The sequence below is a fragment of the Mustela erminea genome, chromosome 16, assembly GCF_009829155.1.
Source record: "Mustela erminea isolate mMusErm1 chromosome 16, mMusErm1.Pri, whole genome shotgun sequence".
Taxonomy (NCBI): domain Eukaryota; kingdom Metazoa; phylum Chordata; class Mammalia; order Carnivora; family Mustelidae; genus Mustela; species Mustela erminea.
This window is the reverse complement of record NC_045629.1, coordinates 16,478,485-16,550,573: the sequence shown is the minus strand read 5'-3', so window position 1 is coordinate 16,550,573 and position 72,089 is coordinate 16,478,485. Positions and strand designations below refer to the sequence as shown.

General features: G+C 35.2%; 1 pseudogene; it reads right to left on the bottom strand.

The window, feature by feature from the left end:
• Positions 1-23,253: 23,253 nt before the first annotated feature.
• LOC116575517 lies at positions 23,254-23,810 on the bottom strand (annotated as a pseudogene).
• Positions 23,811-72,089: the final 48,279 nt, after the last annotated feature.

Here is a 72,089-nt window from a genome sequence, read left to right as displayed (position 1 = left end):
ACCATTATTCAGCTTCACAACCAGGGACAGGCAGTGTGACATGAGAAAGATACCTTCCTCTGCTCTTTCATAGTGGCCCAGCATGGTTTGTCTTGTGTTTGTGTTTCTTAGTCCAGTCTCATTGGCCTCCATATTAATGGTCAAGCCATTGGTCTAAGTTTTCAGAGTTGTGAATTTTATCTGTTCGTTGCATCTTTCTAAAATGCAAATCTGATAATGTTACTCACTTCCATTGATTTTAAAGATACCCCATTGTTCTCAGGATTTAAAAAAAAAACATTCATACTCTTTTATAAGGCCTAAGAGGCACTGTATTACTTATTTTCTTTATGCCCAGTGATGCTTATTTCCCTTCATATCCATCACACATTCTACAATCCAAACAAACTGAATTTCTTTGTTAAAAATAAGTCTTCTCCATCTCCTGGAACATGCTGACTCCTCTTCCTCTTGTCTTACATCTTTGCCCTTTCTTGTTCCTTGTTTCTCCAAATAATTTTTACTCAATTTTTGGATTTCCTCTTATATTGGAATCTCTCCAGGAAGCCTCCCATACTAGTTTTAGTCTGGGAGATCTGTCCTTCCTGTTCTACTCCATCACAAAATTTGTCTTTGTTTGTTTCAAGGGGTTTACATTTCCAGCTACAAGATAAGATCCTTAAAGTTAAAAACCTTATATACCTTGCTCTCCATGACATCCCCAATATCCACTAAAGTGCCTGTCATTTTATAGTGGTAGAATAAATACTTGGTGACTGAAAAAATTGTATTTTTTTCTTTTTTTGTGTCCTCAGACACTTTGAGTGTTTGTCATTTTATTTACTTATTTATTTTTAAAGATTTTATTTATCTGGGAGAGAGCATAAGTGGGATAGGGGGGTGGGCAGGAGTAGGCAGAGGGAGAGGGACAAGCAGACTCTCTGCTAAGTTGGGAACCCGACCCAGGGCTTAATCCAAGGATGCTGAGATCACTATCTGAGCTGAAGTCAGATGTTTAACCGATTGAGCCACCCAGACGTGCCCAGCCTTTGTCCTTTCAGACCATCAGAAGCATGAAAAATGGAGGGAGTGCATAGAACAGTGATAAAGAGTTCAGACTCTGAGCCTACCAGCCAGTGTTTGAAGGTCTGCTCCAACAGACTATACTTACTACAGACTTACTAGCTATATGAATTTGAGCAAGTTATTTAACTTCTCTCCCTCAGTTTCCAAATCTGTCAAATGGAGATAATAATAGTACATACCTCACAAGGTTGTTAAGAGGATTAAATAAGTTAACCTTTGTAAAGCTTTTAGAATTAACATGGCACATTAATAAACATATATTTTGTGTATTTAAATAAATAGATAAGTCCTCCAGTAGTCTTTTGAATTGAGAGTTATAGAATACTTAAAGCATATTTTCAACTGATTTTCAGGTCCATTAGCATACCTCAAAGTGTGTCTGCCTAAACTAACATTATATATACATTGGTGTTTTATTGCATTGGCAATAAGGAACGAGTGGCTCATAGCACTATTTTTATTCATTATAATCAACTGTAATATTTTTGGAACATCCTTATGTTCTTCAAAAACTTACTTCATGAACTAACCCTCTTTAATATCTGCCAGGCACCATAATGTGAAGATAGTGGCTGTGATACTTTGATTTTTCTTAGCCCTTCCTTCACTGCAAAATTGCGGCTGTTGCCTTAGATTATATCCTAATATTATGATTTTGGATGGTAGTAGCCTAGTCAGGTGTACTATCGGATGGCCCTGCAGAATAGTTACAGAGAACTTTGGCAGCAACTTAACCAACAATATGAAGTGCCCAAGTGGCTCCCTCTAATAGGCATGCTGATACCCCACTTGTTTCCACTGCATCATGGGCAAAGCAAAGAGATCAAGTACTGCTGGCACTATCAGCATTGCAGGGATTTTTACATTCCCTGCATCCTTAAGTACTGAAGTTCTCTAGTGTATATGAGGCCCTAGCACTACCCTGAAACTGTAAATTTAAACTAGGATATGTTAGGAGACTAAGGAAGAACAGAGGATATATTCTACAGAAATAAGCAAGTTTGGGTTAACAAGCAAGGAAGAGGTAAGTTTTAGAATCATGTTGAAAGGTATTTGTGAATATCTCAATAAATCTTATTTCAATTAATTAGCAACACTGGGGAAGGTTGTAAACAGGATGTTGCAAATGCATTTTAAGAACTCATGTAATGTGTTCATCAATATATATTGAATAATTACTATCAGGTTTAGTAGTGAAGTGTTCTAGGTCTTCGTAACAAGGTGTCAGTAGCGTGGAGGAGGATCTTAGTTAGGATCTATGTTGTCCCACTCGTGAAGGTGTGGTTTAAGTTGGGTTTTGGGAGAAATAAATTCAAATAGAGAATTTAGCTCTAGTGAGAGGAAATGGGAAGTCCAAGGCACAGAGGGCAAAAGTATTAGTTTGTTCATGTGTGATTTGACAGCTCTCTACCAAATTAGCTTCTTCATGAAGCAGGAAATAGTGTGTGAGGTGGAGCCTATTTAGGAGTAAGGCAAGACAGATGTTCATATTATGAGACTTCTTTCAGGCCATCCCAGTCTTCTATGGGAAAACACAGATTTGGGGGGAAAAAAAAACTAGCCATGGTGGATTTTATATTTTCCAATATCTGTACTGAACCCTCAAGACACCATGTTTGACAGAAGATCTTTCCCAAGATGTTCCCAAGGTATATATTCTGTAGGTCATCAAAGTATTTAACAGTGGCTATATGCATGTGTTCTAGAGTTAGACAGCTTTGCTTCTGACACAGATTGCAAACAAGTTATGTGGCAATAAATGGAAATAAAAATAGTACCTGATTATTGGGTTGTTATGAAGATTAAATTATACAGTGTTTGGTGTGGGATATGTAGTCAATAGTCATTAGTCATTGACATTTTTATATAATGTGATAACAGTGATATGTTGCTGAACATGTGTGGGCTTTAGCATGCCCAGATATGAGGTGACTGCTTCTGAACCTTCATTATGTCACTTATTTGCTGAACTTCCCTTTCTCATCTATAAAGTAGGAGTAAAAATATTGTGTTGTAGTGTTTTAAGCTGCAATGAGATAATGCATGTAAAGCACCTGGCTCTTACCAAACTGTTAATGTTGCTTTTGGTTCGATTTTCCAAAGACAATAAAACCAGCTGTGAGTATCCTAAAGGTATTAAGGACAAATTGTGTCTATGGCTTTATTCCTTTCTGAGATGAGACCTTACTTTGTGGCACTGATGAGAATGACTCTGATTTATGGCTTTCTGCATTGCAAGGCTCACAGCCAATGGGTTACTCTGAGTAATAAAAGTGGCAGAGGAATTCAAAGTAGGATTGAAGGAAAGAGAGAATGTATGCCATTTGTTACCTTCTGTATGAGTCTCTGGGCAATAATCTCAGCTCTGAGTCTCTACACTAGGATCTGGTAGGCCAGTATACTTGCCTCAGAAAGATGCTTAGTATATCTGGAATAGAAGAACTTACTTCTATTATGATTAATTTCTCTCTCATATATATATATGCAAAATATATATCATATATTTTATTATTTATATATATTTATTATTATATTATTTATATATAATATAAAAAATATATTGGGTAGGTATGAGATATCGTCTTTGATGAGTCTCAACCGCCAATTCTAAAGACCCAGAATAAGCTTTCAAGAGACTGTCACAATAAGGTATGGGATCAGAATTGGATCTGGAATTTACATTTCAAGGTATTAGAGAAAGCCTGGGGGAATTATCCATATTCTCTAGGATATCTAAGAAAATCACTGGAATACCCACCTCAATTTAGTTGATTTTAGTTGAAAATGGGAGGTCCCATATAAATTAGAACCTTAAGGATTCTCTATCTTTATCTCCTCTTCTATTTGGCAAAAAGATTTTGAACCTATTTTCAGGCATCTTCTACAATAAGTATATATGTTATATGTAATATATGATTGATTATATAATTAGCCTGATCTACTTAAGGTTTTTCTTTAAGGACCCTGTGTGAGTAACCTATTATGAAAACTGAAAGATGAGAAAAAAAAAAACTTTTCTTGAGGATCTCAATAAACTCGATTACATGACGAGGCATAGCATAAAAAGTACATGGAGACATAGAGAATGACAATACAATAAAGGGGAGATGGCAGATGGAACAAATCTCAGAGCAGGAGAAATGAAAAAACATAGAGGGCACTGGGGTATAAGAGTAAACACGTTCCTTTGGGATAGGTTTTAGGTAGAGTGGGGATGAGGTGGTGGAGAACCTTTAATTGTATAGTACCCACCTTTTCAGTGAAATGACAGTGTTACCATCCCAGGGATGGAGTCTTGAAATGATCGGAATGGGCTTAATACAGTTGCAATGTAATAGAAGATAGGGAGACAAAAAGTAAAATGATTTTGGAGCAGGTATGTGTTTGACGGTAGATATCATAATTTGTTGTGAATCCAATTGGCATGATTTTGTGGCTTTTGGTGGTGACTAAATAGCCTGTGGGGTATAAACAGAAAATGATGGAATTGAATGCCTTGTCCACCACAGTGTCAGTCTCTTAAGTTAGGACTATTTTTCCCTCAAGGAAAGAAGTTTTCCTTCTTTTGCTTAATCTAATGTAGTTTTGTTTCCTCCCAACCCCTCAGAGTTCTTTTTTTGGGTACAAACCACAATGAAGTACAACAACTGGTCCCATATCCTTTTGTAAAGGATTTTTAATGTAAAATTTTTTATAAAAATAAATTTACTAATCATACTTTGTTAATGGTTATCTAGTATATGGAACATGCCTATTCAGTTTTTACTTTACTTTTGTCTTCTCAGATAGCCTTTCCCATATATGTTGCTATAATATGGCCATATTCATTTAAATATTTTTCTCATCTCTTAGGAGACTGATTTTGAACAATCTCTACCCTTTGGACAATATCAAATTATACATCGGTTTCTTCTAACTGTGTTTTAGAACTTTGGAGTCTATCAAATGATATGTTCAATTCTTGGTATCGTGCTTAGCTATAGAAGGTAAAATCTCTTTCTTATTCCTTTTTTAAGGAATAAGATAAGGAGAGAGTTGGCGGAGTGGCAGAGGGAGAGAATCTTCAAACAGACTCTCTGGTGAATGCAGAGTCTGACATGGGGCTCGATCTCATGACCCATGAGATCATGACCTGAGCTAAAACCAAGAGTTGGACACTCAACCAGCTGAGCCACTCAAGTGCCCCTCTTTTTTACTTCTAATATTGATAATGTCCAAAGATCTTGGGTTCCTTCATCATCGTTTCATACTTAAACAGACAAAGATAGTATTATTATGAGCTTGGCAGTTTTCCCAGCAATAGTTGGAGTAGATATTGAACTTTCTAATATTTTGAGTTCTATTGACTTTTCTGCATTACTTTATAAAGGTTCAACAAGATATATGCTTGGGTGTAATGTTATCACTCATGCTAAACCAATAGCCAGCTGGGAGAAGCAGATTTCTCCATTAATATGTGGGCTTAAGGGTGTTTTAAGGGCTTTGAAGCTATTTTGCGTGATACTGTAATGGTGGATACATGTCATTATATATTTGTCAAAACTCATGGTATGCACAATAGGAGAGAACCTTAATTTAAACTGTGGACCTTAGTAAATGATAATGTAACAATACTTGCTCTTTAACTGTATAAAATATACCACACTAATGCAAGGGGTTAATAACAAGGAAAAGGTGTGTGTGGGGGTGGGAGGGGTGAGAGGATATACAGGAACTCTGTATTTTCTGCTCATTTTTTTTTGTAATCATAAAACTGCTCTAAAAAATAATGCCTATGGGGGTGCCTGGGTGTCTCAGTTGGTTAAGTATTTTCCTCTTTCAGTTCAAGTCATGATCCCAGGGTCCTGAGATCGAATCCCACTTTGGGCACCCTGCTTGGTGGGGAGTCTGTTTCTCTCCCTCCCTTTGCTCCTCCCCTCCCACTTGAGCTCTCCCCCTCTCTCTCTGAAATAGATACAGAAAATCTTTTAAAAAAGTTAATTAGAAATTAAAATATTGTGTAGTCTTCCAAAGAGGAGATGAAGATTCATACCTAAAAGAAAAAGTTGACATAAAGAATGCTATGTCACAGCAATGGCCACGGTCGCCAAACTGTGGAAAGAACCAAGATGCCCTTCAATGGACGAATGGATAAGGAAGATGTGGTCCATAGACACTATGGAGTTTTATGCCTCCATCAGAAAGGACGAATACCCAACTTTTGTAGCAACATGGACGGGACCGGAAGAGATGATGCTGAGTGAAATAAGTCAAGCAGAGAGAGTCAATTATCATATGGTTTCACTTATTTGTGGAGCATAACAAAAAGCATGGAGGACATGGGGAGTTGGAGAGAAGGGGGTTGGGGTAAATTGGAAGGGGAGGTGAATCATGAGAGACTATGGACTCTGAAAAACAATCTGAGGGGTTTGAAATGGCAGGGGGGTGGGAGGTCGGGGTACCAGGTGGTGGTATTATAGAGGGCACGGATTGCATGGAGCACTGGGTGTGGTGAAAAAATAATGATACTGTTAACCTGAAAATAAATAAATTAAAAAAAAAAAGAATGCTATGTCAAAGAACAGAATGCTATGTCAAGGAACAGAATGTGTTAATTTAAAGGTTTATAGATTATAAGGAAAGCTTTCTGCTTACCTGGTTACACATGTGTTTTGAACAACATAGTAATGCTGGATTAAATATGCATATAAAAATAAATTCCTACATATATTTGAACTACCAGTAGCTATAAATGAACATAAATGAACATGTGAACTGCTGTATTGGACCTGGGCTATACTCACTAGTTATGTTTCTAGCAGTAGCATCAAACTGTGTTTCATGGGAAGATGTGGTTGCCTTAACTTGTGAGATACAAAATTTCTCCAGTTTTCTCATTTTACCCTTAACCTGAAATGTGATTATCTAGTATCTTATCATAGATCTTGAGCCTATTTATATTTGATTCATTTCTAAATAGATAACAAGTTCCAAATACTTACAGTTACAAGTAGTAGTTTTAAAGATTTTATTTATTTATTTGACAGACAGAGATCACAAGTAGTCAGAGAGGCAGGCAGAGAGAGAGAGGAGGAAGCAGGCTCCCCACGGAGCAGAGAGCCCAATGAGGGGCTCTGTCCCAGGACCCTGGGATCATAACTGGAGCCAAAGGCAGAGGCTTTAACCCACTGAGCCACCCAGGTGCCCCTCCAGTGGTAGTTTTAGAATTTAAATTATCTTTTAAAATTTTCCCAGGGACAATCCATTATTCTAGTGTTGTGGCAAATGAGCTTGTTATCATTTTTCTCTAATCCTCCCTAATTTTTTAAGTTTTAAAAGACATCCCCCAATTCATATTTTTCCCATGATCAACAGCATTATAAGTTATTTTTTCATCTCTTAAAAAAATAAATTTTACATCACATGTTATTCCAAGGAAAAGTATGACACTACCTAAATTATGTGAGTTCAGGAATTCCAATGCTTTACTTCCCTTTAATACCTTGCCAATTTATTGGTTCCTGCCCGAGATTTCACTGTATTAAAAAAAGGGGTAGACCCAAAATAGAGTCACTTGTGCTCAGCCCACATCACCAAACTGAGACTTAATACCTTACCTAATTGCAGTTTCAGCCTCTCCTGGAATGTAATCTTAACCAGCCAGACTGGAATTACCCAGTCAACAAATAGTGAGATAATCTACCCGATAGACCCCTGCCATTCTTCAAAGGAAGGTGATGTTGCCTGAAATAATCCACTCTTTGCTGTTACCTTTTTTGTTCCACCTTCTGTCTTTAAACATCTTCCATTTTGTACAGCTCTTCAAGATGCCTTTCTACTTACTGGATGGGATGGTGTCAATTCATGAGTTATTGAATAAAGCCCATTAGATTTTTAAATTTACTCAGTTTTTTTTTTTTTTAACAGATTTGTTGTCAGTGTCACAATCTGATAGAAAACTTCTGATGGCTTTGGAGATAACAAGAAACAGAGACATGGTACCTGTGAATTCTTTGAGTTCTCTGTCTTCCATGCCATTTCTGATGGCCATGGGTAAGTTCCACTTAGTTCTGAGTTCTGCTCTTTTTGTGTTGATCTCCCAATTGAATTGTCTTTCCACAGTTCCACAGTTCCATGTTGGGAACCGTGGTAGTTTAGACTGCAATTCCTTGTTTGACTGGGAAATCCTAAACCTTGGTTCAGTCCCCACATTCCATGTTGGGAACTGCTGGTAGGAATAGTCCACAGTTCCCCATTTGTTTGAAAATGCTGGTGGTTCAGCCCACAGTTCCCCATTTGTTGGGTCTGCTGTCAGTCCTTTTCATGGTCCCAGGGTCCATGTTGGGAATTGATGGTGGTGCATACAGAGTCTTTGCTTGAACCTGAATTCATGACACAGGGTTTCAACAAAAAAATGTTATCTGTGAATACCAGACAGAAGATCAGACAAAAATTTTGAGAACTTCAGAGAAGTAGCAGGGAATGACACTCATGCCTTCAACTTCAGTCACATCTCTCGGTTTAGCTGAGTCTGATCACAAAGGGGATATTGTTTTAAAAGAGAAAACAGTTCCAAAATGGAGTTATTTGTACTAAGGGCATAGTCACCAAGGCAGGTACCTAACTTAAATACAATTTCAGCCTCTCAGGGAATGTAATCTTAACCACTCAGATTGGAATTTCCTAGTCAGCACTGGTGAGGTAATCTGCCTAAGAGGCTCCTGCTGTCCCTCAAAGGAAGGTGACCTTGCCTGAAACAATCCCCTTTGTTGCTAACTTTCTTATTAGCCTCCTTCCTGCTTATAAAAGTCTTCCATTTTATGTAGCTCCTCAGAGCTTTTTTCTATTCACTGGGTAGTTTTATGGATTGTTGAATAAAACCAATTAAGTCTTTAAATTTACTCAGTTGAACTTTGTTTTTTTAATACTGTCAAATACTTACTCCTTTGACACGATTGTTTGATCACTGTTAAAATTTTACTGCTCTGAGTAAAGAGTGTGAGAATAGAGGAAAAAAAAAGTCCTCAAACTTCTCATCTGTGCCTGGAAAAACTAGATATTGTCAACGGTTTCCATCAGTGGATAATCAAGGGCATGAGACAGTGGTCTATACATCGGGACACCGGAAGCGTTGGGTTTAACAACATATTAGGTCAGTGCTCAGAAGTTAGGCTACATTGACTCCAGATACTCTTGTTGGTTTATAACTGTTTGCTTGGTGCAGGGACTGACTTTGAAAGCACTGAAGTTGGAATATTTCTTCTAAAATGATACCCTCTGGGAGATAGTCTATTAAAATGCAAAGAACATGAATAAGAGAGGAAAAAAGATTTGAATTCAAATTCTAGATCTACCAATAAGATCCGTGTGACTTGAAGCACATTTCTTTTCTTTTCTTTTTTTTTTTAAGATTTTATTTATCTATATGAGAGAGAGAGAGGGAGAGAGAGAGAGAGAATGAGTGTGTGGTGGGGTGGGGAGAATACAAACAGAGGGAGGGCAGAGAGAGAGGGATAAGCAGACTCCCTGCTCAGCAGGGAGACTGATGTGGGGAGCTCAATCTTAGGATCCTGGGATGATGACATGAGTGGAAGGCAGATGCTTAACCAACTGAGCCACTCAGGTGCTCTTTTAAGCAAATTTCTTATTTTCTCTTTTGCTTCAACCTATTCCTCAGCAAACAGGGAGAAATAAACTCACAGGATTTTTCTAGTAATGAGGCTATGAAAGTGAAGCACAAGTTCAGTGTCTGGTATATCACTGACACATAATACAGGGTAACTATTTTTGTGGCCTCAAATGAAGTTTATCTGCCACTTTCAGATGCTTTTGAGATATTATAATTTATCTTCACCATGAGGAAAATCTGAGTTTCCTCAACTAACAGACACTTTCTTATACACTGCTCCTTTCAGATCATTTGGAATCTTGGAATAATCAAACTAGAAAGAACTTGGAGAGACCCTATTTCCAAAGCTTTATAATATACACTAAAAAAAATCTTACACCAAGGGGTTTGATGTGACTGGCTGAGGAATCTACTCACTACTGATCCCTTCCAGATAGTAAAACTAAGCATAATCTTGCTGTTACTTTCATAAAGAAATGGCGTGGTAATGCAAAAAACGTAAAAGGCACATAGTTTTTTTCCATATCACCCTGGCCAAAATAAAATTTTCTTTCTAGATGTTGTACATATAGTGTAAGTTATACAGAATTGCAGTAAGAGTATAGGTATTATTCTGAATCTTGCTCTTTATGCTTCATCACAAGCCTATCATTTTTTTCAGTATTGTTATATAATTTCTTAAATTATACTTTTTAATGGCCGTTTGCTATTTAATATAAGTATTAACTGAAAATATTTGCCTATAATCAGACATTTTATGTTGTTACTGATATAGCAATGAAAGCCTATGAAATCAGCCTTTTCTTTATCATTTCATTTAATACATCCTGAAATTTCAGATTCTTAGGTCAAATAATAGGGAAATTTAATGGATTTTGATAGGTATTACCAGATAACTTCCAAAAATATTATGCTAATTTATAATACCACCAACAGTGTACTTTAGATACTCTATACCCACAGCAATACTGCATATTGTTTTAAAAATATTTGCTAATTTAATAGATGTGAAATGATATCTCATTGTTTTAATGTAAATTTATTTAATAATTGGCATGATTGAACATTTTTTCTGTGTTAGCTTACATGTTAGGTTTTTTTCCTTGTGTCCATTGACTCTTTCTAGACTTTGTCTATCTATTAATATCTAAACAGTCACTTTCTAAGAAATGTTTCCTTTAGTAGTTTAAATTATTTTTAAATTTCTGCTTTAAAAAGAAATTCACATTTTTGATAAGGAATTCGCTGTAAATTTCCAAGACTATCATAATCATCTGTCACTGTTGTCAAATCAAGTTATATAAAAAGAGTTACTAGAAAATCCCTTTGCGTGTCAAAGTATGCATATGCACTATATTTACTTCAGGTCCTAAGTATGTGCTACGCAAAGAGTCAAGTGAGGTAAAACAACTTTATAGTTGATATTGCAGACTTTAGTATCCTATTGTCATATTATGAAAGCCAATAATACAAAAGAAGAAAAAGCCTTTCACAGATTTTGTAAGACAGTTAAGAGGTAATTTGTGAAGTGGATATTCAAGGAATAGTGAGGCTATTATTTACATACTTATATTCAAGGAACAGGGTATTATTTATAAAACAGTATTGTTAAATTTTTTAAAGAATGAAGATCTTTGTCTCCTTTCTTGGTTGTGTTTCCAATTTTATGTTTGTTGTCTGAATGAATTTTTTTTATTCTGATATTGGGGAGTTGAGCAATAGTAGATTTAAAGGAAAGTAGTAGTAGATTCAACATACCAGTACGTGAAAGATTATATCTAAGTTGGGTTTCTGAAGTGCCTTTAGAAACACAAAATTAAAGAAAAAAATCACTGGCTTGTAAGGTACTCTTACTGACCATCTGGTCCAATTCATGTATCTTTTCTACTACATCTGCTAAGAGTAGTTTCTGAATCTATGTTTGAACATCATAATGACAGGGAATGTACTCTTTTCAGAGGCAACCCAATGCTAGGACAACTCTGAATTGCTGAAAATTCTTTCCTGTGTAGAACTAAAAGCTGTTTTTTGTATCTCTTTGTCATTAGTCTTGGTTTTACTCTCTCCAGAGTAAAACAAGTTGTGGAAGAAGTTTAATCTCTCTTCCGCATGACAGGCTCTCAAATATTTGAAGTCAGTTCATGAACAAAAAACTATAATGCAAGGCAGAAAAGAAATCCCATAATTGTGGTATAGAGATATACTTTTTGAGGGCCTTCAAAGTGGGTAGAGATCAAATCAGTTTAGGGAATCAAGAGAATGTGACAATTAAGATAGAGGTGAGTGGATAAAATCTTAAGAGGGGATTAAGAGAGGTGTATTTTCCAAGTGAAGTGGACTGCAGAAGCAGAGATATGAAATAAAAGAATATGTCCTAGAAATAGTTTAGCTTGGCTGGTACATAGAAGAAATGTAAACTCTTATAGGGAAAATGGGAAAGGTATTTTGAAATGTCTTACAAGCAAGCAATTATTTAAGGTTTTAGAAGTAGGAGGTATCATGCTTGGATCAGAGCTTTGGGAAAGTTAATTGACCATAGAACTAACAGGATTAATGGAAATGTAGAAAAACAAGATCAAGAACTACTCTCTTTAAAAAGCATAATGAACAGGTAATGAAGACCTGAATGTGTAACAGAGGTTGGAATGGAAAGGAGTACAATGCTTAGAACTTTCCAACAAATTTGAAGCTAATGTAATTGGGTGGGGAGAGGAGGAAAGAAAAGGTGACTCTAAGGTTTCACTTCATATCTCTAGGAGAATGGTGGTACTAGAAAAAGAAGTAGTCAGAAAAACTCTAGAAATAGAAGTAGCAAAATGAGTAGTTCATGGTAGGCGAAAGATAATGAGTTGCTTCTGAACAAGTAAGTAACCAAGGGTATGTGTGGGCTATGACCAGTAGATATATGAAAATGCAACTATGGACCTCTATTTGGCTCTCTAAAAGGGCCAAAATCAGGTCCCTGGCTGTACACAGGTCCAGCAGGCACTGCTAATCAGGCAGGCAAGAGTAGGAATAGAAAAGGAATCAAGTGAGATGGAAGAGTGGGAGAAAGTCCCATAAGGGTTATGCATAGTCAGCTGGTACAGAAAGGGCTGAGAAGTGAAAAATGAACAATCAAACAAAATATCATGTTAGTGAGGATTTAAGTCCATGTGGGTCTACAAAGTCAGAGAGAACTGAGCACAGTCAGGCAAGCAAGAATAGAGACTGGGTTGGTGACTCAGTTTGCTTATGTGTGAGAGAAGGATAACATCATGCCTACCTTGGTGGGTTGTTGTGGCAATAAAGAAAAATGTGTTTGAAAATCATCATATTACCTAAGAGAGGTAAGAATGTCATAAATACTTCTTAATATTACCTGATGCTATCAATTGAGAGATGAGCTTATTTTTCTTTATACCATGTAAACATTTAAAAATGTCTTTCAAAATAGCTCATTATTTTCATAATGTAACCTGCCAAAATCATAATATTGTGTAAGACAAAGAACATCTGACCAGGGATAAAGTCATCAGATTCTTGGTGACAGCTGCCCGTAATGAACTTTGTGGTCTTACCAAAGTTCTTTATTTATTGCCTTTTGGGATCTTCATCTTTTTATGAAAGGAGTAGGGCTTCACAATCTCTAGACTATCTTTTATCTGTAAATCAAGATTCTGAGATATGGATTTGCAAGACTGAGTTTCTGATGGCCCTACTTTGTGCTCTGGAACCAAGAGGAAGCTTGAGTTTTGTTTTCTGGGTAAGAGCTCCTGCCCTGGAGGGAAGAAGATGTTGGGAACATGTTTGGCTCTATCAAGAATATTCCTTTCTTGTTCACTACTCCCCTCCCTTATTCTCTTTCACCACTGTGCACCATCTTGAGAGGATCAGAAACAATTTCACTGTGAACTTTAATTCTATTTAAATAGGTCACTCTAGTGGTGCCTGGGTGGCTCAGTTGGTTAAGCTTAAGCACCCAACTCTTGATTTGGGCTCCAGTCATGATCTCAGGGTCGTGATCTCAGGATTATGAGATTGAGCCCCACATCAGTCTCTGTGTTCAGTATGGAGTCAGCTTGAGACTCTCTCTTCCTCTCCCTCTGCCCCTAGCCTGTCTCTCTCTTTCTTTCTCTCTCTCAAATAAATAAATAGTTAAAAAAAAAAGTCTACTCTAGGAAAATCCAAACTCTGCGGTCATCTCATCCCACAGATCTTGTTTTTCATAAGATCATGTCTCTCATCTCCCTATTTCTCTGTATATCCTCTCTTCTGACCACATCTGTCACCCACCCTCAATTCCTGAAATCTTTCCAGTAGAACTCACCATCAATTTTGAGCCACCCCTTTCCTTCACACTCTTGCTTTGTTTGGCCCTGACTTTTTTCATAGACACTGCTTCTTTATGATCTCTCTCAAATTTTGGTCATTTTTTCTTCCATAACCTTTTACCATGAGGCATGTAGGTAAGGAGAACATTCTCTTTGCTCCTCAGTGCTACTTCTAGCCCATTCTTCCTCCCTCTTGCTCAGGCTTCCTTAGCTTTAAATCCCATGTCATCAAACAATCCACCAATCCTTGCCATTGTCATTGGCAAACTCTAAAGTCATCTCTAATCATTCCACTCCTGACTCACTGTCACTATTCCCAAAACAGCTTCATAATTCTTGGTGACTTTAATAATCCTGTAATGATCCTTTTCATATCCTGTTTCTTTCTTTCTTTCTTTCTTTTTTTTTTTTTTAGTCCTTAAGCTTCTTTTCTCCACGGATTTTGTCCTCCACTCCATCTCAGTCTCTCTGTCACATGGTTATGCCCTATACCTTGTGTTTACCAACATCTGGCACCTGTCCACAATCTCAATTTCAGTAATTCTACTCTGCAAGTCTCAGATCTAATTTTCTGACTTATCCCCTCACATACCCAACTCCAACAATTTATTGGTTCAATGGGAACCATTCATTCTTTTACCTTTTTTCCACAGCTATCTCCAAACAGGACCCCAAACTTCCTTACCCATTATAATTTCCCATAATAATCACTATAATCATTCCCTTGCAGATTCCCTAAAATCCCTTGCTACAGTCTCACTTTATACACATACCTGACAAAACCTCAATTCTGGTTACATCTAAGTATGTACCTATTCCATGCTTGTATCTGCAAAACTGAATGAGCCAAAGAAAAATGTACAATTAGTGACACATTAAATGTGATTCTGATTTAATTTTTTCCCTTTACCCTCAAGCCTCCAAGACATCTTTCCAAATTCTCCCTCTTAGCAGTAACTGCTCTAATACACTAAGAAAATACGAACACCTGGGTGGCTCAGTCAGTTAAGCATCTGCCTTTGGCTCAGGTCATGATTTCAGGGTTCTTGCTCAGCAGGGAGCCTGCTTCTCCCTCTGCCTGCCACTTCCCCATGCTTATGCTCTCTCTGAGATAAATAAATAAAATCTTAAAAAAAAAGAAAATAGCAAGTGGAGGAGAATATCCATAAGCTCTTACTACCCATCTTCCCACTTACCCACATTTGTACTCAATATACTCAGCCTTCCAGCTTAATGCTAAAAATGAAATATTTGTGCTCCAATCTATGGCCAAGCCCTCCATCTATGTACTAGATTTCATCCCCTCTTCCTGACTCAGGTTTTGTTCAAAAGTTACTACCAGTTACTACTCAGTACTACTGAGGTAGTACTAAAAGTTATTACCTCACTGACAGCCCTCTTTAAAATTCCACTCAACTTGGTATTCTTTAGTCTCCTTCCAAGATTCATAAATTTCTTCACTTCACTTGCTCCCATAGTATATATTGTAATCTTGTATTATAGATATCACCTTACCACCCCTTGGTAATGGACACCCATGAGCACGGAAGTTCTTGTCTGTTTTATTCACTAATGTATCTCCGTGTCCAGAAGAGTTCCTAGAACATAGTAACTGTTCAGTAAATATTATTGTATGGAAGAATGAGTGAAGGAGTTCTGTTGTAGACAGTGAGTCATATGTGGTGATGGAATAAACATGTGGACATTTTCAGTAGGGAAATTATAAGGAGATTTTAAGGTAAATGTAGATTTGGAGTTTATTTTACATAAAGTTGAAGTCACAAAAATGAATAAGGATGTAAATAAAACAGACTAGAGAGAGGAGGCACATTTTGTGGGATGTTCATGTAGGATTATGAAAACATCGGTGTCTAAAATAATAGCCTGGTTCCCATTATGGTACTGTATTTATTTATTTTTTTTTAACTTTTTTTTAAAGATTTTATTTATTTGACAGAGAGAGAGATCACAAGTAGGCAGAGAATCAGTCAGAGAGAGAAGGGGAAGCCGGCTCCCCGCTGAGCAGAGAGCCCGATGCGGGGCTCGATCCCAGGACCCTGAGATCATGACCTGAGCCAAAGGCAGTGGCTTAATCCACTGAGCCACCCAGGCACCCCTATAGTACTGTATTTAATAGGTTGTGGATTTTTTTAATTAAATCCTATTAGTATAGGAATATAACTTTCTAAGCCCAGAAGCATGCTGATCACTTTTGACATTGAAAAACAGAAAGAAGCCACTTCAGTTAACAAAGGTAAAAACGAATTAGTAAAAACCAGTCAATCTTGAATCCTGCAAAGCCTTTTTGGTGATGATTTTTACAGTTAAATGGGCTTTTGAACCTTGACATCCTTAAGATTAGAATGTTATTGCATTAAATTCTATAAAATAAAACATTTAATTACCAAAGTATTTTAATGTGTACCTAATGGATTGTATTATAATATATGTATATGTATATATAAAAGTATATATGTTTTTGTCCCATATTTTAAATAAATTTCAGTTAGATTTTATCTTAGAACCACTGACCTTTGTATTTGAGTGTAAAACACAATAGATTCAACTAATGTTTTTTGTTTCAGTTTGGTGGTACAGATCTGATCTTTTTAGTGGTATTTTAGTGAAAGGTTTTCATCAAACCAGTGTATTTTGTTTTTTAATGTTTTCCTTATTTGAAAATGCCTCTTTAAAAAATATTTTTATAAGTAGTATGATTCTGACTTAACCCCCCGTGCCTACTGTCTAAGGAGTGGTAACTATACCATTCGGTAACATTATACATCAGTGTAAGAGATTCCCTAAAAACCAGCTAAATGTCAATACAGAGTCAATCTGCCATGATTGGCCTCAAATCAGCCAATCTTTGCTTGTCTACCTTTGCTTGTCACCTCACAGTCTCAGGTGAGGCAAAGATTTTGGGTGACAAACATCATCTTCTAGTCGGTTCTAGTCATCCTCAAAATTTAATAAATTTATTTGGAAAAATTTCACTAGAGAGCTGGGTCTGGCTAGTTTTTGTCTTGACTCTTTCACTGTCTTAATTCAGTTTAAGTTATCATCTTGTTTTAAAATGAACAAGAGAGTCCTCAGAGTTCTTGAAGCCCTGTGATGGCTCTTGTGAACATTCCGGGACACAACCATATTTTACAGTTCTAAATATTTATGTCTCATGCTCCAAACAATAAAGCAAAACAACATTTTGGTTTTCTAAAATCCTATACAGATATTTACTTGTGTTATGGAGATAAGTATCACTTTTAGATTTTTAAGTAAAAAACTACTAATGATATATGATAAAATATAAACTATTTCCCATCTAATTTATGATTCTTATTTTTTCTTAACAAAACAGGGAGCAGAAATTCACATAATAGATAGGAATACAAAGAGATGAACTTTCTATACCATAGAAACCATAGATTCTTGGTGAATTATCCTAGTAAGTAAACTAGAACTTTATTCGGTATTAATAACATTTGCTTTTTGGTGTTTAGGAATTGAAATATCAGTTAGCTGATATCTTTGAATACTTAGTGGTATTAGAGTTCTAATATTTTGAGTTAGTACCACAATTTCAACTAAGTTAAATCGATTTTCTCTTCATATAATGTTTTTCAAACTTTAATATACACATAAAGCACTTGGGGATCTTGTTAAATTAAGGATCCTGATTCTGTAGGTCTATGGTGTGGCCTGAGATTCTAATAAACTGACTGGTGATAAAAATGCATAGATCGTACTTTGAGTAGTAAGGACTTAAGGGACAATTAAGATAATGCTATTTAGGTTATTCATTTTTATTATCATTTTATTAAATAAAGTTGTTTCATTATTAACAGCTAATACTATATTTCTTTGTGAAAAATAGTTTATTGCCCTCAAATTATTGTCATCTACAATGCCTTACTATTAAGTATAATTTTTCAGTTATATAACTTGCTTCATTTTTTTTACATTACAACACAAGGTAATAAGTAATCTAAAGTAAGATTGTTTATTTTTGCAAGTCGATTTCATCACTGTTTCAGAGAAAAACAAGTTTAATTTCTTTGGTTAAAAAAAATTAGCATTGTTATTTTGGTCGAGACTGTCAAAACCTGGTATAACGCTTGAGTGGGTAGGTCTATTAAGTTTTTACATGTTAAATCTCTTTGATGGGATAGTGGTGGGAAATAATTAAGAAAAAATTAAAAGGAATCAAAATGAAAGATAAAGATTTCCAGAGTTGAATTTGGAAGTGCAACAGTTAGCAGAAATACTACTTCTTGACATTATTTGTCTGATACAAAGTTAAAGACTACTTTTAGTTAGGGAAATGTCACAGTATTGTTTGTATCCTGCTTAAGAGCTCTGTCTAATCTTAGTGGCATGCTTACTAGATTTTGTGTTCCTATGCACAATGCACTAAAGACCCAAATTAGAGGTCTCTTAGGGGATTTACTTACCCGCAGTAAAATGCAAGCCACTGATACAGGTTGACTTGAAAAAAAGTCTGATTTATAAATACTTGGAAACGAGAAGAAAAATTGTGAGCTTATTTTATAGGAAGGCATATCCTACCCCCACCGGTGTACTGTGAAACATTATAGATCCTCGAATTTATCAAATCCATGTAACTTTTATCTTCTCTTGGGATTGATTTTGCCCTGATGGAAAATGTACTGTGCTACAAGACATTGGTGATTAAAGCAAGAAGGCAGAAAATGTTACTGAAGCAGAGAACACCTGCTGCGAGCAGGGATGAAAAGCACTGAATGGAATAAGTGTACATGTGGTCAGCAAGAAAAGCCGTGTGGTGTGGACAATATCAGAGTCAACAGGATATACATTAAGCAAGCTGTTTTGTAAAGTTGATCTTAATTACATAATAGTTTTACAAGGTTGATTGTCATCCAGTCACAGTATCCTACAACATGTCAGGGGGAAAAGCATGATGGGTACAGAGTGAACAGAGACAGTCTGAAAACTGAATGTATGCTGATTATATTCATAAACTCAAATATAACATCCGTATGAATCTGAAGTGTATATATTTTCACTTTTGAAGGATGGTGTTTTATTTTTGACTAAACAAATACACAAACATCTATACTGTTTAGCATAGTTACAAACAATAAAGTTATGTGTGATACATAAACAATGAATTTGGGAACACCCAAAAGAAATAAGATAAAATAAAATGAAAAAAAAAAAGAGTAATTGAATTATGTGTCAGATATGGTAATCCTAGCAACAAATGTATATATAAAGGGTTACTACAGAGTGGCTAAGATTACAGTTCATTAAAAAAAAATTAGTAAGCGGTAGAGCAAAAGTCAGTATCCCTTACTCTAAAAATTAATTTCTGAACCATTAGTAAAAAATGTATAAATTTTTACCTTGCACAGAGTAAAGTATTCTATCCACTCCAGTTTGTGCATGTTCATGAAAATTTGTTTAAGTTGAAATGAAACTTATTCTTAGTGGCTGGTTCAATTCTAGCTTGATTCTGGGCTCTAAGTGAGAATATGCATGTTTGAGTTGGAAGAAAAAGAGTAAGAATATTCGATTGAAATGAACTAAGATGTTAGCTTATTTAATCCTAAACTGTCAAGAATTTTTAGAAGTCTTTTTTTTTTTTTTCCTTCCGAGAGTATTATGTGGGTTCTTGGCCAGTAGCCTGCTTTCATATAAACTTTAAAGGGAATTTCATGTTTGTGTTAAGTAAGGGACAAACTTGGGGTGCCTGGGTGGCTCAGTGGGTTAAAGCCTCTGCCTTCAGCTCAGGTCATCATCCCAGGGTTCTGGGATACAGCCCGCATTGGGTTCTCTGCTCAGCAGGGAGCCTGCTTCCTCCTCTCTCTCTGCCTGCTTCTCTGACTACTTGTGATCTCTGTCTGTCAAATAAATAAATAAAATCTTTAAAAAAAAAAAAAAAGAAAGGGTCAAACTTTCCTTAGCTATTTATTGCTATAGATTGGGAAGTAACAGCTGACTACTTTAGTCTGTATTTCTAGATACCTCTTAACTTATCCAAAGATTCTAAAATAAATATCATAGGTTTTTTTTTTATAAGGTGGTGGTAAAATTATGAAATTGTACACAATTTATGATGGCCTAATACTGATTAAAACATAGTCGAATACTAAAGTATTAAGGCTAATGACATCTTCAGTGGGAACTGTATCCTAGGAAGAGCAAATCAAGTGATAATTCCCCTAGAACTAGCACTATTGCAAATGTTTTAGTAGTTTACTATTATATTTTAGAAATTAACTCCAGTGTTTAAAAGTATCTGACCCAAAATGTTTTGGTCTTTTAAAAAGAATAGCATTTTAAAAATTATAAGCCTAAATTATAAAAGCAAAATCGGCATTAAGACCACATTCTGGATATAGTCATTGTTAATATTTTATTTTATTTCCATTTTTTTTCTTATCAAAGAAATTGAGTATTTTAACTGCTCCATTCTTGATTGCAATGAGTTACATATATGGAAATAATTTTTCTCAGAGAAAAAGTATCTCTGGAAATCAATGGGAAAATACCATTCCCTTTAATGTAAATTTTTCTGGAAGACATTTCTTATGTTGAGTAAGAAATGTTGTTATGTACTTTTTAAATTCTGTAGGATGTGAGCCAAGCTGAGGATATGTCTTGAATCTGTACACTTCTTTTCCTCTCCACTAATGTTGTTCTAGTTCAACCCACATTATCTCTTGCCTGAGGTACTGAAATAACTCCGTAACTTCTTTTTCTTCAATCATCTTTCTTTCAATTTTATATCTCTAGAATGCATTGTTTTCATAGCAGTGGTGATACTTACAAACTGAAATAAGATTGTACCACTTCTCTTTAAAGTCTTTCAATGGCCTTTTACACTGAGATTTAAATCTAAACTCTGATCTTGTCCTATAAAACTCTATATTACCTGATCCCTATCCTCTTCTCTGAATATATTTGGTAGTATTCTCTCCTTTATTTACTGTCTTCCATCCATTCAGATATCCAACTTCTGTCTCCATTTTTGTAATTTGTATCTTTCAAGGAATTTTCCCTTTTTATTTAAGTTGTTGAATTTATTAGTATAAAATTATTCATAATGTTTCCTTACTCTTCCTCAAATGTTTGTAGAATCTGTGCTGTTTCCATTTTCTATCTGATAGAAGTAATTTCTGTTTTCTGTCTTTATCAGTTTTAATGCTTCCCCTCCAAAACCAACTTTTATTTTATGAATTTTCTCTACTGCATTTCCATTTTCTATTTCATAGATTCCCTTTCTTATTTTTATTATTTCTTTTCCTCTTTTTTTTTTTTTAAAGATTTATTTATTTACTTATTTGACAGAGAAAGCGTAAGAGAGCACAATCAATAGGAGGGACAGAGAGAGAGAGAGAGAGAGAGAGAGAAGCAGGCTCCTTGCTGAGCAGGGAGCCCAATAGGGGACTTGATCCTAGGACCCTGAGATCATGACCTGAGCCAAAGGCAGGTACTAAACTGACTAAGCCACCCAGGTGCCCCTATTTCCTTCCTTCCACATATTTTAAGCTTAATTTGTTCTTTCTTACTTTCTTAAGTGGAAATATAAAGCTTTGTTCTTTTCTAACATAAGTTTTTAAAGTTATAATAATCCCTCTAAGCACTGCTTTAGCTCCATCCCACAAATTTTAGCATATTATGTTTTTGTCATTTTTATTTTAGTTCAAAATACTTGAAAGTTTTCTTTTTCATTTCTTCTTTGACTAATGGGTTATTTGTAAGTATTTTATTTAATTTCCAAATATTGGTAGGGTTATCCAGAGACTTTCTAATATTATTTTCTGTTTTAACTCTGTTGCAGTCAGAGAGTACACCATGTATAATTTTAATCCCTTTAAATTTATTGGGACTTATTTTATGGCTCAGCATATGATTTATCTACATTAATGTCCTGTGTGCATATGAGCAGAATGTGTATTTTGTAGTTTTTGAGTATGTTGTGCTATAAATGCCAACTAGGTGAAGTTGGTTGATAATGCTGTTTTAATTTTCTTTATACTTACTGATTTTCTGTATGCATGTTCTATGATTCATTGAGAGGGAAGTTGAAATCTCCACCTGTAGGTATGACTTTGTCTTTCTCCTTTAAGTTCTGTAAGTTTTAGCTTCATGTATTTTGAGGTGTTATTATTAGCCACATATAAGATTGTTGTGTATTTTTTATCGTTATGAAATGTCCTGTATCTCTAAATATCACTTGTCTTAAAGCAAGATAATACTCTTCATCTGATATTAATATAGTTACTCTATGCTGAGCCCACTGAAGGCTTGGATCCCAGGACCCTGAGATCATGACCTGAGCCAAAGGCAGATGCTTAACTGACCAAGCCTCCCAGGTGGCAAGTAGTCAATTATCTTTTGAAGAAATTTTTAAAAGTGAGAAAAACTGACTTTTTATATCCCAACATATTATCCTTGCTTACACATTCATTTGTATAGATCCCAGTTTCCATCTGGTATTATCTTCCTTCCAACCCAAATAATTTTATCATTTATTTTAGAACAGGTCTGCTACTTTCAAGTTTTCTCAGCTTTTGTTTGTCTGATTGTCTGAAAATGTCTTTATTTCATTTCCTTTTTTGCAAGATACTTTGGCTGCCATATTTTCTTTCAGCGCATTAAGGATGTCACTGTATAGTCTTCTTGCCTGCGATGTTTCTTGTTAGAAATTAGAACTATTCTTATCTTAATTCCCCTCTACACAATGTCTATGCTTTTTCCACTTGCTTTTAAAATTTTGTCTTTATTACTGGATTTTAATAATTTAATTATGATACTTTTTCTTGTGGGTTTCTTCGTGTTATTTTGGAGTTTGATGATCTTATTGCATCTATATTTTTAGTTTTATCAAATTTGGAAATTTTTCAGCAAATGTCTTGAGATATTTTTCTGCTTCTCTTTTTATATGTCTCTAATTATGTGGATTTTATTTTATTTATTTTTTAACGTGGAGTTTTAATTATATACATAGATAGCAACATGAGAACAAAGAGTTCTGAGGCATTATCTCTAGGTGAAAGGATTTCTGATTAGTAGTCCACTTGTAGTATGGCATTACCCAAGGTAACAAGGAAGCCTAGTATCATTTTTCCCGAAGAAGAAAACCAGTTTACTACAGTTGGTTCTGACTCTTCTCTACCGTTTTTCTATAGAAATACTGCTTTACTGCATGGAGTTTTCAGTTTATCTATAACAGATTAAAATGGGCAGAGCATGGAGCATTCTACTCATTTCCAAGTGAATGCTTCATATTCCTGGCTTTTGAAAGTTGTCTTTCCACAAATCTTCTATGACTACATATCCTTGTAAATCCCAGACACATAATGTCTCCCCATTGACCTGGACAAATATGATGGCTTGTTGTAAATAATAAAGAGAGGCAGCTAATCCCATGAACCCAGGTGGATACACCAGCTTCTTTATTTTTGAACCTCTAGCCAAGAGAAGTCCAACAATGCCAGCAAAAACAACAATACCAACTCTTGGAAAAAATCTAAGAGGTGCATTTTGGAGAGTTGCTGTGTAACGCCCACTGAACCAAGCTCTGCATCTGAGGCTTAGTCTGTGGTTGTATTTCCTGACACCAATTTGGCTATGGCTCACATTAATGTTGGAAATGTGAGATGCTGGGTCCTCGGCTCCTCCACCTGTTTAGACTGACCCTTAGAAATAGAGTGCAGTGAAAGCTCATTAACCTTCATGAAAGTTTTGTGAGATGAGTCCTTTTCAGATGATGCATAGACTTTGAAGGTGAGCAGACTCAGGCTGGCTGACCCCACAGACCTTAGAATTACCTTGAACATGTTGTTTGCAGAGGTGGCTCCAGCCTAATTACATGAATTTTAGACCTTTCAATATTGTCATAGAAATCACTGAGACTATTACTTTTATTATCTGGGAATTACTCTTAGCATTTTATTGCTGTGTGCTTTGGATTTGATAATTTCGAATGTTGTGTTTTCAAATGTAATAATCTTTTTTCTGCAGTGTCTAATCTACCGGTCTACTGAAGTTTTATTTCACATAGTATTCTTCAGCTTTTGAGTTCAATAATAGTTTCTATTACTCTCCTCCTTATGCTCTGTATTTTTTAAATAAGATCTTAAACGTATCTATCATAGCTATTTTAAAGTCCATCATCTATGATACTTATGGGCCTGCTTCTATTGACTGATTTCACTTCTGGCTATGGCTTAGAGTTTACTGCTTCTCCATTTGCCTTGAGTGTCTGGATTTTGTTATTTTACTTTAACAATTTTCTTTCTTTGGCATGTGGTTAATTTACATGCAGTGCAACTTAATCCTTTGTGAATCTAAAGAAAGCTTTATTCTAGGACTATTTCTGAGTCATGGGCCATTATTAGCCCTATTTCTAATATATGACCTTTCTCTACTGAACTCTAATACCCTGAGTATTCAACAGACTCTGCTTGGCTTATGGGAATTCAAATGTCTCCCTGCTCTGCTTGAGCTCTAGAAATCATTTAGCTTCCCCAAGTGCTTTGTTTGGCATTATGAAGTTTTACCTTGAACATAATGCAATTTTATGTTCAATAAGGACTCAAGAAGATCCCTTTCAGGTTTTTGGAGCTCTTTTTACATATAGTTCCCTCCTCTCTGGTTCTCTCTTTTTTTTTTTTTTTAATTTTTTATTTTTTATAAACATATATTTTTATCCCCAGGGGTACAGGTCTGTGAATCACCAGGTTTACACACTTCACAGCACTCACCAAAGCACATACCCTCCCCAATGTCCATAATCCCACCCCCTTCTCCCAAAACCCCTCCCCCCAGCAACCCTCAGTTTGTTTTGTGAGATTAAGAGTCACTTATGGTTTGTCTCCCTCCCAATCCCATCTTGTTTCATTGATTCTTCTCCTACCCACTTAAGCCCCCATGTTGCATCACCACTTCCTCATATCAGGGAGATCATATGATAGTTGTCTTTCTCTGCTTGACTTATTTCGCTAAGCATGATACGCTCTAGTTCCATCCATGTTGTCGCAAATGAACATGCCCGATCTCGTCTGATCTCTCTGGTTCTCTTTTATGCCAAGCCCAGCTACCCCAGCCTCGCTGTGCTCAACTTTTGTTCTTTCTTCCTCCAAGAAATGGTTTGTAGGCTGTAAGCAGAAAGTTGAGGCAAGGGTAGAAGTCACTTTGTCTGTTTCTTTTCTCTTAGGAGCCACCATGTTGTACTTCTTGTTTTTGAATGTCTGAAAATGGGTTTTTCTCTAATATTTTGTCCAGTTTTCCTGTTGTTTACCACCAGAGGTCAAGGAGCTGAAAACACAAATCAGGAGCAAAGTTTTTCTCCAGCTGCTCTGGCCATTTTTTTTTTTTTTTTTTGGTTCTTCGAAAGGAAAAATAATCAAGTTGGTATTTGCCTGAAAACTGTTGCATTTATCCATTCTGCTTAGAAAAGTCTTCCCATGCATCTCTACATGCATCCATTTTATCACAGTCTGTAATTATCTTTTATTTATTTATTTTTTACACGTGTAATGTCACCTCTCCCCTTGCTATGTAAGTTGCACAAGGAGAGAAATTAGTACTCCTGTATTCTTCAGCCTCTTGCTGGCCCACAGGCAGGAGCCAGGAAACATCTTGAATATGAGTATGAATAAGGGTAGTATCTAGCCACATGCTCTGAAATTTTAAGGTAGGGAGATGCTAAGCAACATAATAGTGAAGGCCTGTGGAGTAGGTTATGCTTATGTGTTCCTGTAGAATATTCTTTTTCATATATAGCAAAGAATTAAATCCATTATTTTCACGAGAAAAAGTGTGACTTTAAATTTTAGATATTTAGTTGTATTTGATACTTCTCCATATGCAGTCTAAATTTGCTATACTTTTATTAGGAACATAAATGTATAGTTTCTGGCAGTTCATTTGAAATAGAATTGCTTACTATTTTCTCAATATTAACCAGTTTTATTGAAATATACTGGTTTGGTGGTATTTCAGTTTGGATTGTGATAACAAAAATACCATAGAATGGTTGGCCTTAACAATAGAGTGCTGGAGTTTGGGAAGTCCAAGATCAAGGTGCCAGCAGATCCAATGTGTGCAGAGAAACTCTTCCTGGTTTGCAGATAGCCAATCTTCTCATCTTCTTGCTGGATCCTCACAAGGGGAGAGATTCTCTCTCTGGTGTCTCTTTTTGTAAGGACACTAATCCCATTCATGAGGACTCCATCTTCATAACCTAATTACCTTCCAAAGGCCCCAACTCAAATACTATCACATTGGGGATTAGTTTTCAATGTATGAATTTTGTGGGGACACAGTCAGTCCACAGCTGGTGGAGAAAATATTGCTGGAGCAATGATATATATAAACACTATGTGCCAGTTTTAAATTTGGTTGACAATGAAGGGGCTTGTGAAATAACCGTGTTCACGTTACTGATTTCAATTCTGAGTAGATAGAAAAATAGCTGACCTAAATAGTCATGCTGTACTTAGTTTTACATTCTCTTTTTATTAATTACCCACTTCACTAAAATTTAGGTCTGCATTTTCTTGAACTTTTAAAAAGAGAATATCCCTATCCAAGATCTTGGGATTTGATATTCTTTTAGTATTACTGGCCTACATGATGGAAGACAAATCCTCTCTTCAGCTGGGGATTGGTATTTGAGAGCATAAACAACTTTGTGACAGGTTGGTCCTGCACTTAGTTATAGAACTATCTTGGAATCTGTAGGATATTTTTAAATATTTTTCTTTGTTTATTTTTTTAATTGTTCCTAGAGCTTTGTATTGTGATTATGTTTATGGACTGTCCATCTTCATCAGGTATTGGTAGCTTTTAGTATTTCATGCAGCATCATGAATATATTTTGGTTATAAACTAAAACATTTAATTTTTAAAAGTTATGCCTCATGATAATATCATTTTAATCATAAACCTTCTTAAATTCATCTGTGCTATACTGTCATAATTCAGCATAAAACTACAAACTTAAACAGAACTTTAATTTATTCAGGTAAATCAAGGATATAATTGATAGTATATATAATTTTTTAGATATTTTCAAAAACATTTAGAGAGTATGACTTCTCTGTCTAGATGATAATAGCCCAGCATAAATATTTAAAGACATAAAAAAATTCCTATGATGTGGTTAGAGGCAGGTATTTATTTAATGAACTTTACACATAAATTTTCAGATATGAAAGAGAAGGATCAGTTCAAATCCCCTCCGTATTTCTTGAACATTATGATATTTAAGCTATTGTATGAATACTGTCAAGATGATAATGGACACCACTAGTAGCTTTTATGTGGAAGTGGGAGTGCCTTTCAAGGTCTCAGGTAACCATGGTCCACTTAGATTTTTTCATCATTGAGAATACTTATTCTCAGGCCCACTTTTTCTAGAGTCCTAAACATGTCCGATGATAAGCTGGAAGCCTCATCCTCACAAGTAAGTGAGATATGGAAATAGCTTTGTTGTGCTAAATACGGTGTCTACTTTTTTAACTTTTTGCTTTTTAAAAACACTCTGCATCCCTGTCAGTCCCCTTTCCCAGCTTGCCTTCCCTAAAGGATTAAGATTTACTTTGTTGATTATCCTTTTTCTTTTTCTTTCTTTCTTTATTTTTTTAAAGATTTGTTTATTTTATTTGAGAGAGAGAGAGAGAGAGCGAGCAAGCATGCCAATTGGCCACAGGTGGGGGGGGGGACACGGGAAGGGAGAAAATCTTAAACAGACTCCCTGCTGAGGCTGGAGCCCACCTGGGGGCTTGATCCCATGACACGTGACCTGAGCTGAAACCGAGTCAGACGTTCAACCGATTGAACCACCTTGTTGCTGATTATTCTTTCCTTTTAGATTGTTTGGGCTTGCTTCTCCCTTTTCTTACAATAAATGGAAGAGAGAAAGAGGGAGAGAGATGATAGTTAACTTCCTTTTGGGGAAGAAAATAAATTTGTAAGATTGAACAGAAAGGAATAATATAATGAATATGATAACCAATCATCCCTTTGTAGGTATCTCTGCCCTTTGGCATAGTTGCATTCCATACATATTTATTAAATAAATGAGTAGATTAATGAATAAATCAAACATATCAAGATATTTTAAACATTCTTATAGAAAGAGGAACATTTTTTTCCAGGCTGTCTAAATCCCCAGGCCTGGAAGAATTAGCTATTTAAATCTATCCTTTCATTATTATGTAAATGTATATATGGTAGATATTTAAGAAATAATGAAAATTACTTTTTTTGTGATTAACGCAGTTCACCCAAATCAATCACTGATGGCTCACTTTCTGTTCAATAATCATTGTAAAGGGAGTAGGAAGGTCTCCAGTGGGAGAACCCTGTGCATCTATATACATACAACTATAACATTGTTACTTTATTCTGCAATTTGTAAACTAAAGAAGGTCAGTTTGTTAACTCATTGTGAATAGTTTATTTTTATTTGAAAGTTTTTAATGTTCAAAGGTTTGGATAGAAATTTGCTGATAATAAGGCAATTCGTAAGCCTCACCATATCTTCTGACCTTTTTATAAGTTGTCCTACTTCAGACACTCACTTTCTTGTGAAGTTTCAAATTCCCCATTTGCTTTTTTGTACTCAATTTCTTTTTTTCCATGAGTTTAAGATGTTTTTCTAAGAGGGAAAAGTGTATCAATAAGTTCCTCAGCACTGCTAAAATTATCAGTGAACATCTTGTCAGACAGTGATGTGTGAATCTGTTTTGTATGCCTCTATTCAAGGCCAGGTTTGTTGATGGAGGGAAACACTTTTTCATTTTCAAACCCAAATCCCACCCTGTGTAGAACACATTAGTATAGTGCAGAGACTTCTGTGGGAGAAGACATCATTTTAATTTGTTTTGTAGCTTTCTTATTTATCTATGCTTCCACAAACATTAAGTTTAAAACAATGGACTCTACTATTTGCTCTTTGGATTCATTGGTTGCTTTGAGATACTCTATTCCTTTTCATTTAGACAGAATTCTTTAATTCTAAGAATCTGTAAGTTAGGAGTTGAGCTTCTTTGTCATGTTCTTTAAGGTCTTTTGGTGCTGGTCCAGCCTGCGTCAGCTTCTGTAGTGATCTTAGAATAATTTACTTATCCCCTAATGCTATCTATGAAAGAGGAAGTCAACCAGGTTTGTATAAAAGCAGGATTCTAATGTGACCACTAACATTAAGTCACTAATGTGACCCTCTCATTAGCTATTACTTTCAATTAGGTGTTCTCAAACAATTAGCTTTCAAGCTGCACGATCTTATTTATAGCATATACATTCCCTGATGAGAGAAGAAATTACTTCTGGGAAACCTGAGTCTCCAACTTTTAATTTAGGTACTAAATTCAGACACATTACCTCAGTTGGACTTTCTTCTTGTGGAATTACTAAGCTCAATTCTCTTGATCATGTGACACTCTAGGCATCATGAGCCTCTTAAGAAGAGAACTACTAGACTCCTTGGGTGCTTAGAGCACACAGGGAGATTAATGCAGCAGAGACCTGCTCTTTGGAAATAGCATTAAAAGTTTTCAGATTTTCAAAGCATTCCCAGGAAAAAAAATCCTCACAGCTTATTAATATCATTTGAAACCATGTATTTGTGGGTTCCTGTTCTTAAACATAGATTTGTCAGAAGTATTTGTTGTTGCTTCTTTGACTCTGTTTTCTACCATGAAATCTGAGACTCTGGAGTTACTTTAAATGATAGTCCTGATGGAGTTTTCAAAATCCGTACTAATACTTATTGCAAAAATAGTCACATGGTACTTTACAGTCTGTATTAGACATGCTCATTTTTATGTCTTACTTCTGCCTTAAGATTAGGTTCTTAAAATTTAAAATTTAGAATTAAGTATTAATTTGATGGAAACTCTGCTTTTAAAACCACCACTGGGGATAAAAACATATGTTTATAAAAAATAAAAAATTAAAAAAAAACCCACCACTTACTGGGTTACAATAAATTAAAATTGAACTTGTAAAAAAAAATAGTCACATACAAAAAATAATCATATGGTACTTTCTAGAGTGCCATATCAACTTTTCTTCAAAGAAGACTTGGTCTTCACCCAAAAAGAGTTTACTAAAAATGTAAAGTCTTACAACAAACACTAACTATATATCCATCAATTTTTTAAGGTTTTATTTATTTATTTGAGAGAAAGAGAGAGAGTGAAAGAGAGAGAGAACATGAGAGGGGAGAGGGTTAGAGGGAGAGGCAGTCTTCCTGTTGAGCTGGGAGCCTGACACGGGACTTGATTCCAGGACTCCAGGATCATGACCTGAGCTGAAGACAGTTGTTTAACCAACTGAGCCACCCAGGCGCCCCTATATCCATTGTTTTTTTAGGTGTCCATCCATACTAGGAACCTAATATTTTCTAGACTCTGGAGAAACAGCCAATACATAAGAGTAGACAATGTCCTACTCTCCCACACTGCTTTTGTTTTATTGAATGTTGAGGATTGGGTTTGAAAAGGACAGATAGTGCCAAGAAAACCAATAAACAAGATAATAATTACAAATTATAGCAAGTGCTATGGAGAAAACAAGGCAATGTGATAACTCGGTAGAGGATACTTCCAAGCTCTCAGTAGAGATGCCATTTCATCTGAGTTCTGAAGGATGGAAAGTTGCTGGCATTGGAGGAGAACAGAGTTAGAATGAGAACAAGTGCAAAGCCCCAAGAAGCTTGCCTTTTGAGGAAGAAAAATGTCAGTTTGACTGGAGCAAGGTGAATGAATGACAGAGATGCAGAAGCTGAATTTGGTTTGGGAAGCAAGAATCAGATTATGGAATCCAGGTTGGATTTTGTTTTCAAGGCCGTGGAGTCCCTGAAGCATTTTAAGAAGGATAATGTCTAATTAGATATTAAACAGGATGTCTCCCTGTTGTAGGGAGACTAGATCATAAAGGGATGGGTTAAAACAAGGAAACATATATTGGGAACCTGTTTCAGTGTCCCTTAGTTATCACCTAGGACTAGATGGGGTTAGGAGTGATGGAAAGGAATGATATGAGATATATTTGATATATTTTGATGATGGAATGATGGATTGGCTGTAGGAGATAAGGAAAATAGAGAAACAAATGATGATTTATTGATTTTTGGCTTGAACAACTGAATATCAATTTACCAAAAAAGAGGGAATAATAGAAATATATAAACTGGAAGATTGTAAACAAGTGTAAGGGAAGCAAACTTGTAACAAGTCATAGGATCATGGGGGTTATTTTTTATTTTTTTATGTGTTTTGTATATGTTGTATAAAACAAATACAAAGATGTGCAAAGTTCTGTGTTAAGTGCCATATGCAAGAAAGAAGAGATATAATTTTTGAATCAAACACGTTTTATTGAAAGACTGTTATGTTCTAAGCACTATGCTAAATCCATCATATTTTTAATTCTTCCTCTCCAGCATGCCAAAAGCAATTAAAATATGAATCCAGTAAGGGAGGCATATATAAAGTACTGTGGAAATAGAGAGAGGGAGACATAGTCATCCCTGAATGTGGGGCAAGGACATCTGGAAACAGTGATTATTTCAGCATTCCTAAATGTGAGGGGCTGAGGCTTGTAGAAGGACTGGGATTAGGGCAGAGGGCCTAGTGACCTCGTCTCAATACTCAGAGAGGGAGGTTGAAGGTTGAAGGTGTGGGGACCCCACGTTCTCACGGCACTGTTAGTACCTCAATGACAACATCTATAATGGCCTTTTGAAGTGAGAGAGGACCTTTGCGGAGTAGAAATGGAGGTGGAAGGGTGCTTTCTATGGATAGAAAAAAGCCTGATGTCTAGGTTTGGTATGGAGGAATGGTAAGAATTGTGGTTGGAGATGTAGACTGGAAACAACCGTGAAAACCTTGGAAGCTGAGCTCTGGAGTCTTATTCTTACCCTCAAGGAGCTTTTCCTCCAGAGAGTTTTACCACCCATGTGCATGCCGATCGACATACTAGGTTCACATTTAATGTGATAGATCGAGAGCATAATTCTCAATGAAGCCTAGATGATTGTGAAGCTGATGTCTTTGCTGAGTTATCATATTAAGGGTGTTTGAGATTTGTGTTCACATCACCCAGAAAGGAATCAGTGGCATCATGGTAGGAACCAGGAGGGAACAGTGCAGGGCCTGACTATTGAGAAGCTTGGAGGTTAATTTTTAGGACTAACTCCTTTTTCCAAGTTCTGTTTTTCTTTTCTATTATAGCCTTCAAGGAGTGAGCCTCCCTGCCTTTCCTCTTTCTGTTTTGTGTCTTGGATTTTTTGTACTACTGAAATGGCCTCTGAGTATATGAGAATCCTGCTGGTCCCCAGTTTCTAGAATCCATCTAGCAATACAGTGGTTGAGAATCTGGTCAGAGTGACCAGATTAGAATTTTGATTCTGCCATGTATTAACTCTGTAAACTTGAGTTTCTTAAACACTGTAAACCTCAGTTTCCTTTCTAATTTATAAGCCAAAAGTAGTACTAATGCTTAGCTCATAGGCTGTTGTAAAGGACACATGAGAATGGATATGAACTTAGTATAATGCCCAAAGTACAATTATAAGTTCTTGATAATAAGCCACTCTACCTCAGTGACTGAGAACAACTCTGTAACTGTTGGCTGTTAATCATTAATCCTCAACAGAACTAACCAAAACAACAATGATAAACCTTAAGTAAACCATGTAACCTATGTTTCCACAAGCCATACCACCACAGAAGCAGAGATAGAGCCATGTTCAAACAAATTAATTTCTCTACTGTTCTGTGAAAACTATGTCTTTCACCCATTCCTCCCACCTGACTTAAGAACACTCAGAGGTAGTTCTTGTGCCCTGGAAAACTGGCCCCTTTTGGTCGCTGCTTACTGGCATGCACCTCCTCCGGCTCAGTGTGGTTATAGCTCTTCCTGCAGCTTCTTCTGCGGCCATCATTGCTCCTGGCATGTAGCTCTTACATAAGCCTGCTGCCTTCCCCAGTAGAAGGAGGGTTCTGGGGAGGTCAGACTCCTGGCCTCATCACTGTTTTCATTCCGGGCTCAAACTTAGATTCTAATGGAGAAACAGCCCTGTCCTCATTGGTGGAACCCTCCGTGACATAGGCTACTTTGTAATACTGTCTCATGCTCTTACTGTGTAATTGAGAGCTCATGTAACAGGTATTTGAACTTTTACCAGCTACTTTTCTGCGTCTGAGTCTTCCTAAAATGTAAGCCTGATTTCTTGGAAATTAGTGTGGAAAACATTGAGGGTATGGATATCATGATGGTCTTATAAAGCATGCTTGTTGTTTTTGACTCTGCTTCTGAGACAGCTATTGGAAGTCACTCTGGACTTTTACTATTTTTTTTTTTTTTTATTCTAAAAAACAAAAAGCCTCACATGTTCTTTGAACTTTCTTTAGGAAAAGCATATGCTGATTGTGTTCCCCTAGGAAGGTCCTTTTAAATTTTTTCAGACATTGGGCTCAACATTGGCTTGCCATATTTCAGTACTATAACGGAAGAGGACTCCTTTCCAATCTCTAACAATGATGTAAGAAGAAAAAAAATCTGCAAGAAAGTTCTGTAATTACAGATATATGTGAAATATAACAAAAAATATTTTGCACATATCCCCAGATTCCAATTTTCTTGTTATATGAGTTAATCTTACTTTGAAGATTAGGGGAAAATAGGAAGAAAAACAGGGTATTAAGAATGATTAGGGGGCACCTGGGTGATTCAGTCAGTTTAGCAGCTGCCTTCGGTTCAGGTCATTATCTCAGGGTCCTGGGATTGATCACTGCTTTGGGTTCCCTGCTTAGCAGGAGTTTACTTCTCCCTGTCCTTCTGCTGCTACCCCTGCTTGTGCTTGCTCTCTCACTCTGTGTCAAATAAATAATAAATAAGTAAAATAAAATAAAATAAAAAGAATGATTAGGGAAAATCACTGAAAATCACTGAGAGGAATGAAGAAAGATCGTAAAGGAAAGATAAGACAAAAGATCAAATGAACAGAAAAAAGTGATATCCAATTCCATTTTTTTCCCTTTTAAATACCTTGTACCTGGCAAAAAGAAGCCATGACCTCTGGCTTCTCCTCTGCTTTTATTTAATAATATTTCTTGCTCCTAATTTAAATGTTATCATCTTTCACATCAAAACCTGAACAGTTATAGAATCTAATAATTCAGAAGTTGGACAGTTGAATTTTAATGGTTTAAAAAAGTAACTTCATGATAGAAAAGTAACTTTTTTGTCTCGTGGCTACTAAGAGCACCATAAAAAATATATTGAACTATGTGTTCATTTGTATGTCTTTTTTGGAGAAGTGTCTATTCATGTCTTTTGCCCATTTTTTGACTGGATTATTAGTTTATTGAGTGTTGAGTTTAAGACATTTTTTATAGATCTTGGATATCAACCTTTTATCTATAATGTCATTTGCAAATATCTTCTCCCATTCTGTGGGCTGCTTCTTACATTTGCTGACTGTTTCCTTTGCTGTGCAGAGCTTTTTATCTTGATGAAGTCCCAAAAATTGATTTTTGCTTTTGTTTCACTTGCCTTTGGATAGGTGTCTTGAAAGAAATTACTGTGGCTGATGTCGAAGAGCTTACTGCCTGTGTTCTCCTCTATGATTTTTATGGATTCTTGTCTCATATTTAGGTCTTTCATCCATTTTTTAGTTTATCTTTGTGTATGGTGTATGGGAATGGTACAGTTTCATTCTTCTATATGTAGCTGTCTAATTTTCCCAGCACCACTTTTTGAAGCGAATGTCTATTTTCCATTGGATTTTTTTTCCTGTTTTGTCAAAATTAGTTGACCATGGAGTTGAGGGTCCATTTCTAGCCATCAGGGAAATACAAATCAAAAGCACAATGAGATACCATCTTACACCAGTTAAAATGGTAAAAATTAACAGAACAGGAAACAACAAATGTTGGCAAGTATGTGGAGAAAGGGGAACCCTCTTACACTGTTGGTGGGAATGCAAGCAGGTATAGCTACTCTGGAAAATAGTATAGAGGTTCCTCAAGATGTTAAGAATAGAGCTACCCTATAACCCAGTAATTACACAACTAGGTATTTACCCTAAAGATGCAGGCATAGTGAAAAGAAGGGGCATGTGCACCCCAATGTTAATAGCAGCAATGTTCACAATAGCCAAATTGTGGAAGGAGCAGAGATGCCCTTCAACAGATGAATGGATAAAGAAGATGTGGTACATATACACAATGGAATATTACTTAGTCATCAGAAATGATGAACACTCACCATTTGCAACTTCATGGATGGAGCTGGAGGGGATTATGTTAAGTGAAGCAAGTCAAACAGAGAAAGACAATTATCATATGGTTTCACTCATATGTAGAGCATAAGCAATAGCACGGAGGAGCACAGGGAAGAGAGGGAAATCCAAAGAGGGAGAAATCAGAAAGGGAGGTGAACCATGAGAGACTGTGGACCCTGAGAAACAATCTGGGGTTTCAGAGGGGAGGAGGTTGGGGGGAGTGGGTAAAAGGGTGATGGGTATTGAGGAGAGCATGTGCTGTGAGGAGCACTGGGTTTTATACTTAATGAGTCCTTGAACACTACATCAAAAACCAATGATATATTATACAGTGGCTAACTGAACATAATAAAAAAAAAAATTTAAAAAAGAATGACAGTAGACTTTTTCTCAGGAATAATGTGAGCCAGAAGACAGTGGAGCAACAACATTAAGGTAATAAAAGAAAAATGCTATTAAGCTAAGATTCTAAACTCGTCAAACATGTTGCCCCCCAAAAAAGACTATAAAGACTTTCTCAGGCAAACCTGAAGAATCGCCACCAACATATCAGAGCTACAAAAAGAGTAATGAAATACTTTAGGCAGGAGGAAAATGATACCACATAGAAATCTGGATCTCTACAGAGGAATAGTATTTGGCACCAAAAATGGTATTTGTAAAATTATCACTTTTCTTACTCTAAAAATATTTTTAAATGGTAACTGACTGTTTAAGGCCAACAAATAACAATGTATTGTGGAATTTTTGCCATAGGCAGCAGTAAATTATATGACTATAGAGCAAAGGTCAGGAGAGAGGAAATGGAAGGACATTGCTGCAAACTTTTTGTACTAGGCATTAAGTGTTACAGTATTACTTGAAGACATACCAAGATAAGTTAAAGGTGTATATTAGAAACCCTAAAGCAACCACTAAAAATATAAAGCAGAAGTATAATTCATAAGCTAACAATGGAAATAAAATAAAATAATAAATTACACTCAATCCAAAAGAAGGAAGAAAAGGAGGGAAAAAGGAAAAAAAGTACAGATGGGATAAATAGAAAATAAAAATCAAGGTGGCAGGTTTAAGCCTAACTCTTACTGGCTGAGTTCTATCCCCTGCAAATTCATGTGTTGATGTACCTCAGAATGTGACTATATTTGGTGAAAGGGTCTTTAAGAGGTAATTAAGTTAAAATTAGGTTCTTAGTGTGGGCCCCAATCCATTTTGACTGGTGTCCTTATTAAAAAGAATTTTGTAAGACAGGAAACAAAATGTGTTGGAGAGGATGTGGAGAAAGGGGAACCCTCTTACACTGTTGGTGGGAATACAAGTTGGTGCAACCACTTTGGAGAACAGTGTGGAGATTCCTCAAGAAATTAAAAATAGAGTTTCCCTATAACCCTGCAATTGCACTACTGGGTATTTACCCCAAAGATACAGATGTAGTGAAAAGAAGAGCCATCTGTACCCCAATGTTTATAGCAGCAATGGCCACGGTCACCAAACTGTGGAAAGAGCCAGGATGCCCTTCAATGGACGAATGGATAAGGAAGATGTGGTCCATATACACTATGGAGTATTATGCTTCCATCAGAAAGGATGAATACCCAACTTTTGTAGCAACATGGATGGGACTGGAAGAGATTTTGCTGAGTAAAATAGGTCAAGCAGAGTGAGTCAATTATCATATGGTTTCACTTATTTGTGGAACATAACAAATAACATGGAGGACAAGGGGAGATGGAGAAGAGAAGGGAGTTGAGGGAACTTGGAAGGGGAGGTGAACCATGAGAGACTATGGACTCTGAAAATCAACCTGAGGGTTTTGAAGAGGCGGGGGTTGGAGGTCGGTGGAACCAGGTGGCAGGTATTAGGGAGGGCACAGATTGCATGGAGCACTGGGTGCAGTGCAAAAACAATGAATACTGTTACGCTGAAAAGAAATAAAAAATTTTAAAAAATCACACAAAAAAATCAATCTGTCACCTTTCTATTGACAAGTAACTTGGTACCAGATGGGATTCCCTAAATACATATTCTGGTTTATCATCTCAAAAGAAAATTTTTTATTTCAAATAATCAATAAAATAGACATAAGACAAAAATATAGGCAGAAGGAATTCTTTATTTCATAAAGACAGGTTTAAAAAAATTCCAGTGTATTATCAAATATTGAATTTTGGAAAGGAGTGTCAAGAAAGTACTATTTACTGTCCATAGTATCTCAGGGTTAGATGGCAGAAACTTGAGGTCACTGGTGAGAATATGTGGTTAATTTATTTGAATTCTTTAGCTTTTTAAGAAAGGAGTTAGAAATAATAGAAAAAAGCAGAGTTAGAAGGCAGAGCCATAGGTGGTCCACTCATCTTTGTTGTTCCTTCGTTGAAGAACCTATGACCTTAGTCTAGCAACTGGTCTCACAAAAGTCCACTCAGTTCTTAGCAAGTGGAAACTATCCCCCTGCCCCCAATTAGGAATCCAGAGATGAACAGAGGTGGTTGGGGAGAAGTAGTCTCTTTAATTAACTACAAAAACATTAAGCTCTACTTTCAAATAGTGCTAAAATACTAAGTGGAAACAGTTCATTCTTTCATTCTTACACCACATAAAGGGATATAAGTGTTAACATTCACTCACTTTCAGAGTGCCTGGGTGGCTCAGTCAGTTAAGCATCTGCCTTTGGCTCAGCTCATGATCCCAGCGTCCTGGGATTTGAGCCCTACATTGGGCTTTCTTCTCAGCCGGAAGCCTCTTTCTCCCTCTCCCTCTGTTCATCCCCCTGCTTGTTCTCTCTCTCTCTCTCTGTCAAATAAATGAATCTGAATAAATATCTGAATAAATAAAATCTTTAAAAAGTATATTCACTTACTTTTCCTTTGGCTGTTTTCACTTGTAAATACTTCTGCTAAAACCCACTCGATTTTGAGATTTTACCTTTTGATTATAGAAAATACTTCCTTCTTTTGACTGCTGTCATCTCTGATTTTCCCAACTCATTACATTTTTGGGGAAGCATTTCCTGACCTTCATGATTAGAACAGTTCTTGCGTGTACTCTTAGAGTACATATCCAGTTTCAACAGATTATAACAGTTCTACACTATACTCTGGAGTTAATTCCCATACTTAAAGGTCCACAAAGGTAACATGAGTGTTTGATGCTTTTGGGTGTAAGAAAATAAGGATTAAATTGCTTGTATTGCAACAAGGCTACATTTATCCCCTGGTTTCAGTGCGTTAAAGTCCTCAAAGATAGGAAACATTTCTATTTTGTTTTGTGTCTCCATGAATAAATATAGGTGTTGGTGCTCAGTAGGCTTTCACTGAGAAGAGTCAAATGTTGGAGTACATGAGTTTATGCATTCTGGACTCTCTTCTTATCACTTTCTGGAAGTATATGTCTCCTTTTTAGGTAGTCAGTGACCCTTAGAATTGCACTATAATATGAACTACCCAACACTATATATTTGAAACTTATTACTTAACTTTTTAAAGGTAAAAAATGTATTTCATGTATCACAATCTTTTTATTAGAAAGTGATTTTTTACCTTGATAATCTGTTGTCATTTTTTCCAGTTTTCTTCCCATCTCTCTGGCTGCTCCTGTTAGGTCTGATTTTTCTATCTTCCCTCTTATCATTTATTCCTCTCTTTGGCTTACCTAATTGATTCCCATAGCTTTAAGTACTGTCAATTTACTAATTATTCCGAGATTTGTGTTCTGCTCAGAACTTGCACCTGAATACGGAAACAAAATTTCTAAGAAGAAAATTGCCTTGTGGGCATTTCCATGTGGATGTTCCACAGATATCTTAACTTGTTTGGTCTAAAACTTTCTTCCTACCCAAAACTCCTTCTATTTTCTTTTCAGAATCCACCACTCCATATATTTATGGGGTCCTCCTAAATGTGGGCTGTTGGGTTAAGCAATATGGATAAAGAGTTACCAAAATAGACACACTATTTTGACAGAGACCAGTACTGAGTATATATTAATCAAAGTTACTATATAATTTCAGTTGTAGTAAGCACTATGAAGCTAAAATTGACGGTGCAATGAGAAGATATACTCTGGTAACATTATCCAATCTAGAGCCCAGAATGAGCTTTTCTGAGTAAGTAACATTTAGGTTGAAGAGATGGGTGTGAAAAGGTAGGGAGAGATTTCTCCGAGGAAGAGAACTAGTAGGTGTTAGATCCTGGCCTGGACAGAAATAGGGTACATTGTAAAGACAGGAGCATCATGGAGGAGGAGGCTGGTGATGTTGGCAGATACTTTATAGGTCACACTTAGGATTTAAGCTCTATTCTAATAGCAACACATCATAAAAAAGAATTTTCAGTGGAGGAATAACATCAATTTTTGGATCCAAAAAGATGGTGCCTTAATCTAGCCAGTCACCCAAACCAACACAGTGGGAGTCCTCCTATACTTAGGTCTTTTTTTGAACTCTCACATCTGCTCTGTCAACCAACTTTTATTTGTCCAAATAGTCAGGTTCCCCTCCTCAGTGTCTTTGCTCATGTGTTACTTTGCCATTCTTTCTCCAATTGGGTAATTTCTACCCATCTTTTGTGAATCTGAACATCACCTCCAGGAAGTCTTCTAAGATCTTATGTCCCTCTTGTCCCCATCCTTATTTCTGAGCCATCCGATCGACATTCCTATAGTGGTCTGTAGTACTTATCACCTTAGTACTTACCATATTGTACTAAAATTATGTGTTTGTTTTCCTTCTATCCTTTAGACATAAGCTTTTTTAAGGTCTATGATGGCTCTCATTTTTTAATTTCTAGAAAATAGCAATGGTAATTGCCAAAGAGATAGGTATTAAATAAAGAATTGTAGCAATAAAGAAGACTCATCTATTATTTTGGCAGTCCTAGATAAATTATTTTCTAATAAGGATGACTTATGCATATTGGTTTGATATCCATATGGATATACATAAATATATTAGCTATACACTGGAATCATATATAGATATACATAAAACACAGTTTTATAGAGATAGCACAAAGTGTAAAAATAGAGTTGGGATTGCCTTTTGACTTTTGTCACTCTCTACCCATGTCATTTGTGGGAAGTTAGTTTATTTTTCTAGGCTTCAGTTTCCTTATTGACAAAGTGGAGATAATAAAAGCTAAGATAGTTTTGTGGATTAAATAAAATAATTAAATCGAGTCTGACTTATGGTAGGTGATTTTTTCTCATTTCTTTTCCCTTTCCTTCTCTTCACCCACATTCTTGCACTTTCTTATCCCTGAAATTGAGTACTCAAGAAACTTGGCTTCAGTGTTTATGGCAATTAGTGACTTCTTTTGAGAAAGGTTGTATAAAATGATAGAGGACTGCATATCTCTGATACTAGAATTCAGGAAAGAGTTCTAAATACTTGAAGGTAGGAAGAATAGTCAGGGAAACTGCTATTTAGTCTTTATCTTTACATGTCATAATTTACCTTAATTGTCATAGAAAATAATTTACACTAAAATATTCAAGGCAGGGACACCTGGGTGGCTCAGTCTGTTAAGTGTCTTCCTTCAGCTCAGGTCATGATCCCAGGGTCCTGGGATTGAACTGCATATCAGGCATCCTCCACAGCGAGGAGCCTGCTTCTCCCTATCCTTATGTGTGCCACTCCCCCTGCTTGTGCTCTCTCTCTGCCAAATAAACAAATAAATCTTTAAAAAAATAAAATATTCAATGCAATTTAATTTTTCTACTATTTATGTTACTGTGATTTTTTTCAAAAATTAGGTTGGAACTTTTGTGTTTAATAAAGTCCAGCATATCATTTGATGGAATATCCATTGTTAACTAAGTGATATATATATGTGTGTGTGTATGTATATATACATATGTATTTATATAGTGATATGTATAAATAATGCTATACCATTGATAGAGAGAATGTCAGAAGTGTTAGATTAGTTTTAATTATGTATATACATATAACTACTTTATTTATATGTCTTCATACATTGAAGTAAAAATTTTTTTTGGAGATTTTATTTGTTTAATTTGAGAGAGCGCACATATAAGAGCATAAGCAGAGAGAGGGATGGGGGAAGGGAGAGAAACAAGTAGACTCAACACTGAACATGGAACCCAACCATGCGGCTCCATTGCATGGCCCCAAGATCATGACCAGAGTTGAAACTAAGAGTCAGACACTTAACCAACTGAGCTTCCCAGGCACCCTGTAAAATTGTTTTAAATAGCACTCTATCCATTGATGAACAACTATTCCTATTCTAGGACCTGTTTGTTATTTTGTATTCCTTAGAAGTACAAAAAAATAAGCACTAAATAATAATTAAGAAGAATGAAATAGGTTTAAAATGGAAAAACTCAAATATTTGATGCATTTTTTGAACTGTGGACTGCGCTCAGCAAACTGTCATACCTTATGCTTCATTCTCAAGAACTAAATTATAGGGGCACCTGGGTGGCTCAGTCGATAAGTATCTGCCTTCAGCTTAGGTCATGAGCTCAGGGTCCTGGGATGGAGCCTTGCATTGGACTCCCTGCTCACCAGGGAGTCTTCTTGTCCCTCTCCTACTGGCCCTCACTCCACTCGCACTCTCTTTAAAGAACTAAATTATACTGACATCTCTTAAAGTTCCTGAAAATAGGCTCATTTATAAGGTTTGGGCTGATGTTTTGTGTTAATCTATGTTATCAAACTCTTGGGGATTGAATAGATACAGGCTCTCAAATTACATTTTACATTTATTATAGACTAGAAGGGGCAAACAATAAGTTAGATTTTGGTAGAGATGTGGATCTGGGAGACTATCCATTTTGATGGAGAGAAATGCCATCAAGAGAACCCTCACAAACATATTTGGAAATAATGTTTAACCAAATATCTGGGCACCCCATAGCCTCGTGGAGTTGACACATAAAATTAACTATCACAGCAAGGTAGGAGTCAGACAGACCACAAATTCAAATATCAAGACTAGGACCCAGGGTTCAGGTCAGAGGAGTAACAAAAGTAACTTCCTGTTGAAGGTGAAGGTCTGGTTTGGTCTTAGAGACTAAGGACAACTAGGGACAAACTGAATAATGGGACTTATCCTGGCTGCTGGAGCAAGAAAAGGGCTGCAAGCCTGGATATGTCACAGTTAATATAAGTCTGTAAGTGATTCTGACTTATCAGAGTGAGGCTGATTGCAGAGGACTAGGGCATATTTGATGTCAAAGCTGACTTTCGCTATGACTCACACATTCAAATTGAAATGTGTATTGAAAATGTCCTTCTGCAGAATTTGAATAGAGATTGAAAGTTTCTATCATCAGGAATATTCATAGTATATTTTGGTTTGAGAATGTCTGTCCCATTTGGGACTCCTGTGCCAGGCAGCCTATGTGATAGGGATGGTTTTATCTGGAGTATAGCAACTTTAAAGTTGGAGTTGGTAGGTGATAGGAAGAACTAGAGTAGACTGAGGAAGGAATTCAAAATGAGTCTAAATGAGTCTGGAGGTTGGAAATAAGGACAGTTCAGATGGGTAAAGAAATAACCATGTTGACTGTGAATATTGGGAAAGCTAGGGAAGAGAAGAGAATATTGAGTCTAGAAGCATCTGGGCAGCATTTTAGGAAGAAGAATTAGTTACTTGAGTAAAAAATGAGTGGTAGAAAAAGTATCACCAAGTGGGACTGAGTGACAGTGAAATTTTAATCTGGTGCTAAGTAATTCTAGGGGAGCTTGAGGGTTTACAAAGAACAATATAACTCAAGAGTGGGGATCAAGTAATGAGCTAGTTGACTGGGAAGTGAAACCTGGGTGAATAACGTTTTTAATGCTTGAGTATTATGTCAAACTGCATCAAATCAACATGAGCATCTTTTTAAAAAAATGTAATTTAATTTTGTGTGTGTGTGTTCCAAAATTCATTGTTTATGTATCACACCCAGTGCTCCATGCAATACATGCCCTCCTTAATACCCACTACCAGGCTCACCCAACCCCCCATTCCCCTCCCCTCCAAAACCCTCAGTTTGTTTCTCAGAATCCACAGTCTCTCATGGTTTGTCTATCTCTGTTCCAGTAAATAACTCTCTAGCCTATAGTTTCAGATACAAAAATAAATTTCCTGCATGAAAGTAAAGTTGTTGTGTATTAGCTGTATCTGACCAAAGTCTGTGTGGTGTTTTCAGCAATGTATTTTCTAATGTAGCGATTTTTCTAATATGAGAATGTAAAATATTTATTTGTTTATAATATACGAAAATATATTCTAGATATCTTATAATTTTATAGAATGAGTATGTGGGTCAATGAGATCAATTATATATCTCTATTTAGGTTCTCCTTCCTCAAAATTTCATAGGTAACTGCTATCATACTAGAGGCTGTTATGGAGAAACAAAGAGTGGAATATAGGGATGCCTAGGTGGTTCTGTTGGTTAAGCACCCGACTCTTGATTTCAGCTTAGGTCATGATCTCAGGATTGTGAGATTGAGCTCCCCCCGAGTATAGAGCCTGCTTAAGATTCTCTCTCTCTCTCTTTCTCCCTACGCTCCGCCCCCCCACAAAAAAAAGGTGGACTATGTGCTCTCTCGAAGACTATATCTAATAAAGTACCAGGCAAGTAGATGTAATTATTGAGAGAATAACCTCTGTTTTGAGTTTTGAAGAACAAAACTAGAAGCCAAGAGAATGCTCCAGAGAGGCACAAAATCATAAAGCCTTACTACAGCAAGCTGTGTTTGATAAATTACAAAAAACTCATTACAGAGTACAAGGTTTAAAATGTTCGGATAAAGAAGGTACAGAGAAGTATTAGAGAGGCATATAGTAAATAAGTCATGGAAGAGTCTGATAGGTTATGTTAAGGAGTTTTGGTTTATCCTGATATCAGTGATTGTCTGATACCTTTGAAGAATGTTAACGTGCAAGTGATATTTCCAGGCTTATCTTTCAAAAGTATAATCGTGACAGTAGAGTGGAATATGGTTAGAAAGAGGTGAGCTTGGACAAGATACATTATAACCCAAGTAGAGCTTTTGCACTACAGCCATCACAGTAGAGATTAAAAAAGAAGAAGAAGAAGAAGAAGAAGAAGAAGAAGAAGAAGAAGAAGAAGAAGAAGCAGCAGCATATTCTGAAAATATTAAAAAAACAAACTTTGTAAGACTTGGCAAACAATTGGATGTCGTTGGTAATTGAGTGGCATGAAGATAAAGAATGACTTCCATAGTTATAGGTGGATAGATTGGATGAAAGGTGGTGTTACTTACTGAGAATGTGAACTTGGGAAATGTGATGTCCAGGGGATAGATAATGGGGTTTAATTCTGAACAGATTAAGTAAAGTGTAGGTATCAAACCAAGTGGGAATATTCAGTAGAGATTTAGGTAAATGGTTTGGGGGTTAGCAGTGGGGTTGGGCTGGAGAGTTGGATTTGGTAGCAGTCAAGAGTTGACAAAATGGGAAAGGATAAAGTAAGTTTGTATTATGGTTTGAAAAGTATCTGCAAAATTCACATTTTGAAAGCCCTAACCTCTATGTATGTGACTGTTTGGAAGTAATTAAGGTTAAATGATGTCATAAAGGTGGAGCCCTAATCCATTAGTACTAGTTCCTTATAAGAAGAGCAAGAGACACCAGAAGAGTATCCACAAGGAAAATACATGTGAGGACACAGTGAGAAGGTGGCTATCCAAAAGCCAGAAAGAAAGGCCTCGCCAGAAGTGAACCCTGACAGCACCTTGATTTTAGACCGCCGGCCTTTAGAACTATAAGAAAATAAATTCCTATTGATAAAGCCACCCAATCTGTGGTACTGTTATAGTAGGCTGAGTAGACTAATACAGTTAAGAAGATTCTAAAGACAAAGCTCTGGGGGAATTAACATCATTTAAAGAAGATGGACTGCATTTGAGAAAGGGAAGCCAAGAGAAAGAAATGAGAACAGAGGGTGTTGCTGATGACACAAAATGAAGAGATGATAAATAGAAAATTTTTCCTGATGAAGCTGAGAAGTTAAGTTTAAGGGGAGGAAAGGAAAGAATTAAGAAGTGGTTAAAGATTAGGTAAACTGTAGATATAGAGATAGATAGTTAACAAGTTATACACAAGGTTTTGAGTAAGGTTGTTTTTTGAAACAGGCACTGGAAGGAAGAAGGTGAATAGGAAACTTGAAAATGCTAAAGATACATTTATTGTGGAATTCTGCTTCTGATTAAGATGAGGTAATAGGGGTTTGATTGAACTCCCTGTTTTTAAGAATAGATATCTGGACAAAATGTAAGAAATGTTGTTTTCAGACACTGGATATCAGGTAAGAAGGATGGTATTCCCTTTCCTGAGAGAGGGGGAAAAATGAGTTAATTCCACAGTTTCCCCAGGTGACTGTCTGGAGAGTTTCCAGCCATAAAACAGGAAAGGGGAATCCATATGGAGCTTAAAGTCTTTGAGTTGAGGAAACAAAAGTGTCACTTTAGAGAGGTCAAAGTAGGTTTGCAGAGAGTGGGGGTGGGGAGGAGTGAAGGAAGTAGCTGAGGAGATCCTCAGAGAGCCATCAGTTACTCAGCTGAATACTGATCATCGCATGCATGTGAAGTAACTATCTACTTAAAAGTAACAGAGGAAACAGTCACAGGAATTCACCCAGGTCAGGAAAGGTACCTCTTTCTACTAGCCTTAGTGGAAAAACTTGTAATTGATAGGACGTCAGATAGATTACTACTTGCTATAATAGTGAGCAAAATTTACTCTAGACTAAAATATTAAGCTTCAAAAGGACCAGCTTGCTTTTAAATAACTTGACTAAGGCTCAGAAAAATGTTCAAGACTATATATAAGGATACAAAAATATTCAACACTTAAGAATATTTATAAGAATACAAAATAGTCTGTACCCAAGAAGGTAAAATTTACAATGTTTGGCATCCAATCAAAAATTGCCAGACATGCAGAGAGGCAGGAAAATATGACACATAATACAGAGAAGAGTTAGTCAACAGAAACAGACACAGAAATTGTACAAATGATAGATCCTCTAAACAAATATGTTAAAATAGTTATTATAAGTATATTTTATATGTTCAAGAAGGTAGAGAAAGGATAGAACATGTTAAGTAGAGACATGGAATATATATATGAAAAAGATTCACATAAAATTTCTAGAGAGAAAAGAAAAAAATGTCTTATATGAAAAGCACACTGGATGGTGTTAATAGCAGGTTAGAAGTTATAGAAGAAAAGATCAGTGAACTTGAAGACAAAGTAAAATTGATTATCCAAGGTGATACACAGAAAGAAAAATGACTGATAAATATAAAAAAAGGCAAATCATTAATGAGTAGTAGAACAGTGTAAAGCTGCCTAATGTATGTGAAAGTGGAATTCCTTAAGGGAGGGTTATAAAAATAGTTGGAGAAATAATGGCTGAAATTTTTCAAACTTCGAGCAAAATTATATAAACCCAAGTACACAGCACTTGAAGAAAGCTTCAGCAAAGCACCTCATACTAAAGTGTTAAAAAGGTATTAAAGAAACCAGTGTTCAAAAATGCCTTTAAGGACTCAGAGAAAAATTACCTATTAGGTACAGAAGAACAAAGATAAGAATGACAGACTTCTCACTGAAAGCAATGTGTGGAACATTCCACTGCAAATCAGTGGAACAGTGTCTTTAAAGTACTGAAAGAAAGAAAAACTGTCATTAAAAATATCTTTCAGAATTAAAGTTAAATAAGACATTTTTCAGAGAAATAAAACTTGGAAGAGTTAATAACTAGCATACCTGTCTGACAAGAAATGTTACAAGGCCTTCAGTTTGAATCCAGATAATAGCAGATGGAACTCTAGATTTACACAGAAGAATGTAGATCACCAGAAATGGTAAAAATATCCATCCATGTAAATCTCATTTTTAAAATCTCTTTAAAAGACAGTTGACTAATAAAAAGCAAAACTGGTGACAAAATAGTGTGAGCTTTATAACATATTTAGTAGTGTTTGAAACAATAGCACGATGGTTGTGAAGACTACATAGCAATGAAAGTGTGTTATTTTAAAGTTCTTATATCACATGTAAAGTTTTGTAATATTAATTGAAGGTAGACTGATGAATGGAAGATGTATACTAAAAACCAAAAAAATTGCTGCGCACACACACACACACACACACACACACACACACACAATGAATGATAGCCAAGAAAGGGAATAAAGTGTAACCAGAAAAAAATACTAAATCAGTCTAAAAGAATGCAGAAAAAGAGGAAAAGATGAATAAAGAACAGATAAGATAGAAAACCTGTAACAAGATGGTACATTTTGACAGCAGTATATCAATAATCACATTGAATGTAAATTGTATAAGCACCCACAACTAAAAGGCAGAGGTTCTCAGACTAGATAAAAAGGAAATACTCAACTACATGCTGTCTATAAGAAACCCACTTTAAATATATAGACATAAATAGTTTAAAAATTAAAAAAAAGATATACTACGCTAGCACTAATCAAAAGAAAGCTGGTGGGAATTTAAAATGATACAACTACTTTGGAAAACAGTTTGACAGTTTCTTAAAAAGCTAAATATATACTTACCATATGATCCAGACATTCCACTCCTAGGTATTTATGCAAGAGAATGAAAGCATATGCCTATACAAAGACTTGTACATGAATATTCATAACAGCTATATTTGCAATAGCCAAAACCTTGAAAAAATCCAAATGTCCATCAGTAGGTTAAGAGATAAATAAGTTGTGGTTTACTCACAAAATTAAATACTTCTCAGCAGTAAAAGGGAATGAACCACTGATACAAAGAACAGCAAAACTGAATTTTATAAATCACATGCAGAGTGAAAGAAGCCAGACAGAAAAGTATACATACTGTGAGTCTCTTTATATAAAATTTGAAGATGTAATCTGTAATGAGCCAAAGCAGGTCATTCATTGCCTGGAAATAAAATGTTAGGAGAGAAGGATGACTAGGGGTCACAGGAAACTTTTGGGGGTGTGGGATATGTCTGTTATCTTGACTGTATTGATGATTTCGTATGTGTTTAAATATGTCAAAAGTTATGAAACTCTACACTTTAAATATGTATCATTTATCATATGTCAATTATGTCTAATAAAAAAGTTATTATGTTATGGTGGCAATGATTAAGAAAGCTAATTAAACAGGTAGAACTATTACTAAAAAGGGTTGAGAAACCTGACTGAAGCTGTAAACTATGAGTTTATTTGTGCACAAATGTATATAACTGCAAGGTTTTTTTCCCCATTACCGTTAGAAGTTGAGTTATAGGAACAGAGAATGTGAAATCTTCAAGGAATCAGGTTAGTTATTTTCCAGGAATCATAAACTTCTGCCAGAATAGTAGCATCTACTATGAGGTGAGAGGATTTCAGTCTCTCAGGATGAAGCCAGTTTTATGATGTGTGTTCACTAATGCACAGGGGCTGAGAAAAGAACTCATTAAATGTTACCATGAAAGAGTTAATGTACTACATCAAGTGTCAAATTTTCTACTGGTGCTTAGGCACTCAAGAGAATCTGACTTAATGTATTTTCAACTATCTTGATAACATGCTGTATTTAATAAATGTTTTCCAATATAATATTTGCTCTACCAGCTCATTTCATATCTCCCTTGTACTTTTTAATAATCTGGTTATAGATGAGCTTAAAAGCACTGAATAACAATGGACAGAGAATTATATATTTAGTACCTTCCTTGACCTACAGCATTAGAACATAAGCTTTCAAATAAAGATTGCAAAAAAAATCCTATTTAATTGTTCTTAGTTCTGCCATTTGCATTGTTCATGGGTACCGCACCTTGCAATCCTAGCATATAGTGTTCTGCAAGGGTAGATTTGCTATGGATTCCACCGCTCCTGGCAACACTACTATCGGCTATAACTCAAAAATACCAGATGGCTGACTGTAATCAAACAATAATGTAACAGAGAAAGATTAATCCTTATTTTTGAATATGATGTTACGCTTTTGCAAACCTATTTCAGGTTAGGCTCAGGTGATTGATTTATAGTATCACAGACATATAAAAAAGTAGAATATTGGGATATTGGAATTACAGGTCTAGATTTGCCAGTATTTACTATTGTAAGAATCTCAGAATGTGATCTGAACTCACCCCATAATGTGTCCACATCATGTGTAACTAAAGATAAGTAATTTTAAGTATACATTGCATTTACAACCACAGCGAACATCTTCGTTGATTTCATTAATGAGGCAGGGTCAGGCTCTCCTCCTTTGTTCTACTTGTGCTTCATTCATGGCATTATTGCGCTTGGAATTACTAGTTTATCTTTGTCACGTCTGTGAGATTTTTGAGAACAGAAACTGTGTTTTTCATTGTTGTGTTCCCAGCAACAAGACAGACACTTAAAAAAAAATAATAATGACCCTTCAACGGACGAATGGATAAGGAAGATGTGGTCCATAGACACTATGGAGTTTTATGCCTCCATCAGAAAGGACGAATACCCAACTTTTGTAGCAACATGGACGGGAATGGAAGAGATGATGCTGAGTGAAATAAGTCAAGCAGAGAGAGCCAATTATCATATGGTTTCACTTATTTGTGGAGCATAACAAATAACATGGAGGACATGGGGAGTTAGAGAGGAGAAGGGAGTTGGGGTAAATTGGAAGGGGGGGTGAACCATGAGAGACTATGGACTCTGAAGAACAATCTGAGGGGTTTGAAGTGGCAGGAGGGTGGGATGTTGGGGTACCAGGTGGTGGCTATTATAGAGGGCACGGATTGCATGGAGCACTGGGTGTGATGAAAAAATAATGAATACTGTTTTTCTGAAAATAAATTAATTAAAAAAATAAATGATTATGTTCCAAGGGGGGAAAAATAATAAATAAATAAACTTAGAATCATAGAATCCAGCAATTCAAATTTTCCTCAAGGTCTTCCATATTAACTGGCATCACTAGTGATAGGTTTAATAAATGCTTCTAAAATACAGTTTTGTTGTAACACCGCCCAGTGCTAGGCAGGTGGTACTCTTAAAGGCCCATGGAAATGCATTTGATGAACTGGTTCCATGCATTAAGAGAAAACTAACTGAATTTTCTTTATTGTCCACTTCCTAAAAAATTGAACTAAATTTTTACAGTCACAGAGATGCCATTTATTTAGATAATGTGTCCCAGAAAGCAATTATTTTTAAGAAAAATAATTTTCTTAAAATTAATTTAATTTTAAATTAAATTAAGTTTAATTTAATTTAATTTTTCTTAAAAATAATTGCCTTTCAATTTTAAAGTTGTTTCCAAATGGACAGAGCATGTGGCATCTGAGATATCTCAGCACCTGCCCCTCCCACTCTCCTTGAAACCTTTCGAGGGCCATTTGCTTGGATGTCTTGTTCCACTGAGACATCACCGCTCATTACCTTATTTTCTTGCCAAGAGTCTAAAAAGAAGTTAGGTAGAGTAACACACTTCTTTACCTCACCTGTGCTTTTGATGTTGCTATCTAGCACTCCTGTCTTTCTCCAGTCAGTTCATACTCATTCTCTACAAATGTTGTTTGTAGAGAACGTTTTGTTTGTTTTAAAATTTTGTTTGTATTGTTTTAAAATTTTGGCCCCACCAAAACCTGTGTTCTCTCTCCCTTGCTGTACTTCATGTCAGCAGAGGATCCCTGGTCTTGTTCTGTAGACAGGTTAGAAGTCATTGGGCAGGAATGCCCCATCTCTCCTGCCCCCATCCTGTTACTGTATTAAGGATTGCTTCTTTTCCTAAAACAGTTCTTGTACCTTTTCCTGCCTAAATAAGAAGATATTTGTAGTACTGACCCATCTTCCTTCTTTAGTAGCTCTTGCCTATCAACAGTTAAATGGGCTCAAATCTCCTGTATTAAAAATCATCACATTTCCCTTAGCTTATGCTGTCTTTATCATAGCTAAATTTTATGTATTCCTGTTATTTTTTACATCTTTGTCTTCCTTTTACTCCTTCATATGCTGAATTGGTTTCCAGCTCCATGAACTTTGCCATTGAAACTCCTTCAGAAAAGTCAGAAGTGCTTTTTTTATAGAAAAATCTGTGAATACCTTTCAGGATTTATCCTGATACGCGGTGGTTTTCCTTGCAGGCCAGTCTAGAGTGCTATCTTCTATTCACTGTCACATGTTCTCTGGATGATCTTATTCACTCTTTGGCCTTGAAGTACTGTCTGTCTGTTTTTTTTTTTTTTTTTGAAGTCTATTTGGTTATAACTTTCAACTCTATATCCAGATCTCTATTCTGAGCTTCCCTGGGTGCCCAAAGATTTTCTGGAGACCTCCACTTAGAGTCTCATATAAATATCATATAAATATTATATAATCTCAAATCTCATATTAATATCAAACTCTACTTATTTCCACAAAAGCTATTATTTTTCCCTCCTGATGTGTTTCTTTTCCTACGATTTATATGTAACTGTGAGGGGCAGCACCCAGTTGTCCAACCGTGTGTGTCTTCCTGGACATCTCTCTCTATTTCCATGTACATATTCAGTTAACCACCCCATGTAGTGAATATCATCTCTAAATATCCCTAAGTAGTTTAAATCCTCTCTGTGCGCATGATTCCTTCCCTACTTCAATCATCATTCTCTCACTGGGAATACTAATTCATCCAACTGGTTTCTCCACCTCTAGGCTGCCTTGCTATAATCCCGTCTCTACGCAGCAGCCAGAATGATCATTCTCGAGGATCTAACCATGTAACACTTGCACTAAGAACTGTTTAATGACTCCATATTGCTTCAGCGTAAAGCACAAGCTCCTTAACATGGCTTACAAGTCCTTCATGATTTGTCCCCTGTATATCACTCCACCCTCATCCTTCCAACAATTTAAGCTCTCTCTTGAGGTTCCAGCCTTTTAACAGTACTTTCAAATGCTCAACATGCCAGGCTCCCGCTCATTTCAGGACTTCACATACGATGTTTCCTGTGCCTGGAGTATTCCTACCAATCTTCCAACTGGAGCTTTTAATTTTCAACTTAGACCTTAGTTTCCAAAAGACTTTCCTGATAAGTTGAGTCAGGTTTAGGTGCACTTCTAAATACCTCCATAATATTCTACACCTTCATCTATTACAGCATCTGTCAGAGCTCATCTGTATTTCTCCCATTCTGTAAGTTTATAAGGAATGAACCTTTGTTTCTGGCAACTGAGATACTTTGTTGCTTAAAGAAAGTTAACTGAATAAATGGATATTTATGTGAATAAATGAGTTTAATTCCTCTTTTTATAATTTATATGGCTTGGTTTCACTTATTCTTTTATTAGGAAATTTTCATGTCAGCTCAAGTGTCACCTCCTTAAGATCTTTACAAAACTGGCTTGAGCCCACATTTCTGTGTTTCTAGAAATTCAGAGCTCACCTCCAAATATTTTCACATTTCTGATAGGCTTTTGCTGTCATGAATACTGGGTCATCAACTCTGGGGACTATGATTTGTTTTCCTAATGGTTAGTCCAGTTATGAAACTCAGGTCTTTTCACAACTTTTAAAGAGCCTTACATATTATACCTGTGAGTGTGGGAAATTTTACTCAGACAAGGGGTGGGGTGATATGAAAGGAGATAAGGAGGGTTTTAGATTTCAGCAGTGCAGACAGCTTTGTATGGATCCTACCACCACCAGGGGTCTCCAACTGGTCCATTTCAGGGATTCCTTTCACCATCTTTATGGGCTCCTTTTCTTTATTTGCTCTTTCTCACCTCCCTAGCAAAAACCAAATTCCTCTTCATCTTGTACAAAACGACTTAGCTGGTCTCTTCCCTTGCTTCTTATGGTTTCATGTTCCAATCCATGACTTCAGCTCTCTTTGTTTACATCAAATAGCTTACTGAGATATTTTTCCAATCAAAGGCAGTTCCTTTCCTAAAATAATGCCTTTAAAATCTCATTATGATTCTTTTATTCATTCCTCCATTCATCAAATATTTGAGATGTGTGCTATGCTAGATACAATGCCAGGTATGGCAAACACAGAAGTTAAGAAGATGATGGGGTTCTTTATTCTAAAGAACTAAGTTTTGTGGGAAAAACAGATGTGTCATGTATGGGGAATGTGCACAGTGCTGAGGGAACACAGAGGGGACGGCTGCATGAATCTAGAATTGCAGACCAATGTTAGCGTGAAAGAGCTTGAGGAATGACTGGACTAGAGAAAGGGAGTAATATGCTTAAACTTTGTTTTCCAAATTTTAGTTTTAAAAGGGAGGAAGTAGTTGTGGTGGTACTTGAATGGGAGGAGGGCTCTGCTGGATGATATCCACTCACTCATTTTGTAGACAGCTTAGAGATTTTTTTCAGAAGAAATGAGTAGATAGCTAAAAACACTGCAGTTTAATAACCTCTTTTCTGGAGTTGGCCTTCTATAAGAAGTGAGGACTGAGGTGCAACAGAAATTCCAGCAGTCTCGTTTTGTCAGTTGTGAATCTACCTCCTTCACTAATTAGAAGGTAACCTTGAGCAAGCTGTATAACTTTTATCTTTCTATTTCTTTGCTTTTTAAATGAGGGAGAAAGCACTTACACTCTTTTGCAAGTTATTATAAGGATCAAGTGAGATAATGTATGTGTGTGTTATTTAAAAGAAATATTAAAAATACATGAATGTAAGCTATTCATCAAGAAGTAAGATAAAAACTTAATGTTCAGAAATTAAAAGCTGTTGGAATTATGAACAAAAAGTTCCAAGCCTTAAAAAGACTCCATAAATATGGGTACAGTGATTCACAAAGTAGATAAATAAATACAAAATCTTTCATAGCCAAGTTCATTTTATTTTATATTTACATGTACTTGGCAACATTTCTAAATCAATGATGCAACAAAAAGATGAGCCACAGCAAACCTGACTCTGATTTTTTTTTTTTTTAAGTTGAGCAGATTGAAGATGATGAGTCCAGGATTCTTAATACTGATGGTGGTTCCAAGTTTTTGTCCATTCAGTCTGATGGTGCATTCTGCCTGGAGAGAGTCCCCCTTTTCATGTGTGTTTAATGACAAAAGAATGCTTTCAAACTGTGAGTCAATTTACTAAACAGCAAACTGTAACATCCCTGAAGGCCACACACATACAAAAAGGCAAACCAAGATCTATAGAAATGATCCTAAGCCATTAGCTGGCTCTGGGCTGAAATTGTTTCAGGAAACATTGCCAGAGGTACAGTGAAACTTTAAAACAGAAAAGGCTGCAGGATAAATAATGGGAAAAAAATTACTATGATTGATATAGATCAGTATATAATTCTCAAAAGAAACATTTTATAACAATACACTGGGCTCAGAAATTATTTGCTGATAAGCTTCTTTTCTCAAATACAGAATGAACTATTATTTGCAATTTAACCTTTCAAGTAATGAAAAAAAAGAGCAATGTACAAAGAAGAAATCTAAGTTATTATCTCCCATCCATTTAAAATTGAAAACTTCTAACAAAGTATCTTTTTAATGAGCAAAATCATAGTGAGTGGAATTTAATTATTACTATTTCTTTAATTAAATGTTTTATAATTCTTATAATTTGAGAAATAAGGTTTGCTTAAAATTGATTTACTTAGTGTGTTTTGATGTGTCTTAATTAACATTCATTTACTTTATTCAAAGAGTCAAAGCTTAAAATTTAGTGGTTCAGTTATGGGACAAAAACAAATGGATAAAATCAATAATAAACTTGATTCATTTCTCTATTGGATATTAATCTTAAAAATAGAAACTATTGGGGTGCCTGGGTGGCTCAGTGGGTTAAAGCCTCTGCCTTTGGCGCAGGTCATGATCCCAGGGTCCTGGGATGGAGCCCAGCAGGGAGCCTGCTTCCCTTCCTCTCTCTCTGCCTGCCTCTCTGCCTACTTGTGATCTCTGTCTGTCAAATAAATAAATAAAAATTTATTAAAAAAATAGAAACTATTATATTTTAATTCAAAATGAACCAAGGAGTATAAGTATAAACTATGGTTTCCACCTGAAAAAACTATTACAAATAGCGTAATAATGTCTAGCCTTATCCCTTTAGGATTTGATAAAGTATTTGGCTAATTTTATATAATAATGTTTTGTAAAGCTTTCATTTGATCAAATGAAATTTTAGTTTTTGATTTCACGTAAATATAAATTGAAGTGTGAGCTAATGTTATATCGTTTTGCCCATGTTGAGCATAACTAACCATGAGTTAGGCCAGCTTCATTCAAGATTAGTGCAATTATGAAATTATTAAGTTCTATGAAAGTGGCTTTGGTCACTTGATCTACTATTGATTGATTCAACTAAAAAGTAAACGGACCTATTTATAGAAGTTTCTCTCTTCCAAAAGAAAATTTTTTTGGAAAATTTAAAGTTTCATGATTAAATGTTTTATTTTCAACCTTTAGAAAGAATACATCCAAATAAGAATTATACAATAACCCTATAGCAATAGGTATTATCATATAAACACAGTATTCTCAAGAGAATATGAAAGGAAAGATGTCTTAAAAATTATGGTGATTTAATTTTATTTTGCCCTAGAATGACGTTCTCTTGAGTATTTGTGAAAATGAAGATGAATATGCAGGGATACATTCGGTTGATTTTGTGCCAGATGGCCAGTTGCAGAGGCTGAACTAAGCTGAACTGATTGATTCGTTTTTGCCATATTGCATGCTGGCGTTTACCACCGCTCACATCATTCAAGTAGTAACATATTTGGTAGATTGGTTTTTTTGAACAATTTTTTAAAACTTTCTTGCGATGACCTCTGCTTTCAGACACATCTTTTCCTTTGTTATGTCAAATGGTCAGTTCTGCTAAATAATTCCTTAAATTTAACTTTCAACAGACTCTTTTGTGCTCATAGGATAAATTATTTACATTGAGTGACATTATTATATGAGTGAGTTACAGTAAATAAAAACAATTACCTGTTTAATGTTGGGGATAAATCTGTAGTAGGGGATAATTATGATTCCAATTAGTAAGTCCACAATAACTTTAAAGAATATAGAAGACACAGTTCCTACCTTCAAGGTGCTTGCAGACTGAGACAAACAAGTCTATTTTAATATTGCTGTTATAAGTACTTTGGATCCATATAGACATAATTATCCAGCAATCTGTAGACAAGATAAGTGATTAGAAAGTGAAAATATACATGGTCAGGGTCCAAAGTAGGCTGTTCCATTATAACAATACCTTAATAGCCTTTTGGAGTATTTTGACACTCCTTTATTATGATTATTTTATGTTTTGTTCGTTAGCAGCTACTTTTTTGAAGGGAAAGAGAGAAAAGTGAGATGCTCCAATGTTGGAGTGCAGGAGTCATGCCAGCACATACACGCCAGTTCTCCTTCATTTTCTCTTCTCTTCCATAGGCTTCTTCCAGCATCTAGAATGGGTAGCTTTTGAATACAAGCTGATATTTAGCAACTGATAATTTAAGAGGCAATCAGTGGCAATAGCAGTTACCAAAACCCTGAAGAAGGAAAATAATCACTAAAGGATTACTGTATATATCACTCACACTCATTAAACTCAAAGGAGAAATTTCATTTTCAAAATTTTATTGTCTCCCGTTTTTAATGTATATTGCATGGATCACTGTACAATAAGACAGCTGTTTAAAGAATTATATATTTGGCCTAGTCTACATTTTTTCCAAGAGTAAGATGTTCTTGGTACTAACCCCAAACTAACTTAAAAAAAAAAAAAAGAAGAAGAATCATAATCCTAACAAATCATTAAAAAAAAAAAAGATTTTGTATCCTTTACTGGCAGAAAATTTCACAATATTAGGGGATAAAGAGAACCTGGAAAGCACTTTTCAGAGGAAAAAAAAAAGTAAATTATCTCTGGGCATGAGATATCAAGTTTTGAATTTTTAGTTATTCATTCTCCACAGAAATTTTAAAGAAAATTGTAGGAAAACGAAAGGGATTATCTCAAGGTGCATAAGGCCAAATTCTAATCTATTTTAGTTCTCATTTATATGTTTATCAAGATTGTGTAATATCTTTTGTGAATGATGGGTGGCTGAAAAATTTAATAAGGAAACAGATTTTATTGTGAAAAGTGGACTAAAAATGGCATTACCTAGAAATGAAATTTGGCCTTTATTATTTGAGTTGAGAAAGAAAACTTGTCAAATTATTTTGAGACATTATTTTTTTTTCATCTTCTGAAACTTGAGACTGACTGAATATATATTTCCACTCTGCCAAAAATTCCCTTGCCATCCATGTTACCTATAGTGATTTGTTGAGTCAAGCAGAGCAGTCAGCATTGCAGACTATAGGATTGAAAGAGATTAAAGCCGTGAACCTACAGTACTTTATTGACCTAGGTCCACACATTAACCTGATCTGATCCTGTAATTACTATGAATAGAATAGGGCTTACAGTTCTCCTTAATAACACCCCATGCTTTTTTATTCTATAAAGAGATTTTCTATTCATGTTCTTTACTCCTTTTCAGATTTACAGATTTGTAGCAAGAAAGAATGTGTGTGGCTTTACTGACACGCCAGGAGAGAAAGATACCTAATGTTCATGGGCAGTACTGACATAGTTCATTATGTCCCAAGTTGTTTTTTTTTTTTTTTTTAACTTAACTTCCTTGAAAGTTTTGTCCCATATTTCCAATTAACCAAATCTTATCCTGCTCTTTAGGAGTGACAAAAACTGAGTTACAAACATTGCCTGACTATGAAGGAAGATTTGGCTTTAAACTTGGAGAATGGCTAAAATACCATAATTTCATAGCATTCTTCTGTTTTTAAGTTTTAGAGTGCATACATTTAAAATTATATTGAAAACCATCACCATTTTAAGTGATTGAGAATGATATGTAGTCAGAAAGATCATTATATAAGTGATACACAATGCCATAATTAATAATCAGTATTGTCTTTCAATTCAGGAAAACACCTGCAGCTGGGTGATAAGGTCTATTATGAGAATAAAGTAATACCTGACTATTAATAATTATGATTTATAATAATCAAAAAGTGATGTAACCACTGTGCTCTTAAAAATAAAGTCTACAGTAGTTGACTGAGTTAATTATTATAATGTAAATAACAGTTGATATTAGGAGTTGGCAATTTAGACTATCACGAAGTCTTTTGAAATACAAAGTAAGAATATTACTTGTGCACTATAGCTTATAGTTTTCATTGCAATTGTGCAAAATTTCAAAAGCAATCATCATTCAGAAATGATAAATCTGCTTGTGTATGGCTGTATGAGTCTAGGTGAGAGAAGGTAGCGTATTAGAGAACCATCTTTACAAGTGTTATATTCAACACCTTAAGTAAAAATACATTTGGTAAGATTTCTATGAATATTATATTTGTCAAAATAATTATCTTTTAAAAGTGTCAGCATGAGTCATTCTTTTCTATGAGAATAAATAAAATAAGCCCATGAAGAGAATAAATTGTGTTAGTTAAATTTTTTGAACAAATATTTAAAAATCAAGTATGTTCAAGAAAAAGTGTGAGCTATAAAATAGAGTAATACTTTGACAGATATGGGATATTGGGTGGATGATATAATTTCATTTCTCTTCAAAGTTCCTGTTTAGAGCAATTAATACAAGTAGAATATAGCATTTAATATCAGAACTTTGTTTTAAAATCTTTTATCATAATTTTCTCATCCTCCCAAATAGAGGGATTATTATAAGTCAATTTGATTAGTCTGTCAAAAGCCTCTTTCTCTGTTGCACTTTATTAAGTGTATGAATAATCTATATCATGCTTTTAAGAAATAAGAATTTGAAATTAGGCAGGTTAAGAGTTTGCCAAACAAATGCAGTTAGCTGGTATTCGTCATGTGTATAAAATCTATTTAACAGTGTGATTCTTTGATGATATTTTGGTATCTGAAGTTTTGCTATTGAGAGAATATTGATAATCTAACTAATGACATTAATAAAATATTTCAGGCTTAAAAAGTACAAGCTAGCAATTAGTGACTTTAAAAAAGTATGTGTATATATTTTGTACTTTGCAATAGTGTATGGTGGGTAAGAGATTCACAGTGAAATCCCATCTTTTTGGTAGCTATTTTTACCATTAAAATGAAAAAGCATTTGGAAACAGTAGGGTAGTTTTTATCTGTAGGATTAAAAAGAATCTGAACAGAAAAAGTGGATTCATATCATGCTCTTTTTGGATACTAAACCTAGAGAAATATATAGCAGTTGATTTATTGTAAGTGGGTTGAATTTTCTCTCCTGGTGGGCTTTTCAAACCTTTAGTTGCTGTTCTTATCCTTGCTGTGTGAATATCATTTTTATATCACTTTTTGTTAAAAGGAATTTCCCATGAAAGCCCACAAAAGTAGCCTGGAATGTGATTATCCTCTTTCCATGAAAATTTTGATGGGTTTGGGTCAGTATTACATTTCTGTTCACTGATTTACTTTGCACCAGTCTCTATAATAAGGGAATTGTTCATGAATGAGGGTTGGCATTATAGCCTTTAGGACCAGAGAGGATTTCCTCTGTAAAACACAAAAGGACCAAAATGACAGTAATAGGAAACCATGCTATTAGAAAAGCCTATGAGGTTTTGGTAAATTTTTATGGCTATAGTAGATGGTAATGTAAACATTTTCCCTCCCCATGTTGGAAAAAAATTGGTTGCTAGAGAGGGTGGAGGAGAAAAATTGTCTTTGGGGGAAAAAAAAAAAAGCCTTCCGAGGTACTTATTTTAGGCTGTTTGATTTTAAAATTTGTTACATCATTTGAATTATCTCCGGCCCAAACCTATTTGTCCTATTAAGAAAGAAGCTAGAATGTGATTAGGGCCTTTAAGTTGAAGATTAGAATAAATAAGTAATGTTTTTTAAAATGTAATTATTATTGTGTCTTACTGTCATAAATGTAGGTTTTTAAATAATAAATAATATTTTATATAATCATTCACAGAGCTAATTGCAATAGTGTTGCATTGGAATATAGACTGTGAGTCCTGCTAAGCTTGCTCTCAGACCATAGACGTGATATTGACTGAAGGCAGAGGTTTTACAGCTTTGTCTTAGAAAAAATCAGAACTTTTAAATGCTTGCTGCTTTACAGCTGTAAGTAAACAGATATTTATTTTGAGTTAGTAATATAATATATAACACTACATTTTGCCTAAAAATATAAAATCCTTGTGGTCTTATAATTTTGTGCTATTGTAAACTGGCTTATATTTTCCTATTGTTAAGAATCATACTAACCTTACTTAATTTATAACATTGCATTTTTAGCAGTAATTTTAGCAAGCTCTGACATTAAAGACTATAAATGAGGGCTATCAGTTGAGTAATTTTCTTTCCAAATATAAACTAAATCAGTGACATTCGTAAGTTTATATTCAGAGAGCTAAATCTTATAAGTGATTTAACCTTTTATTAAAAGTTATTATACAAGATGCATTTTTAATCTTTTCTATGAAAGAATACTGTACAATTTTTATTTTATTATACATTAGCATTTTAGAGTTGACTGTATGGGAATTATGAGAAGGCTCACAAATGCCTCAGAGGTTTTTTTTCCTCTTTTTTTAAACTAGCAATAATTTTCTCTTCTTTCTATTATTTTGGGGACACATATACTTATTATATAGGTAGTGCTAGGTAAGGTTTATATACTTAGTGCCGCTATTTTTATTCATTCCAATGTAGGTCTGTTGGGCAGAGAAGCATTTAAACACACTTTTTTCCTCTTTAGTAGAAAATCTTATGATTTCCATTTAAAAGAAAAATATCAAAACAGATTAGATGGCAAAACTGAATACCGGCTGATTGTTCTGAATGATGCGAATAAAAGTAAAAATTGAATTAAAAATGAGGATACACAGCAACAAAACAAAAACTTCCTGAGTTCAAGAAAGCCCTTCTTAAACATTAGTATTGGTTATAGCTTTGAATCACTTATGCAGAATTCATGGTAGACATTGCTACATTCTAGGTAATTCACCTCTTTTGGTTTGATAAGCATGTTAAGAGCACAGGTAATGCATGTGTTTTTGGGCAAAATTTTTGCTGTAGGGACACAAGCAGAGTTTCCATTTTCCAGCTTTCCAGCGTGTATTTCTTTTATGGGTCATCAAATTCTGGTATGCTAAAATTCTGGAAATCAAAGTATGTGGCTATTTCTCCCCTACCCCCACCTCCCTGGTGCTTCCCCCTGTCCCAGGTTGATTATGTCCTTATATCACTGCAGTACTTTAGTCACACAAAATTTTACCATTGATACATGTGTGATTGTATGAAGGTAAATGTGTGTCTATGTGTACACGCATATGTGTATCTTAATTAGCCATAGGTTTCCAGGGAGGAGGATCTTTACTTAAAGGTTACAGTAAATGTATGTTACATACCTATTTAAGCAAGTCTGTTATTAGTAGCATAATGTATGAAACTAAGGCTATGATCACGATTTTAGAAGATTACGAATAGTTACAACTGACGGAGCACCAACTTCATGTCATGTACATTTCATACATTTATTCCTAAATGGTAGCTATTATCATTCTAATTTTGTGAGGAAAATTAAGGATCAGAGAGGTTAAGTGACTTGCCAAATGTAATGCCACCAGTACATGTGAGTTTTTATCCTTGTCCATTTGAATCCATTTGGCCTTTTATCCCAGCATTTGTAAAAGATTTAAAGTTTACAAACTATCCTGACATAAAGGATCCTAACCTCATATGTTCTAATAAAACAAAAAAGTCTAAAATGCTGAAAAGGCAAATGAATTTGAAGGCATTTGGGGTAGCTCCATACTGATAGGTTGACAAGGATAAATATATTCTTTTACATTTTACAGACAGACTTAAAAGAGGCTGCAGGATCTACATACTTTATCCAATAAAAGTGGCCTATTGGGCATAAGTGTTTCAAATGTAGTCTTTTATTTGCAAATCAGAACCGAGGGCTAGATAATGTGTGAATGAATGAGATTAGAAAAGAGGATGTGAAAGATCTCTTCTTGAATTTTGCTCTAAAAAAATGACAGAACTTAATTTATACATCTAAATTGCCAGGTGGATTGAAAGCAGATAAATACTGGATATTGTAGACATTTTTTAGAGTTCCTTTATTTTCTATCTATTTGAGAGGAAAGCCTATTTTTTTGGCTTTTTGATATTATTAGCAGTAAATTACAGTTATAATTTTTAATGTGAACAATTATGTTTAGGCTTCTCTTAAGCTCTCTGGAACAGAGTAAGGAAACGACTTTGTTTTTGGAGACAACTTTCACTTTCTGCTGTTTCCCTATGTATTCCAAAGATGTAGTGGTGATATAATAAATATATATTTAACAATATTGGGAGAAAAATTCATTGTGCTAGCTTGAGAACACCAAAGTAGTAATGAAACTCCTTAACTTCCAATCTGGCCATTCTATCAGCTGTCAGGAGGTGGGGGGTTGGGAGAAAGGAATTTAATCACGAAGTGTTCAGGCACCCCAAATTGTCATTATAAGTCACATGAGTAAAATGGCTGAGGGATCCAGGTCCAAGGTTTATCAACCAAATTATTTTCAATGAATTGTAGGATTTCATACTTTCAGTGACAGTAGCAAATGACTGTGCTTTCTTAGCAATTCATTCAAATTAGTGATAGAGAAATGCACACACCCAGAATAGGGTCTAGGTACAGTCCTTTACAGAAGGTAATCTTTTACAGGCAGACACAAGGTTACCTTTGTAGTACTCTTGGCCAAAACGTTTAACCTAAATATAATTGTTTAAAAAAAAAAAAAAAGACGAAGAAGAAATTTAAGTTGTGGGACATTTAAATGACTGGCATGGGTTCTTTAAAAAATTTAGTGCATGCAAGACAAATGCTGGGGAACTATTTTAAATTAAAGGTGGCTACAGAGATACATGTAACTAAATGCAATCTATGGTCCATAATTTTTGACTGGATTCCAGATTCCTTCCCCCCAACCAAATAAGTTGGAAAGGACATTTTCAAGGGAACTGGAGAAATTTAACATATGGATTTTATAATAGATAGTACTATTGTAACACGTTAAATTGGCTGGGTGTGATTATGGTATGGTGGTTTAGGTAGCAAATGCCATTTCTCTTTTGAGGCACACGGAAAGTATTTAGAGGAGAAATGTCATGATGTTTGTAGCTTAAGTTCAAATCGTTTAGCATAAGAAGATATGCTTCGACTAAAAACACGACATTTCCAATATTCAACAATTTTTGACCAAGAGAAAGCAAATGTGGCAAAAATGTTAGTAATTGTTGAATTAACTGAAGGATATATACATATTTGTTATACTATTCAAATCTTCTGTAGGTATAAAACTTTTCAAATAAGTTGGAAAAAATTACATTTTCATTTTATTTTAGTGAGCCACAAAAACACAATTTAGTTGAAACTGGCATCCTATATCTAATGTACACAGCTAATTCCTATTATTCAAGCCAAATAAAACCTCCTCATTCTCAGTCATGGAAGCATATTCAAACTGTCCAAATAATTAGCTTCATGGATTCATGTCACTTTTCTAAAAAATAGCACAATGGTTCGTTCACGAGAAAACCATTTTGAAGTGTGTTTTATATCTCTCACTATAGGTGTATCCTTTACTATATTAATTGGGATGTATTCTATTATTGTAGAACTCAAAGACTTCAGTGCTTTGATTAGTTTGGGAGTGGCAAATGTAAATCCTAATCTTAGTTTGATATTATGCAAACTGAAATTTCTGTTGCTAAACTATCTTATTACCCGATTTGAGCTGTCTCTCAAAATAGTGTAAAATGTATTGAGAAATGATCACTATTTTAAAAAATCCAATGCGATTCTACCTTTCTTATTATCAAATACACCCAGTTTTATATCCCGGTTGGTAAGCTTGTATTTACTTGAGTGTGAGTTCTCTGCCCTGTATTGTGGTAAAATGCAAACTGTAATGACTAGGCCATAAGTCCCAGTCTACAGAACTGCAAAGATACCCCTTTTGTATATATCAGGTTGAGGATTTGTTTTGTGGTGATCACCCTTTCTGATTTGAAGATTGCATGACAAGGAACTATTAAAGTAAAGGGCAAAGAATTCAATTTCTTGATGTCGCTTTTCTTGGACAGGCTTTAAAAATAGGTCACTCCGTGTTATCTGGATTTGTGTATTACAGCAGCACCTGCTAACGCTGCTGTGCTTAAGGGTCTATCAGTGTTTTCATTTTCAGGGTTTGTAGCCCGTATTTTGATTCTCTAAACTAAATAAGCCTCCATCCAAATGGTAGTGAACGAGGTCTGTGGGAGGATGCATATTTTTATAGTATACTGCAATTAAAAAATGAATGTTTGCTTTAATATGCGCCAAGAGGTGAAAAATGAAAACATCAGATTAACAAAATCGTCCTAACATTGGATAACTCAACATTTGGTTCTTTTTGAAAAGATCTATGAATTGTGCAATTAGATATCTACTTAAAGATCCATTAAAAATAGTAATTATAAGTTTCCGAAATTTGTGTGTGTTATATTTTAATCATGAGCATATTAATGTGTTACCTTTCAGCCGTTGTTAAATTTCACCTTTTAAATGCATCTAAGTAAAGCTTTTCAGAATGGGCAATTATGCTTTGCTATCATGTACTCTTCTACTCATATAAAGATAATGCCACTAATACTTCACACATATATATATATATATATATGTGTGTGTGTGTGTGTGTGTGTGAGTATACGTATATATGTAGGTACATATGTTTATACATACATACACAGAAACATTTTTATATACTTCTATTTCATTCAAGAAATATCTTTTCTGATATGTCTGGCATGTAAGCTTCTAAGTGACATGCAGTAAAAAATAGTAATCGTTGTTTTCTACATATTAAAACTGCAGAACTGTCTTTAACACTTGATACCACCTATATCTAAGAGTTTTGCGAAGGGCTTCATTTTAACACAGCTCCATTTCAGCAATTTATATATGAGCAGAATTATATTTGATAAATCTTTTATTTTGTAGATTCATGATTATTTTTAAAAATCCAAAAGCTGAAAATAAAAAGGTGGGCATTCTATATTGGAGAGCAAAAATACCGTGCTGCCACTAAAATCTAATTAAACACAATAAAAACTACTTACTTTCTTGTCTGCTAGCATTACATCATATAAATTAGAAAGCAAATGGTTAAATTGCCCTTAAGTAAAATACTGATTTTTAGTGATAATTCTTAACTTTCTATGAAGAAGCATTGTCTCTCCAAATTAGACACTGAAATATTAGAAAAGGAGTAGTAAATGACTATTTTTTGGAGATGTTAAACCTATAGTTGTAAAAATTTGGTCACATAATGCTATGTTGTAAATGCTTTCTAAGTTAATACTGTGTTTCTGTCTTTTATGTAATAAGCATATCAGATGTGGTGGCATCAAAGATTCTTGCAATATCCAGGTCTACCAGGATTAGATTAAAAATTGGTTTGAAAGAAGTATCAGCGATGATTTTCCTACCATCTCTGCTCTTGAGTTTTCTTTTTAAGGACTGACATTGGGATCACATGCTGCAATTTTTAAGCATGATGGGATGGGTTAAGGTTAGAGACTTAAGATGGCTTAACTGGCATTTCTGCTTACATTTTAAAGACTCGGATCAGTGTCATCAGAGGCATCTTTGTGGTCTATCCCGACACAACTGAAAATATTAGAAATACAAATGGAACTTCGGGACAGAGGCTGTATTTTACATGTTAGGTTAATTTATATTTTGGTTAAGTTGCTTGTTTCATACAAAGGTTTCTATGGGCATTGATTTTTTTTTTTTTTCCTGTTGACATTAAAGGAGAAAGCCAAAAAAAAAAAAAAAAAAAAAAAAAAAATTTCCAGAAAGCCAACAGTTTCCTACGTAAATGGGTTCAGACTTAATTTTAATGGAAGTGAAACATAGTCAATAGAGGCAAATTAAAACCATATAATTTTGTAATCTTAGTTTAGCTATAATTGCAGCAATAAAACAGTGGAAAGAATAATTGTGGAACATATGTTTGTGAGTGACATTATCTAGGTGACTTCCCCTTTACGGCAATGTGCTGTCCTATTTGTTTCCCCTCCCTATGTATTGGAATGACAAACCTGCAAGCCTGGAGTTAATGCTGATTGCAGCAGCTGCTTACACATGGAGTCTCCATAGCAACTGTGAAGGTTGCCATGCAACCATATTCTTTTAGGGACAGTGAAAATGCCCAAAGGCTTACTAAAAATACATGGGGAAAAAAAATCTGAAATTTTCTTACTACTTTTAGTGGTTATAAAGAACTATGATACAAGTTGAAAGCGCAGGTCAAGCAAATAAAAACCCAGCCCTGACCTTTCAAAAATTGCTTGCTGTTGCCCGAAATCTCAAGCTTTATTCACAGAGATGACTTTTGATCGATTGTAAAATTGGTAGCTTATGCTAGGCAGCCCTTGAAGACGGGAAGATTCAGTATGGTGCTATTGGTATTCCTCATGGGGTTAGAGGTCAGCAGAAAGTCATCAATGCAATATTGATTGGTGGGGCTGAAAAATGCCCATGTTTACACCTTCTCACTGCTTAGGGTTGCGCACCAAACCTTAAGTAGACTCATGCAGCCTCTGAGCGTGCTCTGGAACAAACCATTCCACCAGCAAATGTGACATCACTTCAGTCAGCTCAGCTGTTTCTGCAGCTTTCTATAAATAGCTAGATAAAAAATTGAAGACTACTTGCAGAGCATTTAGTCAACCAATCTGCTTCTCCGAATCATTTAAGATATGTTATGATTCTGGTTTTTAAAATCTTGTTATTGTCCATGTTTTTCATTGTAAATTTTTTTTAATAGCAGAATCTTTTTGGTATACATATATAATATGCATATATATATATATATATATATATATATATATATATATACCTTTATTATAACTTGACTTTTTAAATGGGTGACTTTTAAAAAAACCTGATTAGATATTGGTCAACATCTAATGGGGGTAGGCTATATCCTAGCATCTGATCATATATCTTCATATCTTCATGTTCAAATAGATTTTTTGTTTAATTTATTATTTTATATACAAAAATTTAGTGAACAAATAACATATCAGACAAGATGACTATCATCAAATTATGATATTGTCAGGTTTTTAAAAATCAGCTGAGGTAATAACAAAGAGAAGAATATTTGCAAATGATAAAGAACTTATATACATTTTCTTTAATCATATTTCATGTTAATTAGTCATATGCTTACTTTTTTGTGCAATTTTCTCAAGATAGTTACATGGTTATATATTCAAATGAGCCAGTTTCTCTACGGATACTCTGAAATTGCAAACTGTTTCTATCAGGCTAGCATTGCAAAGCTCTGTGATGAGGCATTCCTCAATTTTCCATAGATTTTGTACCAGGAAAGATGACAGCAATTACCTGGGTCACAGTAACAGAAAATTTCACTACTTCAAATCAGTAAGACAGACTTCTTTGAAACTTTGTAGATAGCCTGTGTCTACAGTTTACCAAAATATGTGGTTATCCCACTCAACCCAGTTAAAGGGTCAGGTGAACGTTTTGTTTCCAAGACTTCAAATATCCAGACTGATCTAAGTTATGAATACATAGGTATACCTGAAAAGAACAGAATGAAGTTCCATCATCTGGAGCATCCTCAAGAACAGTAAAGAACACACATCTAGAAAGAAACCTCGATCTCTGTACCAGCTCATTTCTTACTGTTTTTGGGTTTTTTCTTTTGTTTTGCTGCCAGCAGTTTGGGTTTTTATAATACCTTCATCCCATCCTGTAGGGAAGATTATGGTAGGCAATATAAATTTCATCCAAATCCACTTTTCTCTTAAATTAATGAGCACAGGTATCTTAGACTACTAATACGCTTTTTGTCTTCATATTCCTCTTTAATTGACAATTCATAAAGGATATATATATATATATATATGGCACGTGATGTAAAAATTGATGACTGAATTGAGACGAGGTCTAGATTTGTTTTTATATCAAGATTTACTTTATTATGTAAGCAGATAACACCTAGAGCCAGACATAAAATTAACCTGCAGTACAGTGAAATGAAAGTGCAGGAAATGAAAATTATTTTTTGAAAATCATTATAAAGTGAAATATGTAAAAAATTTAATAACTAGTAGGTTTGATACCAAGTTATCTGAACATAGCTAATACTTTCAAAAATTCGGAAGTAGTTGAATTGACGTTATGTAAACAAACTGTAAACGTGTGTATGTAAACTTACACAATAAGCTGTATAAGCAATCTATAGAGCAGGGTTTTAAGTTTTACTCCATGAAGCTGCTTTTTCTTCAACTGCATATCTTAGGATAAAAATGGAAATATGACATAGGATGCAAGCTTGAAAAAATTAAATTAGTATTATTACATCACTATCTTTCTCATCCTAGTGTTTAAAAGCATGAGAAAAGTGTGCTAATTTTAAGATTATTTTTTTTCTTACAGCAATTTGCTGTGTATGCCAACTACACATTTATACTTTATTTTACTCTGGTTTGGTTTTAAATTTGAATCTTTTTCAGGGAGCAGTTTTTAATTTGCATTCCATTGCCTCATTTATGTTCTCAAACAAATTTACAAATATAGGTGGACTGTTTTCACTTGATTTGATAGAAAAGCTTCTTTCCAAATAGGCACAAATCCCCAAAATGTTCTGGCTCTTTAAAATTATTGTAATTTAAATTTTTTTTTTTTTAAAGAGCCATACTAAAATAGTGAGAAACTTTTTATACAGATATTATTTGAAAACTAAATTGAATGAAAATGTATAACTTTGGTTGTAATTCTGTTTATCTCAAAATACCCCTACATGTTCATCTGTGTCTAAGTGCAATATAGGGCCAAAATTACATTTGATTTTTGAACATTTGTTCTATATGCTCTCAAAATTTTTAAAGTAAGCATTTAATAGCTTGGAAAGAGAACTTATTAATATCAAGAAGATAACTGTTTATTAAAATATAATAAAATGCATTTAGGAAATAGTTAAGTGATCCCATTTTAGGTCAGTATGTCTCAGGGCATTATCAACACCCTAAAAAAATTGAAATTGAAAAAAAGTCTTTTTAGCTTTTTTTTATGACAGTGAACCATTAAATCTCATGAGTAATGTTGGAAAAAATGCTGGATTGTGCATAGATTGCTCTTTACCCAGGATGCACTTCTGTCTGCAAGATTCTGAATAGAGACACACCTGCTAGCTAGCTGATAACACTCTGGGGTCATTTCATTGAAGAAACTGTCAGCCAGGAGGTACTTAAAAATAAAGCCACAGACAAAATCATGACCTGCACTGTTGAGACTAAAAAGGTGTAAAAGCGGAAAGGAAATGTAGATAAATGCACATTCTTTTGTACCACAACAAAACTTTTCCATGTAAATTCAACTGAATAGGAAAGAATGGGAAAGAATGTTTCCCTCTACAGTAGAAACAAATTAGATTGTTCAGCTGCACATTTGGCTTTCAGCCAAAGGAGTCGTGTGCCATGCTTGTTTGCCTACCAGTGCTGCTTAGATTGGCAAATGCCCATGCAGTTTGAAGAGGGCAGGCGGATGACTGGATGCCTGCCAGGAAGTGTGTGGGACTGATGCCACTGCTGGACTCCATAGCCTGGTAGGAATGAGGAGTACAAAGGCATTCAATAATCTGAATGTCCCTTTGCTTCAAGAGAGTGGTGCCAGGCAGCATTTAATGAGAGATTGCTTTGTTACAAAGTCCTCAACATCAAGTGGGCTGGTGAGCTCATTAACCTGACTGCAGCAAATAAAAAAGGCACACTCAGAAGACTCCCATGATAGCCTACTCAATGGTGTAAGAGCCCTTTTGCTTCCTTTATGGTGATCCATTAGCACGCAGCAGTGTAAACACCATAAAGCAAGCCAGGTTTCTGATTGTTCAACTAAAGTCTGTTTCCCCTTGGGGATTATACCACCAGTTGATATAGGATTTTTCCTCTTAAGATTTCTATCTACTATATAATGACCTTCTTTGCAATGAAGGATTTTGGGGGTTGCTCTTAAGAGCATAGCTCCAGTTAAGGAAACATGAATAGTTCAGGTGTCTGAAAGAAGGTAATGATGTAGGACATACAGAGAAACAAACTACAAAGTGGAGCGATCCCAAGGGGAAATCTTGCCGTGCACTTCTGAAGTCCAAAATGGTGAACACATTACATTACTTTTCTATGTTCCCTTTATTTTTAGCTTTCATGGGGCTTTACACTTATATAGGAGGTAGGCCACCCCTGCAGTTAGGAGACAGTTAGTTCACTGAGCATCTGTCTCTGAGTGCTGCTCTGGCTCTCTGGGGATTGCATTACTCTGCAAAGGCTCACCAGCAAGGATTCATTTCTCCTCCATTTGAAACATATTTGATGGTCGGTTGTGCAAAAATTCAACCTAGAGCATCTAAACAGAATGCTATAGAATAAACTTTTCTTTTTTTTAAACTGTCAACTAGAAAGGCAAGGCAAAGGAAGACCAAAATGAAAACACCAAACATTTCAACATTTCATCTTTAGCTCTCTAAAGGCCATCTGTTGCTTTGTTATGTGTCCAATTACTAATCTGGGGATGTCCGACACAGGGAAGTGGATGATTTAAGGGATTGGTTTGAGGAGTGGGAAAAAAAAAAGCTTGTTACTTTCAGGTCACCAGTTCAAATCCGGGACTGAGGCACCAAGGAGCAACAGTCATTGTTTTTTGGCTGATATTTGGTGGTCAAGATAAAATGAGTTGATTGTCTTGGTCTTATTTTTAGTTGACATATGTCTTCAGTAATTAAAATTACTGTCTATATTTGCAACATAATCTGGACATAGAAGGTGTTATTTTTATTTTCTCCATAGTCATTTTGGAAAAAGGATCAATTTTAAGTGTGATGGAATCATGTGGGAGACTGTTCTGGCACTTTGTTAATTAAAAAGAAATAGGATACATAAAAATGACTTATGCATATTTTTCTTTTTTTAGATTTATTTATTTATTTATTTATTTATTTATTTGAGGGAGAAGGGAGAGAGAACATGAGCTGGGGAAGTAGCAGAGGGAGAGGGACAAGCAGACTCCACGCTCAGTGTGGAGCTGGGGCTGATTCCACAACCTGAGATCATGACCTGAGCTGAAATCAAGAGTCTGATGCTTAGCTAACCGAACCACCCAGGTGCTCTGAGTTGTGTATATTTCTGGATGAAATATGATGCAGTGACTGGAGAATTTAATGAAAAGTAATGAAATACTAAAAATGCCTTATATGTTAATAGCATTGAATCAATCCATCTGAATATATAAAACAAAAGCTGCTCTGTACCTCAGTTTCTGAATTTGTTTAAATAACAAATGTTTTTAAAGAAGGTTATTTTCTTCATATATGAATTCCCTGAAAAATAATTAATTGTGCCTGATCTATATATCTATATTTATATGAAAGACATATAGATATGTGTATAGACAGATAAACATAAATGTCTCTGTGTCTATAAAAAGATATATGGATAGAAAGGTCAAGTTAAAAATATTGATGACTTTATTTTGAACCGATGACTTGTTCAACTTAAAATGGAAAGCACATAATGAGAAAAGTACCCTTCATTGGCATATGGGAAATAGATTTTTAAAGATACGGTTAGACCACTGAAATATCAGAAAGGCTTAATAAATATTTTAGAGGCTTTTTACTGGATGGTGAGCTATTGGAGGGGAGACACCATAATTTATTTTTGTTTTGTCCATCTTTGATTTCCTCACTGTATTTCTCACAGTACTTTCCATAAATACATTTTAA